This window comes from Nannospalax galili, unplaced genomic scaffold (assembly GCF_000622305.1).
Source record: "Nannospalax galili isolate Female #2095 unplaced genomic scaffold, S.galili_v1.0 scaffold280, whole genome shotgun sequence".
Lineage (NCBI taxonomy): Eukaryota > Metazoa > Chordata > Mammalia > Rodentia > Spalacidae > Nannospalax > Nannospalax galili.
The window spans coordinates 6,001,313-6,057,185 of NW_008347808.1; the positions used below are offsets into that span (position 1 = coordinate 6,001,313).

At 41.6% G+C, this 55,873-nt stretch overlaps 2 protein-coding genes across 2 annotated transcripts in view; both read left to right on the forward strand.

Annotated features, from left to right (window-relative positions):
- Igbp1 (immunoglobulin binding protein 1) overlaps nucleotides 1–14,040 on the forward strand; it is a 32,384-nt gene extending 18,344 nt beyond the window's left edge. The window contains exon 6 of the mRNA XM_008844384.3: nucleotides 13,574–14,040. Within this exon, the coding sequence (XP_008842606.1) occupies nucleotides 13,574–13,722 (149 nt within the window). The 3' untranslated portion in view covers nucleotides 13,723–14,040. The remainder of the gene's footprint in view (nucleotides 1–13,573) is intronic.
- Nucleotides 14,041–24,155: 10,115 nt separating this feature from the next.
- Dgat2l6 (diacylglycerol O-acyltransferase 2 like 6) lies at nucleotides 24,156–54,933 on the forward strand. The gene is given in 8 exon segments (XM_008844403.3): nucleotides 24,156–24,237; nucleotides 48,718–48,828; nucleotides 49,194–49,264; nucleotides 49,651–49,852; nucleotides 51,172–51,346; nucleotides 53,561–53,651; nucleotides 53,653–53,773; nucleotides 54,186–54,933. Coding segments are annotated over 8 exon segments (1,008 nt in total). The 3' UTR covers nucleotides 54,341–54,933.
- Nucleotides 54,934–55,873: the final 940 nt, after the last annotated feature.

Consider the following 55,873-nt stretch of genomic DNA (forward strand, 5'->3'; position numbering starts at 1 on the left):
TACCTATTGACAAGCTTCAAATTGTATGAAGACAAAGCTACAGTCACAATTTTGAATCCTGTGTGTTAAAGGTATGATCACCAATGTAACAGTGTCTAGAGGTGGGGTTTTTGGAAAGTAAATGAATCCTCTGGTCTTTGACTTCATCAGTGGAACCCATGTATTGGTGGTTCATAATTTAATGAGCTAGTTGATAGAAACTTAAAGGGAATAGATCCTTAGAGGCTCCCTCCTCTTGTGTTTCCTCTCTGATCCCTGGCTGCCATGAAGTGAAGAACTTTGCTCCAACACATTTTCCTCACCATGATGTTCAGCCTCACCTAGAACCCAAAATTATGGGAACAAGTTACCGAGGATTGGAACCATGAGCCAAAAGATCTTTCCTTTATTTGTTTCTCTCAGGTATATCGTCAGCGGTGGGAAGGTGACTAACACAATTGGAAGTGTTAATATTTGTTTCAGTCAGTTATAAAATTACATTTACCAGTAAGGATACAGACATTTCTAGAACTATTTCCAACAACAGCAAAATAAACCTTTTATATTCTTGGTTTGGTTTGGTTTGGTTTGGTTTGGTTGAGATAGGGTCCCCCTGTAGCCCCAGTTGGCCTGGAACTGGCTACATCAAACAAGCTGGCCTTGATCTCACAGAGATCCACTTGCCTCTACTTCTCAAGTGCTGGGATTAAAGGCATGTGCCACCACCCCCAGCCCAAAATAAACCTTTTCAAATGAGTGTTGTCACATTCATCATATAATAGGCCATCATAAGTTTCAGTTAACTTTCAGAAATTAAAATCACAGTAATAGTGTATCTCAAAACTTTCCCTAAATACTTAGGAATTAACAATTTTTAAGTAATCCACAAGTCAAAGGAAAATTAGAAAGTGCTTTGAACTGAGTGGCAATGAAAGAGCATCAAAATCTACGGGACAGAATGAAAGCAGTACATTATGTTTAAAACATCATTTTAGGGGGGAAAGGACAATAAAAACAACCACTTAATAGCTTACTTCAATAAATTGGGAGAAGAGATAGCAAAAAATAAGTCCAAATGAAGGAAATAAGAAAAATGGGGGATCTAGGAGGGTGGTGGCGGCAATAATCCACAGAGGTTGAATACAGGTGTGCCTCTTATGACCTGATGGTTTCACTCCTCAGCACAGCTCCAAGAGGAAGAGACTGTGTGCCCACAAAAATAATTGTAAAGCACAGAGCATCATTGTTTAACATCCCACTGTGGATATTACTCAGATGTAATATCCATATGTACCAGAATGGATTTTTTTAAATATTTTATTTATTACTTTTATTTTACATGTACGAGTGTATTGTCTCCATGTATGTGAGTGCACCCGTGTCATGCAATGCTGCGGAGGTCCACAGAGGGCTTCGGATTCCCCTGGAACTGGAGTTAAGGACGGTTCGTAGCCACCATGTGGGTGCTGGGAATCAAACCCGGGTCCTCTGCAAGAGAAGTGGGTGTTCTTAACCACTGAGCCATCTCTCCAGCCCCCAGAATGGATAAGTTTTAGTATATTCATATATTGAGCTGCTGTATAGCTATAAGGTTAAATTAACTATAGTTCTTTAGCTGTAAGTAACAAATCTAGCTGAATCATACCCAACTATGTGTGGAAAAGGCAGACACAGAGGACTGTACACTTAAAGTCTTAAGATTTTATTCATAGAAATATCAAAAACAGGTGAAACTTGTATGGACTGATTAAAAGTCAGTATATCCTTTGACCTTAGTAGGGGATCAGAAATGCAGTCAGACCTAAGGGGGCTTCTGAGAAGTTAGAAAAGCTTGTATCTTTTTCTGGATAGCAGTTACATGGACTTGTTCTGTATGTGAGAATTCACTAAGCTGTACTCAAATGTTTTTGTTGTATTTTACTTTTCTACATGTATTTATACTTCAATAAAAATACAAAACAAACAAAAAAACAGACACCTGAGATGGTGGCACAGTCAAAGGCAGGCAAATCTCTGCGAGATCAAGGACAGCTTGGTCCACATCATGACTTCCAGGCAGGCTGGGACTAGAGAGACTCTGTAGGAAAAAAAAAAAACACATGGAGAATATTTACAAGGAAAATATATGACAAGGAATCCTTGGGAGCCACAACAAAGATGAGAGACAAATCACCTGTAGGTACAATGTCAGCAGGTAATTGACATCTATGCAGGACAAAGCAGGAGCTATCTGGAAAACCTGACAATAAAGAGTTTCAAAACACTGTATTCACCCCAAACTAGCGAGTCCAATTTAAGAAGAGCACTTGAAACCAGGAGAGGTTCTGCTATCCAATAAAAAACATGTCAGGCTTGTGCATAAAACCCAAATATGTGAAAGAGACATGTGATTAGAAAATCTAAAAGGAACAGAGCAGTCCAGTCCTTAATGAACTCTTGAAATAAATTCACGTTGACTCCCAGGACAGGGCCCATACTGCAGAGAAATTGCTATGAGTAGAATAAAAATTAAATAGGACAGGAGCAATAGAGAAGAAAGAAAAGGGCCTTGTGAGAGAGGCTAGGTGTGCTAATCATGCCTGGAACTCTTCAGTGAGTGTGAAAACAGCAGTAATGGAGTCTGTGAAATGAGAAAATCTACCTTGGACCACAAGCATTTCTAAAAGTCCAGGAAAACTCAGTTCATACAAAAATTAGCAACAGATTGTGGTTATTGTTGTAAAACTCTGAGTATACTAAAACCACTGTGCTGTATACTTTTAAGTAGATGAATTTTATATGTGAAATATATTTCAACATTGTAAAGAAAATGAACAGAAAATTGCCATGGTCAAATCTCACACAAAATGAAGGGGATAAAAGAGGAAGTTGGAAGCATTCCAGAAAGATACATTCAGAAACCAAAAATAAAAGACAGGCATGGTGGTGCATGCCTGTGATCCTAGCATTTGGGAGTGCAAAGTCATCCTCAGGTACATACCAAGTTCAAGGCCAGCCTAGGCTATAATGAGACCTTATCTCAACAAACCTAAAGGAAAAAATCTGAAACATAATGTTTTCAAATAATTTGTGAGACATTTGAAAAATAACATGACTGTGGAAGGACCATGAGAAACAAGTGAGGGAAACTCAGAAAGATTAAAGTTGAAGGAAGCAAAAATGATTAAGCACAGAAAATGCTTTATTAGGTAAAACAAAAAAATTTAGAAAAAGGGACACATATTACCGTGCAAAGAACAGCTAGCATGTGGATAATGTGATTATTGGAATGAGCAGCCAAGGGAAGAAGCTCAAGCAAGGCTGAGCATGGTGGTACACACTTCTAAACCCAGCACGCAGGCTCAGGCAGGAGGAACCTGAGTATCCTGAGTTGGAGGCCAGCCTGTGTTACATAGGGAGTTCAAGACCAGCCTGCACGAGCAATATAGACCCTATCTCAAAAGCTAGAATCCAGCCAAATAAAAATAATATAGAAAAACTTTCCAGAAATTAAAGAAAACGATTTGATATAAACAGCATATTAGAGTCCTGAGAATTTTCACCCAGAATGACTAAGACAAATTCTAATAAAATTACTAGATTTTAAATTGTTTTAAATGACATAGATAACATTTTGCTGTTCATTTACTTATGAAACAAAAAATCTGAGCTTCCCCGTAAACTATGACACACTTTATGCTATAAGAAAATAAAGTACCAAATATTTAAGATTCTCAAAGGAGGAAACTGTGAACCAAGGACATTGTATCTGATAAAAACTGTCTCTCTGCTGTAAAAGGTACAGGTACTTGCCAGAATACAGGAATTTAGGCTCAGTGAAGTCATGTATGCCTTTAATTCCAGCACTCTAGAAGCAGAGGCTGGGAGATCTCTGTGAGTTCCAGGCCAGCCTGATCTCCCTAGCAAGACCCAGGTCAGCCCAGGTAATGTACCAATACTCTATACCCTCCCAACCCCCTCCCAAAAATTTACCTAGGGTTACAGGGAGACCCTGTCCCAAAAAAGACTAATAATAATAATAATAATAATAATAATAATAATAAAATAAATTGTTAAGAGTTAAAAAAAAATCCAGGAATTTAGGAAATATTCCCATGATCCTTTCATGAGGAATTTGCTAGAGAATGAGATTCAGACAACCACAGTGGTGGGAGACATTGACAAATACTGGTAATGCCTAGTAAGCAGTTATTCATAGAACTAAGACTAAATGAAAGTTAAAAGGGAGAGAGTATGTAATGCTTGTAGACTCAGATAATGTAGATATATAATACAACTGTTTCTTAAAATGAGAAAATAAGGAAAACATGCAAAATATTTTAACCTTTCTCAGTGATTATGTAAGTGGCAATGTTAGTGTGATTGTTCCAAGACTATTAGAGAATGTAAACGAGCAATTGTCTGGTATTCTTATTCTGCCCTGTCTTTGAGAGCTAGGACTTCTGTTGTGGAGTGACACAAATGTAAATGCTCCAATGAAAAATGAATCCTGGGAGTGGTCATGCAAGCCTTTGATGCCAGTGCTTAGGAGCAGAGGCTGGTGGATTTCTGTTAGTTTTAGGCCAGCCTGATCTATGTAGCAAGTTCCAGGCCAGCTGGGGCTGCAAGGAAACCCTGCTCAAAAAAGGGGGGGAGAGGGGTCCAGAAAGATGGCTCAGTGGTTAAGAGCACTTCTAGTGAACCCGGGTTTGGTTCCCAGCACCCACATACCAACTGACAGCTGTCTGAAACTCCAGTTCCAGGGGATCCAATGCCCTCTTCTGGACTCTGTGGGTATTGCATGACATGGGTGAACTTATAAACATGTAAGCAAAACATTCATACACATTAAATAAATAGAAATACATTTTTAGCTGTGTGTGGTGGCACACACCTTTAATCCCAGCAGTCAGGAGGCAGGCAGATCTCTGTGAGATTGAGGCCAGCCTGGTCTACATAGTGAGTTCCAGACCGGCTGGGGTTATAGGGAGATCTTGTCTCAAAAGACAAAAAATAAAATAAAATAAAGAAGTAGCAAAGGCTGAAAAGATGGCTCAGCAGTTAAGAGCACTTGACAGCTACTTTTGCACAGGACCTGGGTTCAGTTCCCAACACCCACATGATGGCTAAGAACCATTCATAACTCTAGTTCCAGGGGATCCAAGGCCCACTTCTGTCTTCCATAGGCATTGCACACAGGTGGTAGATACACTGACATACATGCAGGCAAAAACTCGTACACATAAAATTATAAATAAATACATTTTAAACTAAAATGCGTATTTTAAAATGAAGCAAAAACAACACTATAGTCCAGAATATGAACACATGAAAATTTTATTTAAAAGTAAATGCACAGGAGGCTGGAGAGCTGGCTCAGTGGTTAAGAGCAATGGCTGGCTGCTCTTCCACAGGACCCAGGTAGGGTTCCTAGCTCCCACATGGTGGCTAACAATCATCTGTAAGTATAGTTCCAGAGGATTTGATGCCCCCTTCTGACCTCCACAGGCATCACACTTAAAGGTACACTTACATGCATACAGGCAACACACATGCACATGAAATAAAAATAATGTTTTAAAGTAAATTCACCTAGCCACTGAAAGCACTAGAAACAAGGAGTAGCCCAGTAGTACTGAATATACCTCTATACTGTGCAATGAAATACCATTCCCAGCCTAGTATGGTGGACACAGGCCTGTAAGAGAGATAGAGACAGGAGGATCAGTGCAAGGTCAAGGTCAGCCTGGTCTACATAGCAGGACCCTTTTAAAAGAAAAGAGAAAACAAATAAAGAAAAAATGTTGCCATTAAAATAAAGAAATGGATAATTACAACTCTGGGGCAGGAAATATATAAGATAAACTTATGACCTGTAATGATTAAAGACAGAGAAGAAGCTGTCATTTCCACTGGCCAATTTGTCTTCAAAAAGGATAATTGGAGACTTAGGGATATAGCTCAGTATTAGAGCCCCTGTTTAATATATGCAGTGCCCTTGGTTTGACCCCTAGAACCACGAAAAGAAAATGGGGTTGTAGGATAGCTCAGTGGTAGAGCACTTGCTTAGCATGTATGGAGCTCTGGGTTAATTCCCGTACCACACACACACAAAGCAGTAGTCAATAGCATATATTGTATAGTATAGTGTATAAATATAGCATATTTAATAACCAAATTTTTCTTTATTAAAATTGATACTTAATTTTTTGACATGCAAAATTGAACATACCTATGGAGTATCATCAGTGTTTTAGCACATGTATGTATTGTGTAATGTTTCAAATCAGGAAAACGTAACTGTCTCCTCAAACATACCTCTGTGATGAAAGCATTCAAAACCCTTCGAGCGGGGCTGGAGAGATGGCTTGGTGATTAAGAACACTACCTGTTCTTGCAGAAGACCTGTGTTTGAATCCCAGGACCCACATGGCAGCTAACAACTGTCCATAACTCCAGTCCCAGGGGATCCGACAGCCTCTTCTGTCCTCCGCAGGCATTGCACGACATTGGTGCACTTACCTACATGCTGCAGGCAATACACACATACACATAAAATAATAATAATAAATATTTAAAAAAAATAAATGAAGCCCTTCAAGCTTTTTCCATTTTCTTTTTTTGTGATGGTAAGGATAGAAACTGGGGTTTCACACATGCTAGGCAAGCTAAATCCTCAACCCTCCTCTAGTTTTTCTTTCTTTTTTATTGAATGTTTTGTGAAGTTCATACAATGTATATAGATCCCCTTCTGTCTGTACCCCCCTTTTTAACCTCTCACCAAATTTCCTGTACTACAATAGATAAATATATCAGGTTTGTGTCCCCAAATGCCCTTTGGTGTGGGCTCATCCACTGGAGCCTGGTCAACCTACTAACAGTTTCACCCTTAAACCAGACTAAGTCTCCCTTTACCAGCCATCAGTTTCCAATAGTTCCTCAGGTGGGGTTGGGATTTCTTACCCACCTCCCCATGTCTGTGCTGGGATTTTGTTGGGCTTGAGTTAACATGGGATTTGTGCATGCTATCACCATTGCTATGAGTTCATATGAGTAACTGTCCAGCTGTCTAGAAAACTGTTTCCTTAGGTTTTTATCTTTTTAATATATAGTGTGCTATCATGATCTGTGGTCACCGTACTGTACAATAAGATGCCAAAACTGGCTCCCGCTATATAACTGTAGCTTAGTAACTGAGCAGCCTTTTCTCCATTACGCATTCTCCCCTACTCCTTCCAGCCTCTGGGAGTCACCATTCTGTTTCTCGACTTCCCTGGTATCATGTGAACCTCTTTAGATTCCACATGAGATCATGCAGTACTTTTCTTTCTATGCCTGGCTTGTTTTACATAGTACTCTCCAGTTCCATCCATGTTGCCACAAATGACAACCTCTCATCTTTTAAATCTCTGAATCGTATTCCTTTGTGTATTTGTACCACATTTTCTTTATCCATCCCTCAGTTGATGGAGGCTTAGGTTGACTGCATTTCTTTGATGTTGTGAGTGGACATGAGTGTGCAGATGTCTATTTGACAGACTGATTTCATTTCTTTTGGATATTTGCCTAATAGTGGGATTGCTAGATCATGTGACAGTTCTACTTAAAGGCTTTTCAGCACCCTCCCTAGTGGTTTCTACCATGGCTATATAAGTTTATATTCCTCCCAGCAGTGTTCAGGAGTTCCTTTTCTCCACATCCTTGCCAGAGCTTATTTTTTTCTCTTTCGATAATAGGCATACTAATTGAAATGAGGTAGTACTTCTTGTGATTTTACTTTACATTTCCCTAATAACTAATAATGTTGAGCATTCCTTTACATACTTATTGGTCATTTTTCTGTCTGCTTTTAAGAAATGTCTACCTAGGTCTAATGCCTATTTTTAATTAGATTATTAGATGTAGAGTTTACACATGTTTTCTCCCAATTTGTATGTTGTCTTTCCATTATGGATCATTTCCTTTGCTATGCGGAAGCTTTATATTGTTGTTTGAGGTTAATCCCATCTGTCTGGTTTTTGTTTTGTTTTCAATGCTGTGGGGGCCTCATCTAAAAAGACCTTGTGGGTCAATGAGATGGCTCCCTGAGGGTCAGGCACTTGCCTGATGATCTCAGTTCAATACCTGGAAACCTACATGGTAGAAGGAAAGAACCCTACCACCACCACCACCACCAAGTTGTCCTTTTGTGGCACACCTTCCCCCAACACAAAGTAAATAAGTAAAATGTAAAAAAAACAGTAAAAAATTCCTTGCCTGTTCTAATGTCTGAAATAGTTTCTCCTTTGTAAGTCTAGTAGATCCTTGTAACTGAAAGATAGGGGTCTTGGGGTTGGAGAGATGGCTCAGCAGTTAAGAGCACTGGCTGTTCTTACAGAAGACCCAGATTCGAATACCAGCACCCACATGACAGCTAACAACCATCCGCAACTCCAGTTCCAGGGGAATCCGACGACCTCTTTTGTCCTCTGAGGGCACTGCATGACACAAATGCATTTATACACATGCAGGCATAACACTCATACACATAAAATAAAGATAAATAAATTTTTAAACATACGATTTATTGAAAGGACTATTCCCCAGGTGTGTTCTTAGCACTTTTGTTGAAGATCACTTGTCCATAGATTCATGAATCTACTTCTATTCCATTCCTTTGGTCTAACTGCTTTTTAAGCCATTACCATGCTGTTTTATTTTGCTTTGTAGTATGTTTTACTACTCGGGTAGTATGCATCCTGATGATTTTTTTCTTAAGACTGCTTTGGCTCTGTGTGTGTGTGTGTGTGTGTGTCCTTACAAATTTTAGGATTTTTTTTTAAATATTTTATTTACTATTTTTACGTGTATTTTATTTTATTGCATGTATGTAAGTACATCTGTATCATGCAGTGCCCTCAGAGATCCTAAGAGGGAGTCAGCTCTTCTGGAACTGGAGATAAGGATGGTTGTTAGCTGCTATGTGGGTGCTGAGAATTGAACCCAGGTACTCTGTAAGAGCAGCTGTGCTCTTAACAACTGAGCCTTCTCTCCAGCCCCAGGATTACTTTTTCTAGTTTTGTAAAGGATATTATTGGGCTTTGGGTAGGGATTCTAAATGTTTCCTGATACTATTCTCTGAGAAGCCTGGGCTCCCTTGGAGAAGTAGCTGATTCTAGTGCTGGAGGCAAAAATACACAGTTTGAGCTTGGAGCATCTTATAGTACTAAAAACTAAAGAAGTAAAAAAAGTGGAACTATTAAAGGGATATCAAAGCCAGCCGAAAGCACTCTCACTGGGCAATCTGCAAAGACATTGAGCAGGAAAATAAATAATCATATTGGTTTATAACACAGGAAATAAAATAAATATGCTTGAGTCCATAGTGATAGTCACACATGATTGAATACATAATAAATGAGGGAGAAAAGGCAGGTGTCTCCTACAGAAATTCCACATAATTTATGTAGATACTCCTGCTCCAAGCAGCTCAAACATAAATCCTCACTGCTAGGTATGGGCTAGATTTAGTGACTCCTTCCAGAGACAACCATGTGGAAAGATGAGACGTCATTCCTTTACAGTGGAGACCTCCACAGTGCCTCGGTTGGGTGATCAGGTCTTACCAGTGTTGTCTGGTTGACAGCACACCCTTGATATGATGTGATGATAAGAGCACTTTATTGCTGTGTTATCCAATACCCAAATTTCTAGTTTAATTTTAAGACAAACAGGCAACCCCCAATTCAGGGATAGCCTACACAATACCTGATAAGTACTTTTCAAAACCACCCAGGTTGTCAGAATTTAGCACAGTCTGAGAAATAGGCATAGTCTAGAGACTAAGGAGACAGATGACTCAATATACTTTGATAGCCTACATAGAATCCTGAAACTAAAAAGGGATATTAGGTAAAGCCTGAAGAAATGTGAATAATGGATGGCTTTTAATTAGTTGTTGAATTAGTTATTTTTTAAAATAGTATTTATTTTCGGGGCTAGAGAGATGGCTCAGTGGTTAAGAGCACTGACTGCTCTTGCAGAGGACCCGGGTTCGATTCCCAGCACCCACATGGCAGCTATGAACCGTCCTTAACTCCAGTTCCAGGGGAATCCAAAGACCTCTTCTGACCTCCACGGCATTGCACGACACGGGTGCACTCACATACTTGCAGGCAATACACTCGTACACATAAAATTTTAAAAAGTAATAAATAAAATATTTTTTAAATTATTTTCAAAAAAATATTTTCTTTTTAATCATGTGTATGTATGTGTGTTTCTCTGTATGTGCACATTAGTACTGGAGTCCTTGGAGGCCAAAGGTGTCAGATCCCCTGAATCTGGAATTATAGGTGGTTGTTGGCTACCTGATGTGGGTTCTGGGAATCAAACTCAGGTCCTCCAGAAGAGCAATACATGCTCTTAACCACTGAGCCATCTCTTCTGCCTACTTTTAAACGTATTTATTTATTTTTATATCACATGTGTGTTTTGCCTGCATGTATAAAGTGCACCGTGTGCATTCAATGCCCATGGAGGCCAGAAGAGGGCATAAGATCCCCTGGAACTGGAGTTACAGATGCTTGTTGGCTAATGCTCTTAACCTCTGAGCCGTCTCTCCAGCCTCAGGAGTATTAGTTACTTTTCTGTTGCTGTGATAAAAACACCATGACCGCTGCGACTTATAGAAGGAAGAGTTTATTTGGCTTATGGTTCCAGAGGGATAAGAATCTATCATGGCAGAGGAGGCATGGTGCAGGGAGTGGCTGCAACAGAAAGCTGAGCACTCATATATTCAAGCAGGCAAAGGAAACAGAGAACAAAACTGGAAATCCAGCAAGGCTTAAGAACTCTCAAAGTCCACCCCTAGTGATGTGCTTCCTTCAGCATGGTCACACCTCTTAAAGGTTTCATGACTCTCTCCAAACAGCAACAGGAACTGGGATCAAAGTATTCAAATACCTGGAGCCTATGGGGGACATGAATTCAAATCACCACAGTTGTTAATGATGTAGTAGCATTGGTTTACTAGTTGTGACACATAAACCATAGTAATATAACAATAGAGGCATGTGAGAACTCTGCACTATCTTAATTTTTCTGAAAAATATAAAAATTCTAACATTAAAAAAGTTTAAAGCTATTTTTGTAAATCATTCCAGTTGACTGAAACCTATCAAATATATTTAAACCCCTGAATACATTGTTCTATATTTTTTGGAAATACTATCTTGTTGTGTAGGCCACAAACTCAGGGTCCTCCTGCCTCCACTTCCCAAGTGTCAGGATTACAAGCAAGTGCCACCACACCTGCCTCGTCGTACTATTTTAAAACAAAAGCAAATTGTACAAGATTGAGACTTGAGAGGATGATAAAGAACCCATTTGTTTTCTTGAAAAGTGGTAAATAAAAGTCAAGTATTTGCTTTTCTTGCTGGAAAACAAAATACTACTAAATGCTAAGCCTCACCTTGTAAGGGTATTCCAGTTAGTAAAACAGAAGTGTTGAGGACAGCAGTATAAGCCTTTTTTAAGATTTATTTTTATTTTTGATTATGTGTATATGTATGCATCTGTGTGTGTGTGTGTGTGTGTGTGTGTGTGTGTGTGTGTGTGTGTGTATACATGAGTGCAGGCTCGAGCTCTCAGAAGACAGAGGTATAAGATCCCCAAGGAGCTGGATTTACAGGCGGTTGAAAGCCGCCTGAGTGGAGTCCTCTGGAAGATCAGTATGTGCTCTTAACCACTGTGCCAACTCTCCAGTTAGTTAATTAATGCATCTAGGCACTGGACATCGACAGCTACTTTTCCATTGCTGTTTCAAAATATCTAAAATACTAAACCCAAAAGAGAACAAGATTCGGTTTCAACCCATGGTCACTCTGCCCCATTGTTTTGGGCCTGAGATGAGGCAGAACATCATGGCAGGGAGCCTGTGGCAGAGCAGAGCTACATGTCTCATTGTGACTGGAAAACAGGGAGGGGGGAGACAGAGATTTCACTTTTCCTTCAAGGGTATACCCCCAGTGACCTGATGCCTGCCACTAGTCTCTGTATCCTAAATAGCACCAGAAAGTAACCACCAAGCCTTTAGCACATGAACCTTTTGAAGGATATTTAGCACCCAAACTATAGCAGTCACAACAGATGAGACAGCAGTTCTATTAGTCCTGATGAGGGAACACAGTACCACCTAGAGTCATGTCCAGGGTGTCAAACTGGAGATAACATTAAGAAGAAGGGGATATAGGCGGTAAGAGAGAGGGGAGGCCAGGAAGGGTAGTTAAGAGGGTGTAACTAGTTAAAGCATAATATATGCATGTATAGGAATGTCACAGTGTAAGCCATTAATTTATAAAAATGAGTTAAATTTCATCATTAAAAGCCTCAGTAGCCTGAGGCAGCAACAGAGGCTACATAGGAAGATACTGTCACAAAGACAAAGAACTCCACTAAATCAAGCCTCTGCATCCAGTGCCACTCTGCAGGAAATACAGAACATGCTAGAAACCAGTGGAGTTGGCCCAGCTTTTTCAACAGGCAACTTGTAAGGAATAAAGAGATGGAGAGGGAACCTGCAGATTCAAAACAGATACTAAAATATTTTTAAATAGGCAAGACTAACTTCAAAAACATTGTGCTAAACAAAAGAAGTCAGATACAAATGATCACATTAAGTTTATATGAAATGTCAAAAAATAGCTTAAGTGATATGGACTAGGAGGAGGGAAGGAATGGGAATGGACTACAAATGGGCACCATGGAGTTTGGGGGGATGATAGTATTTTTAAAATTAGATCGTGGGGCTGTAGAAATCACTCAGCAATTAAGAGCACTGGCTGCTCTTCCAGAGGACCTGAGTTCAGTTCCCAGCATGCACATGGCATTTCACAACTACCTGCACACACATGGTGTTCATACTTACACCTAGGCACACACTCATACATATAAACTAAGTAAATCTTTTAAAAAATAAATAAGGGCTGGGTGTGGTGGTGCACACTTTTAATCCCAGCACTCAGGAAGGTGGAGGTTGGTGGATCTCTGTGAGATCAAGGCCAGCCTGGTCTGCATAGTGAGTTCTAGGCCAGGTGGGGCTACAGGGAGACTTTGTCTCAAAAAAAAACCCCAAATTAGTTAATTAATTGATTAGTTAAAAATAAAAATTAGATTGTAGTGATGGTTATACAGCTCTGTACTAAAAATTGCTCAATAAAAATGAATATATCACACATAGACATCTATGGTATCTAGAGATGCACATTTAGGTAATAAAGTCACAATAAAGAAATGTGGAAGTGTTATAGTGGTTACTTTTGCAGAGGGGGATATCCTGAGAGCTTTTCAAAGAAGCCCAAATCATAGAGGTGCCCCCCCATAGATGAATTCTATTTTGACTACTTTAGCAAGAATTCTTTCCCCAAACAGAATTCATTTTGGGGGGACACTTAGTAACATTTCATAGCATGTAATATATTCAGCAATAGAAGTATTCTCACCGTTTCTGCTAGGCCAAGGCAGCTAGCTATGTTCCATCCTCATTGTGTACCATACGTTCCTAGGAGCACTGAGCCCTCACAGCGTACTCACGTTCCCGCCTTTCTCACCCCTCTGCCTCATTTTCCTACGTTAGCTGATTTCAGAAAAGTAGCTCAGCAACAGGAAGATCAAGAACAAAAGGAGGAAGAGAATGATGAGAAAACACTCCACAGAGTACGTGAGTGGGATGACTGGAAGGACACCCATCCTAGAGGCTATGGCAACCGGCAGAATATGGGCTAACCTCCCCTCAACACAGAAGGACAACGGGATGCACACCTTTGCTGCCAGGGACAACCATACTGCCTTCTCCTCCTGCTTCAGCTGGATGCAGTGAAGGCAAAGTTGCAGAATCTGCTTTGCATTCAGTAGTGTCAAATAATTGTTTCCTTGTACACTTAGATAATGACTGGTGATCTTATCTTGGCTTTATTAATTCTTATCATGGTGTATTCTGATTTAAGTGGACAGAAAAGAACACTTAAGAAATGGCTCTATATAATCAATGACAGTATGACTTCTCTTTAAAAAAAATAAAATCCCTTCTATTAAGTGAACTTATGCACAAATGTGGGTCTCACACTTTTTGTTGGGGGGGGGGAGCAAGGGCATTCAGCTGTAGATCTCCAAGCATGTGGCGATCCCTGTCCATCTGCCTTCATTCAAGAATTGCCCAGCATCATGGGAATAAGACTTCACACTGTGAAGTTACACTACACTAGAGGTGACAAAAGCGGGCCTTAGCCACACAGCACTAGTTTCAGAAATTAGTCTATGATAGGTATGATGGATGGTGCCTGTAATCCCAACCCTTGGGAAGTGGAGCCTGGAAGATTAGAAGTTCATTCTTGGCTACACAATGAGTTTGATGCCAGCCTCAGCTACATGAGACTCTGTCTTTAGAAAAGAAAATGTAGAAAATGTATTTCCCAATCCTACCTACCTAGTCCTTGCATTGGCCCGGAGAAATAAGAGAGAAGATGCTCTGAGAGTCATCCTTTACTCTCACAGGCACATTGGCTTAGGCCTCACAGTGAAGGGCAGTGCCAGGTTGTAATCTAATTTTTAAATTGGCCCCCTCAGACCACATTGGACCTCCTTGCCTCTTTGGTGCCATGCCAGGCACAGTGGGAACTCGTAGCCCAGGGAATGTATGCCACTGTTATTTGGCTGCTTGGCAAGGGGCCTACACTCCTGCTGATAAGTAGATGTGGAGAAAAGGGATGGCACTGATGACACCCAAAATATCAACTTTCTAGAGTAGAGAGGACATGTCCTCAGCTCTTGGGTTGATAGCCTACAAAAGCAGCATATAATCTGCATAGAAAACATCCTTTTGTTCTGTGGCTCTGGTCCACTTCAGTATCCTTTGAAGAGGAAGATGACTCAGCCCTCCTAGCTCCTGCAGTCTAGCTGAGGAGAGGGCTTTTGCAGAGAGACTCAATTCCCTGTTTCTAGGGTGGGAAGTAGAGGGCTGTCAGGTGCTGAGGAGGAGGTTGCTTCGTGGGTGGTGACAGCAAGAAGACTACCAATAATATATTTGTATACTGCCTAATAAAGGACTCATCTCTCCCTCACACAGAAGCTTCTCAAACTGGTGAAACATGCTTGAATTTCCCTGAAGAGCTGGAAGCAATATTTTCAGCCCTCCAATTGTTGCCAGGCTACCTCTAGCCACAGCTTTGTCTCCTGTCCTTCGAACTTCAGCCTGAAGTTTATTTCCAAACTGATCACCTGGAGTTACCCCTTTGAGTTCCTTTTAAGGTTGTATTTTGCAGAACATCCAACTTCAATAAGCCCCTGCACACATGGAGAGCCAAGATGTATACCACATGAGGTGCATTTTACTCCCGGCTTTAATAAGTGAGCTTAAAGCGTCCTGTCTTCATTAGATGTAGAGAGGCCATCTTTTAGGTTTGGGATGAATAATGACCTCCACTATAATAAACTCAGGCAACTGGAGAATAAGTTTTCCATGTTGTCAGCTCTGTCTAGGAAGGGAAAGAAAACGGACAGGTAACCGGCCATTACGATGAGGCGCTTTCCACACTGTTGGCACAGTGACCTCAACACGGCAGGACTTCTATCCCCATGCTACAGAGGGGAAAATGGGCCGAAAGGAGCAGAGTGATTTCCTTAAGCCCACACTAGAAAGGTGCTATGCTTACGTCAGGGCCCATGCACTTCCCAGTTATTTGTGCTTTTAGTCATGTATCAAGGCTGCTTTCAAGTGGGAGCATCTTTAAAACCCCAAACTATAACCACCACTTAAACACCACTGGGACTTTGCAGTACAGAGTCCTTCTTAGTTGACTCACCAAAGAAAATATTCCGCCAATCCCCCCACCCCTACCCCCTCAGCTAACGCCAGAGGGAGGTGGTGAGCAAGCCTGTCTTCCTCCATTCTCCCGAGCTCTGTGTGCCTGATGCCTCACTGCTCAGAAACCAAAAAAAGCACCACCTTCTCTACACCCACTAGAGCCAGGCCTTCCAGGGTCCTACAACCAGCTGCTTTGGGTGGATTCCAGGAGCCAGAACTTTTCAAAGCTTTTGATAGATAACAATACTTCATAGTTTGGAAAATGCTTTCAGTCCTGCTTATTATGCATATGTATATGCATGCATGCATTTCTGAGCTTCTACATATGCTATTTGTTTCATTCTCATAACCTGTCAGGCAAGATATATCTTCATTTTCCAATGGAGGAAACTGGCTCAGACAGATGAAGTCAGTGGCTTAGAGCTTGTAAATGCATCAGTGTAGTCTAAGTGTTCTAGCTTGTTTCTCCATTGCTGTGACAAACCACTCTGACCACTACCAACTTGGGGAAGAAAGAGTTTATTTGTCTTACATGTCCCAGGTCACAGTTCATCAGAGAGCCCAAGGTAGGAATTCGGGGCAGGAACCTGGAGGCAGGAGCTGAAGCACAGGCCATGGAGAAATGCTGCTTACTGGCTTGCTCCTCTGGCCCCTGCTCAGCCTGCTTTCTTATGCAACATAGGCCCACCTGCCCAGGGATGACACCACCCACAGTGGGGTGGGCCCTCCCACATCACTCAACAATCAAGAAGATGCCCCACAGACATGGCCACAGGTCAATCCAATGGAGGCAATTCCCCAACTGAGGCTCCCTCAACCCAGGTGTGTCAAATTGACACTAAAGCTATCCAGCACACTAAGCATTTGTCCTTCTCTCATGTGGAGGTCAATTAGATCTGCAGGTAGTGGCCCAGCATGTTGTGTGTGCCTATAATAGCAGCACTGAGGAGGCCTAAGTAGAAAAGATTGCAAGTTCAAAGTCAGCTTGAACTACATAATGAGATCCTGACTTGAAAAAAAAAAAGGAGCACATGTGTAATCCCAACCCTTGGAAGGCAGAGGCAGGAGGATCAGGAATTCAAGTCTAGCCTTAGCTACATAGCCAGTTGAAGCCAGCCTGGGCTACATGAGACTGTCAAAAAGAAAGCAGGAGGGAAGAAGAGAGGAAGGGAAAAAAAGGAAGAGGGGAAGAAAGAGAGAACAGATTCACATTCATCTTTTCTAAATCTTTTCTTTTTTCTTGACAGACATCTCACTACATAGCCCAGGGTGGCCTTAAATTCCTGATCCTCCTGCCTCACCTCCTGAATGCTGGTATTGCAGGTGTGTGCTATATTGCCTGGTATGAGGCAATTCAATTTTCTTTTTATATCATAACACACTGAAATGCTCTTTCCACTTTTGCACCTGTCAGTAGCCTCTGGAGAAAGATAGAGCAGGGTACTAACAGAATTATTTCAAACCTAAGAAATTAGAACTCTGAGTTAGTTTCAATTCTCGGAAATCTATCCCTCCCACACTGAACGACCCTGGACCAGAGTATTCACTTTTGTCATTTAAAGCAACTTGAAAAGGGGGAACTTATAAAACTAAAATCAGTTCTTGGGCATTTGAACTCCAAAAGATCCTCTTCCACTTCCTATTGGCCTCAGGTCAGCTCATGACACAACAGGCACATTGCCACCCATCCCAGTGGGTCATTGACAGCAATAACTTATTGTTACCATGTTTCCTTGCAAGACAGCACTCTCCAACACCTGTACACCATTTCCCCAGATTCCTTTCAACCCACTGAGCCAACTCAAGAAGAGGAGTTACTCTTGTTCTGTACCAGGGTTACATGATCTCTCATCCAAGCTTGTCACTTGTGCCCCTCAGTGACACAGCCAGTATTTGCCCTATTTACCCCACAGGCCAGAGTGAGGAGCAACAGAAAATAAATATATGAAAGCACTTTGGATACTTAAAAAGCACCATAGGAGAGTTGAAAGGAAGACTGCTACATCTGGTGATGACTAGGGGGACAGAGAAAGGGGTTCTTTATGTTTAATCTAGTGCTTGACGACATAATTTGCTTAAAAGAAACTCTCTGAAAGAATTTAAGTACACACAAAATAGTGTATGTGAGAGTACGTTGAGGCTCCGTTTGCCTATCAGATAGCTTCAAGAATCCCCCAACTTATTTCCTTCTGAACCCATGGATTAAGAAGTGGGGGAAAGTTGAGCACTAGTTTGAGGTTTTATGATATCAAGGAATTAATTTTGTATACTATGATATGATTTTGTTGTTGTTGTTTTGAGACAAGGATGCAATGTGTAGCCCTGGCTGGCCTGGAACTCGCTATGTAGACCAGTCTGGCCTCGAACTCACAGAGATCCACATACCTCTGCCTTCTGAGTGCTCGGACTATAGGCATGTACCACCAGGCTGAGCTTGTGATTATATCTTTAAAGGACAGTCTGGGTCTTTTATAGATACCTTCTGAAATATGTAGGAATGAAATGAGATGATGTCCAGGATCACAACTTTATTACTTCAATGCTTTCTCAATCTGTCTTCTACGGATCAGCAGTAGACAAAAGGTTTGTGGTAGGATTTTCTTTATATGACAAAACAACCAACGAAGGAGAAAATTCTGTGTTGTAGAATCTGAAAACTGAGTTTCACATATCTATCTCTGCACTGCCTTTGACAAACACATGGGAAAGGATATTGAACAAAGTCTTAGCTTTCAGAGTCTTCACCCAACTGATTACAAATCCCTCAATGACAGCAAAACTGAGCAGTGCCTTGGGCCAACCTACTTGCGTGTGGTAACAGCAATAATACTAATAGCTACTGTGTACTAAGCACCTACTATATACTAGGAGATTTACATGCAGCAGTTCTAATCCGCACAACTGCCCGAGGTACATATTACCATAGCCTGTGTAGGTAGGTAAGAAAATTGAGGCTCAGAGAAGTGAAAGCCCAAAGATCACTCAGCTCCCAGGGGCCTGGATTCCAGATCAGCCTGACTCCAAAGGGCCTTCCAGTGGGCTACACTGTATCTTTAGAAAGCACCCAGCACACGGGACATAAAAAGGTAAAGAATATAGCATGGTGGCACACTGCTATCATGACAGATAACATGTCCCTTTTCTCTGTTCATGTCCCCCAGCCCTTAGCTAATTTATTTTTATTTTATGTGTGTGAGTGTATTGCCTGTGTGTATGTAAGTGCACCCCTATCATGCAATGCCCATGGAAGCCAGAAGAGGGTTCATATCCCCTGGAAGTGGAGTTTCCAATGTTTGTGAGCCATTTTGTGGGTGCTAGAAACCAAGCCTGAGTCCTCTGCAAGAGCAGTCATTGCTCCATCCCTTCTGTTCATGTTTTCAGCAAGAATTCCTGGAGTTTTGTTTGTTAAGCCCTTCTGGGACATATCTGAGATCTACTTACTAGGGACTGCACTATCCCACCCTTTCTACCACCTCCCCCACTCCTCAACCTACAGGGAAACATTTCTACCCCTTCTGCCAAACCCACCTTCTCTCTATCTCCAGCCCTAGCTGATCATTGCTCAAGGGAAACCTTGGAAGCTCTCTAGGCAAGCTTTTCTCTCTTTTATTTTTTTTGTCTTTTTGAGACAGGGTTTTCCTGTAGCCCTAGCTGGCCTAGAATTCCTATGCAGAGCAGGCTGTCCTCAATTTCACAGAGATCCTCCTATCTCTGCCTCTCCAGGGCTAGGATTAAAGATATGCACCCCATGGCCAGCAGGGCTCATATATTTCTTAAATAGCCTAAACTCCCTTCATCCACCAGGCCTTCCAGACCAACAAGGAACAGAGCCTGACCCTTAGTGCATGAGGCTTGTAGCACAGGAGCCGGGATGTGTAGCGTCTGCTGCCCTGGGCCCTGGCTCCAGGCCCTGGCTCCAACGCATTGAGAAATAAAGCTTTATTTTATCTCACTTCCCATTTCAGTGTATCTGTTGCCCTTTGGGAAACTTTCATCCTACCTTTTGCTTCCCTGTTTGTCCCTACCCCACCTTCCCCTGCCCTGACTTTTCCAGGCTTGTATCTTATCATCTGCTGATGAAGAAACAGAACTAGAACAGCCCCGAAATGAAGTCGCTCATTCCCCAGCCGTCTTTACGTGATGGCTTCTTGTGTCCCCATCAACTTCTTGTGCTCAATCTGAGAAGCTGGCCATTGTTTCTGGTCTCTTCCTTCTGATAAAGCAAATATTCAAGCATTTGCTGAATGGATTAGGGAATGAATGGGTCCCATCATGAATCACACTTCTTCATCAGGCAGATTCACAATAATCCAGCCTCTTGCTCTTCATATTCAGACAGCTTTACATAAAAGAACTCTCAGAGTCACTTCACCTTAAAGCAGCAGTCATCTCCGTAGCTGCCAGAGTCCTGGACCATTTCAGCCTACCACCAGAAGACTACTTTTTCAACAAGTGGAGCTCAGCTTTATCTTCTTCCTTCAAAGCTTAGTAAATAATACAACAGTCTGCCTTGAAGTAGTTTTACTATCTTAATTCCTGCAGGTTAGTCTCTGATGTTGGTATATCATGGCTTACTTAGCCATCCCCAGGTTTTGAACTTTTGGATTACAACCAGGTTTTTCCTGCTTGTCCTTTTATTGGGATAAGAAAGCAAGTGGCCTGATTTGCTTACACATGGTTAAAACAGCCATGAAGGAAGAAAGATGATAGGGCAGGAGTGAGAAGGAAAAATTCCGCTGGACACAGTCTTGACTTCAGACTCATCTGAGTGTATTGACTATACAAAATACAGGCTGAAAGCTTATGACCCACCAAGTGCTGCACTAAAAGCCGACTGCTGAGTAGTATCTTCACATGCAGCCTAACTTTTTCTTATGTGCTCTCCCCAAACTACTGTACTGTACTGTACCCTGGTGACACGGAAGAGAGCTCCATGTCTCAGGGAATAACATTTTCACAGAACCTTGAAAGATGAGTGTCAGGCTGATAAGAGACAATCACAGGCAAAGAAGGCCCAGAAGATCGGGCCAAATTGTGCAATAAGGTCATGGAGTTTTTAAAATTGAAGAAAAATGAAGCTTTGTTTTTCAGACAGGGTCTTCCTATGTAGCCGGGGATGGTTTTAACCTTGCAGTGATCCTCCTGCCTCAGCCTCCTGAATGCTGAGATTACAGGCATGTAACCACCAAACCTGACTGGAAATGAGACTTATAAGAACAGAAATCAGTGTAAAAAGGTGTCCAGCCAGGTGTGGTGGCACACGCCTTTAATCGTAGCACTCAGGGGGCAGAGGGAGGTGGATCTCTATTAAATAGAGGCCAGCCTGGTCAATATAGCGAGGCCAGCTGGGGCCAGAGGGAGACCCTGTCTCAAAAAAACAAACAAAACAACAAAAGCGGGGGGGGGGGGCTTTAGGGCTTTGGGGCTCTGGGGCTCCAGAGCCTCATTGCCTCCCCAAGGCAATGTTTTGAGAGTTTGAAATGGGCCAAAAATGAGTGCTTTTTCAGTTCGACATTCTTAATTTCTTTTGCGACATGATCTCAGTATTTAGCCCAGGCTAGCCTGGACCTTACAGTTCTCCTGCCTCAGCTTCCTAGGTGCTGGAATTACAGGCATGTCCCACCGCACCTGACTATAAGAGCAATTGCTGCTGTGTGTACTTGCTTCGATTTTGATTTTGTAAGAGCCATCTTTGACAGCAGTCCCTCTAAAAGTAGTATAGAGAGCTGGAGAGATGGTTCAGTGGTTAAGAGCACTGGCTGCTCTTGCAGAGGACACAGGTTCAGTTTCTAGCACCCACATGCTGGCTAACAACCTTCCGTAACTCCAGTTCCAGTAGATCCAATGCCCTCTACTGGTCTTCACAGGCATTGCACACATGAGTAGACTTACATGAATGAAGGCAAATCGCCCATACATATAACATAAAAATAAATAAATCAAAAGAAAATTTTAAGTAGTATGGAGACCAAAGGTGGACCGACCAGTGAGCAGCAAGCTACAGAAGTCTAAGAGACAATGATGAGGAAGTGAGCTGGGATAACCCACTGTTATCTTTTGCCCCAGACCATCTCAGTTTAGTCCCCAAAGCTCTTTATCCTAAGCAAGTCCTTGGTCACAGGAACAGTAGTATTTGGTCACTCTCTTCTGAACCTGGTATCAAATGCCACTGTGCTTCCTGCTCTAAGAAGTGGTCAGTGAACCATACCTCCAGGGATCCTGAGAGCCCCATCTGTGCTGCCATGTATGCTCTCACATGCCCTTTGTCTAACCACCATTCCTGGGCCTAATTTCACTAGATTGTAGACCCAGTGTCCTCCAGACACAAAGATACTTGTGAGGAACACCTCCACTTAACTGCTTTCCAGGTTTCTCTTCTCTCTCACTCTATAAGCCAGAGGCTCCTCTCAAAGTCAGCTGGTTCAAGTGCAGCAGCAAAACTCTGCACTTTTGTGTATGCTAACCCCACATTCCGAAAGATCGTGTTGTCCACATCACAGCCTATTGGATCCCATTGCAAATGCCTCATCTCTGAATTCCAGGGCCATGGAACAGCTTTGGGTGGTAGACACCATGTGAAGGGTTTCCAAGCTTCATTGCTGAACCTCACAGCAAATAAATATGAATAATCTTTTGCTATTGGCAGGTTTTCTTTGTTCTGTTTTGAGACAGGGTCTCATGTAGCCCAAACTCAGTATGTAGCCAAGGATGACCTGGAACTTCTGCTCCTCCTGCCTTTTCTTCTCAAGTTCTGGGATTACAGACATGAGCCACCACACCCAGGTGAAGAAACTAAGACCCAAGGAGTACACACACAACACTTCATCCAGCACATTTTAACTGAGGCCACATGATGTTATACTCGGTTTCAATGGGGTGTATGCTGTACTCTGGGTCAAGAGTTACACAGTGAGCTTTTTATTTGATAGCCTGTGGTGTCTGGGAGAGGAACAGGGAAATCAAACCAGAGTGGCAGATAGAGCTCTGTTTAGTCCCCCTCAGCAGTGCCAAGGAATCAGTGTTCCCTCACACTTAGAGGACACCTGATACCATTTTGTATTTGATTTTGGTAGCCATCCTTTTAGTTACAGGCAACAGAATTTTTTGAGTGCCTTCTATATTTAAGACCTTATGTGAAGAATATTGCCCTTTTCCATATGCAAATGTATAGACTTTTTTTTATTTTTTTTTTGGCTTACTATCCATCTCTTCCATTAGAACCTAAGCTTATTGAAGTCAGGAATTCTTCTCCTCTGTTGAATCTTCAACATCAGATAACAGCAGTGACTCCCCAGCAATATTGTTCAGTGGAGAGTGACAGAAAAAAATAAATATGGAGATATGGGACCTGGGGATGGTCTTTAATTTTGCAAAAGCTGGTGGACACAATCAAGACTTTTCACCTGAAACATAATAGATGTCCAATAGTCATAAATTGAATGAAAGTAACAATATAGCAGGAAACACTTATATAGTGCCGACCAAGTCCTGTGCTAAATATTTCACACTCATTCATTCATTTAGCCCTCAGGATAACCCTATGCAGCAGGCATTTTCATTATCCCCATTTTACAGATAGGAAAATCAAAGCATCATGGTTCACCAGCTTGCTAGTGTCAGGGCTCAGATGTGAACTCCAGTTGTTTGGCTCTGAAGTCTATGACCCTAACCAATATGCTGCCTTCCCATGGTAAATGTTCAACTTGAGTATCAGAAAAATAGAGCAAATTCAAAAGGTAATGGTCATGGGAGGAGTGTGGTGGGGCTGAGACTGGAAGGCTCTCCATGCTGTGTTTCTCTTGCTTTGCCCTATGGTGTCTGGCTGCTGATCCAGAACTCCTGGGAACAGAGGCACAAAGAGGAATCAGAGAAGTCCAGATATGCACACTGAAAACCTCTCAGCAGAAAGAGCCAGAGTAACCACTGGGGCAGAAGCAAGTGTAGCCCCAGATCCCCTTTTGAAAGCAGAGACAAGCAGCAGGCTGCTTTGCAGAGCTCGTAGCTAAGGAGGACTAAGCTATTCTTTTCTCCTCCACTAATTCATCAGAGACCACCCGACAGCTAATGCCAGCCGGGGCCACTGCTGCCTCACTGAAATTAGCAGTGCATGTGCAGAAAGAATACACATTAGGGAGATGAAATGATCTTATATGCCACCTGATGTGTGTGTAGGAAGTTGGGGCGGAGCAGGGAGTAGGGAAAACTGGAGGAAAGGTTTGGTCAAACCTGACAAAACTTCAGCAACTAACCAACCCGGATGATAAGAGATTAGAGCAAAGCATCTGAAATCAACTCTGTTTCAGTGACTTGGAGCTTCTGGTTGTTCTTCTTGCCACAGCATAGCACCACTGTGACCATGTCCTTCTCGCAACTAGATCTACATGAAGGCCTCCGAACCCTCTCGGTTTTACAGTGGATTCCAGTCTATATATTTTTAGGTGAGTAAATCCCAAGGGCTGGAGAGTACATAGGTACAGATCCAGGAAAGGGCCAGGTATCTTCACATGAGGGCTCCATTGTTATCATCTGCTTGGGTCCCTCTATCCCTCCTTGGGAAGGACTTTGTCGGTAGCAGGCGTGACAGAGATTTGCATCTCAAAATATCGTTTATGGCAATGACTACTTCCCAGTAGTTATTGGAACTGCTGTTCAGTCTGGTTTCTTGATGCATAGATCAAGAAACGCATATGCTACTATCTCATATGGTGAGTGATATTGTGGTAGCTGTGTTTTAATATAATGCCTTTCTTTTGTATATCTGTATATTTCACTGATGCACTTAAGGGGCTCATACACTTCATCAGACCCTCAGAAGATGCAGACATTTAAACTTTATTAAAATCAAATCATGCTGAGCCCATCATCTGATAACTTTGGCTGTATCAAGAAAAGGTAGTTAAAGCTGGTGAGGTTTACTCAGCAAGTAAAAGTGCTGGCTAAGGAAGCCTGACAACCTGAGTTCTAATCCCCAGAACCCAAGGTGGAAGGCAAGAAGTGATTCCTGCATGTTATCCTCTGATCTCTGCACACCAGTGGAATGTACATCCCATTCCCATACACACAATAATAATAGATACATTTTTAAAAATTAAAAAGAAAGGGTAGCTAAAACCAAGCTTGGTGTTTCACACCTATAATTCCATCTCTCAGGAGGCCTAAGTAGGAGAATTGCTATGAGTTTGAGCCCAGCCTGGGCGACACAGTGACTAGTGAGTTCCAGGCCAGTCTAAGCCATAGAGTGAGACCCTATTTCACAAAGAAAGAAAGAAAGAAAGAAAGAAAGAAAGAAAGAAAGAAAGAAAGAAAGAAAGAAAGAAAGAAAGAAAGAAAGAAAGAAAGAAAGAAAGAAAGAAAGAAAGAAAGAAAGAAAGAAAGAAAGAAAGAAAGAAAGAAAGAAAGAAAGAAAGAAAGAAAGAAAGAAAGAAAGAAAGAAAGAAAGAAAGAAAGAAAGAAAGAAAGAAAGAAAGAAAGAAAGAAAGAAAGAAAGAAAGAAAGAAAGAAAGAAAGAAAGAAAGAAAGAAAGAAAGAAAGAAAGAAAGAAAAAGGGAGGGAGAAGAAGAAAGTTATTTTTGATAGAATTTTTATTTCTATTTCTGTTTTCCTTTGCATTTTTCTCAAAAGAAGATTGCCTTGGATAAATTTCTCCCCTCCATAGAAGAGAGAGAGAGAGAGAGAGAGAGAGAGAGAGAGAGAGAGAGAAATGTCAGAGGAGATATTGTGTTGGCAGCCATCAATTCAAGTCTGGATCCCAGAAAGAGTGAGCAAAGAGGAGGCTAAAAGAGCAGGGGAAAGAGGAAAAGAGAGGAAGCGCTGTGGGTACCAGCTTTGTCTCAGTGGTAAGACACAAAGCCCTGGGTTCTACTGCAGCACTGCCAAAAAACAGGAGTGGAGAGATGCATGAGTGATCCTTTCAGGCGCGAGGTCTCCTTGATGACACTTGAACACATGCTCATATCATTCTGGCTACTCTGGGCAGGCAACTTTTCCAGTAAAATGCTTCTATTTTTCTCCTTGAAAACAATTCTTTCTCATGTTTTCTTTTTCTTTATTTGTTTTTCTCTTTCAAAATGCACCGTCTTCCACCAGAGATAGGGCAGAGGGTGTATCAGGTACCACCACATGTCCTAAGGGACCAAAAAGATAAGGAACAGTTGCCACCTCCTCCCCACTCAAGCCTTGCTGACTTCCAGTCATCCCGGAAGAGCTGGAAGACTGGAGTGGGAGGGAGTATTAGAGACACATGATGGCACCATTGTGTCACCAATGAAAACGCATAATAAATGTGAATGTTTTCTTTTGCTATGTTTTTAACATTTTTTTATTGTGATGAATATAGAGAGCATACAATTTCTTGGGTATTTTTTTTCCTTTTCTTTTTGGCCTTTTTGAGACAGGGTCTCCCTGTAGCACCAGCTGGCCTGAACTCCTTATGTAGACCAGACTGGCCTTGAACTCACAGAGATTCTCTTGCCTCTGCCTCCCAAGTGCTGGGATTAAAGTCAAACGCCACCACACCTGGCCCCAATTTCTTGTTTTAAGCGTACATTTCAGTGGCATTAAGTAACTTACAGTGCTATGCAATCTTGCCCAGAAATTTTTATCTTCCCAAAGTGAAACTCTTTACATATCAAACAGTAACTTCCTAAGTCCCTCTCCATCAAGCTCTGGCATCCACCATTCTAGTTTCTGTCTGTATGAACTTTCCTATTCTAGGCAATCATATGATATTCATTTTTGTCACTGGCCTATTTCACATAACATAATGTCATCAAATTTCATCCATGTGGTAGTATGTGTCAGAATATCCTTCCTTTTAAAGCAAAATAGTATAGCTTTTATGGATACACAAAATGTTGTATATCCATTTGTTCATTAATGAGCATTTACACCCTCTTGATTGTCAAGAATAAAGCTGCTTAAAACGTGAGTGTATAAAGACCTCTTTGCCACCTTGATTTCTATTTTTTGGAATATATACTAAGAAGAAGAATTAGCCAGGTGTGGTGGCACACTCCTTTAATCCCAGTAGAGGCAGGCAGATCTGTGTGAGTTTAAAGCCAGCCTGGTCTACATAATGAGTTCCAGGCCAGCTGGGGCTACAGGGAGACCCTGTCTCAAAAAGACCAAAAGAAGAATTATTATTGATGGATTGTTTATTAATTCTATTTTGTAATGTTTTGAAGAACTGCCAACCTGTTTTCCACAGTGACTGCCCCATTTTACATTCCCTACAACAGTCCAGATCGCTCTTGTTGGGCGGGGGGGTTGATAGCCATCTTAATGGGTATGAAATGAAACATCACTGTAGTTTTAATTTGCATTTTCCTAATGATTAATGATGTTGAACATATCCCCATGTACTTCTTGGCCATTTGTCTTGACTTGTTTTAGACTGATTATGATTCTGCTTGTATAACATTCTGTTTCTGTTCCTTTAGTAATTATGCTAGGAATTACAAGAATCTTAAGTCTTAGAATTATCAAAGCAAATACACAGCAGGGTATGATATCTCCAGAGGGGCCAAATACCTTAAAATCTGTTCACTAAAGTTATGGATCAAACTCATATTTTAAGACCTTGAGCTACCTTTGCTGAGACTATAAAAATGAGTTAAGTACAGGCTCTTCACTACCAACGAACAACAAAAAAAAACATTGTTCCATTCATGTGCGAGTGCTGGACACACACACAAATCACTATAAGGTAACATAGACTGCAGTAAGTGCAAGAACCCCTAAAAAGGAATGTGAGGGTGTCTGATAAAGAAAATATTACAAGGCAGGGCATGGTGATGTGTGCTTTTAATCCCAGCACTCGGAAGGCAGAGGCAGGAGGGTCTCTGAATTCAAGGCCAGCCTGGTCTATATAGCAAGTTCCAGGCCAGCTGAGGCTACAAAGGAGACCTGTCTCAAAAAGACCAAAAAAGAAAGAAAGAGAGAGAGAGAGAAGGAAGGAAGGAAGGAAGGAAGGACCCCTTCTTCACTCTTGGCTTTCTGTCCAGCTTGAGGCAGGCAGTCTCTTCCTCCACACACTCCTGCTGCTGTGACATCCTGCCTCACATCAGGCCCATCATCAATGGAGCCAAGAACTATAACCTGAAATCTCTAAAAATGTGAGATAAAATAATCCCTCCTCCTTTAACATGTTATTGGCAAATATTGAGGCATAATAATGCTAAAACTGGCTATCACAGGGTCCAAGACACCATGTAAAAACTTGGCCTTAGCTAAGGTTTCTCATTCTTAGCACTGTTGGAATTGGGGATTAGATAAGTCTTTGTGGTAGAGGCTGTTATGTCATTGTAGGATATTTAGTAGAACCTTGACCTCTCTCTACTAGATATTCTAGTGTAAGACAATCAAAATGTCTAGGTATGGTGGTGCATGCCTTTAATCCTAGTACTCGGGAGGCTGAGACTAGCAAATCTCTGGGAGTTTGAGACCAGTCTAGTCTACATAGTGAGTTTCAGAGCTAAACAGTGAAAATCTGTCTCAAAAAAGAAAGAAGGAAGAAAGGAAGGAAAATGAAGGAAGGAAGGAAGGAAAAAAGAAAGAAAGAAAGAAAGAAAGAAAGGAAGGAAGGAAGGAAGGAAGGAAGGAAGGAAGGAAGGAAGGAAGGAAAATAATACAGTAGGTTGAGCAACTGGAGGAGACCAGAAAGGGAAGGAGACTGGCACAGTCAACAGGCTGTAAGCTCTGGAGAATATCAGACAAGGATTATAATTCACTGTGTAGTTGACTTTGGGCAAGTTCTGGAATCTTTCTAAGGACATCCTCCCAGTGGGGTCCACAGGAAATTCTCTGCATGGAAAAGCCTCCCTCCCTCTCCTCTTTATCACTTTCATTCCTTTATTCCTTCTGTCATCTTCCGAGCCTCCTCATTGCTTCTCTCTGAACGATTCTCAGAATCATGGTCAATATTGACTGTTACTGGACAAGACAAGGAGGAAAGAGGGAAAAGTGGGAGCAAAATGGCAAAGGAACAAGTAGGATAGAAGAAGTGAGAAGAAAGGATGAGAAGATGAGTTAGGGAAGATAGGGGGAAATATTCATGGTCTCCAGAGCTAGGCAGTAGCTCTGACAGCCCCTCTGAGGGCCAGCTTTCCTGCAGAGATTGCTCTCCACATGTCTCCTCGGGGAGACTCCCTGAAGTATGTCAAATAGTCCTGGTCATCTAGTTTGCAGTTTCCACCCTCTCCAATCTATTCTGCCTGCTCCCACAAGTCTTTCTTCTGTGGTTTTTTTTTCAGTACTGGGGATTAAAACCAAGTCCTCATACACGTGTTGAACTACATCCCAGTCTTAAGAGTGTTTTAGAAACTTTGATTACATCACTTTCTTGCTCAAAAAAGTGATTTTCCATGGCTTGCTTGATGATGCACAAATATATTAACCTGGGTATTCTAAGTCGTCTCCACTCTCTGACTCTGATCCCTTATCAGTTCTTCCCCCTGTATGAAGCTTGTGTTCTAAGCAGTCTGCTCATGGGGGGTGGGAGGTTAGTAAACAATCTTTTGCCCCTGCTCTGACTACTTCCTCCACTGGGTGATGAGAGCTCTTCCTAGAGTATCCATGGAGAGCCTCTCTTCAGAGAAATTACTCAAGCCATATCTTCTGTGCAATGTTTTCTAAACTATGCCATATCTGAAAGCTTAGAGCACTTTTTAAAGAATAAGCTGGAGCCAGGTGTGGTGGCTCATGCCTTTAGTCCCAGCACTCTGGAGGTAGAGGCAGGCAGATCTCCATGAGTTCGAAGCCAAGCCTGGTCTACATAGTGAGTTCCAGGACATCTTGTGCTACAAGAGACCCTGTCTCAAGAAAGACCAAAATAAATAAATAAATAAATAATAAAAAATAAATAATAAACTGGATAGTATCTCTTACATCTTTTAGAAATGCTTTGTCCATTTTTAGTTATAGGATATTGAATGATAGCAGATATTAAGTTGAATTAACTTTCAAATAAGGAGTAGGGAAATCCCCTTTTCCACTATAATATTCTGGATATCATTTAGGTTGAAAAGCATGACATCCAAATCAATACCTTTCAAAGGTTTATTTATGACCCATCTAGGAATGATGGCTCAAACCTGTGATCCCTAGCACTTGAAAGGCTAAGCCATGAGTTTGAGTCTCAGCCTGTATCATGAGTTCCAGGCCAGCCAGGACTACATAGTGAAAAAACCCTGTCTCCAAACAGATTGTTATTCACAAAATAAGTTTTTAATGTGCATAGTGTTTAACCAGAACCTACTCCCGTTTAGCTACTATCCAATAAGCTCCATGAAGACAGGAACTGTTTCTTATAGTTGACAAAGCTTGACGTTAACTTTATCATCCTGCTAGATTTCTTCTTCTTCAATACAAAACACTAAGTTCATCTTTTTCCCCCTCTCCTTTAGACATCATTTCTGTGTGGGGGGGCTTGCCTTTTTCCTGTTTTTTGACAATACAAAAAATAGAATATATTCTTAGGTATCAAACAGATCAGTTCTACCACTTTGCTACAAGGTCTTGGGCATGTAAGTCTATTGTTTTGTATGTGACTTTGAGCAAGGAAATCAGTCACCCTCCATCATAGTAGAAAGAGTGTACTACTTGCCTCTTAAGTCTGTTCTGAAGACCAATGAAGTGAGAAAATTATCAGTCAGTGTTAATTTTCTTCCTTTTTATTTATTATAGAAATTGACATTACTTGGAGCTCAACCATTCCATCTGTCTTTATTTTCTGTTGCTATAGCAGAATACCACAGCCTGAGCAACTCAAAGCGAACAGTATTTTGCCTAGGGTTCTGGAGGCTGAGACTCATTATCCAGATGCCAGCATCTGGAAAGAGTCTTCTTATGTCATCCCATGGCAGAAACTGAAATAGAGTGTATGCAAGAGAGGGACAATAGGAAGCTAAGCACATCTTTATCAGGCGTTCACTTCAGTGACATCATTAATCTGTCTTAAAGGTCCCATCTCTTAAAACTTTTGCCTTGGTCTAGTTTCCAACAATAAATTTTCAGGCACATGTTCAGATCATAGTACCACCTCTTAAGACTCTGTTAGTCTTTCTGTTTGAGCCACAGAGGCATGGCAAGCACATCCAATGCAGGCAACCAAGATTCTGATTTCATCGTACCATCAAGAAGAATGATAAGTCCTAGAACATTCAGCGGATTTGATACATTTCTGCAGGCCCGCCAATACATCCTTAACTATGTCCTATCATTCCTACATCCAATTAACTGCATTGGGATGAAATTCTTGATTTCTGTGGCCTCTTTTTTCTTTTTCTTTTATTTTTTGCTTTGTTTTGAGGCAACCCAAGTAGGCCTCGATGCACTGTCCTTCTATCTCGGCCTCTCAAGTACTGGGATGACAACTGTGCATCATGCTTGACTTTCATGGCAAGAAGCAATAACCTAGCTCATTCAGGTTTCCATCCCCAGTCATCTTAATCACTGAATCTCTTTGCCCATTTTCCTGCCTACAGACTCTCTTCCTTCCACAGCTATACCAAGCTGTCTTCCTGAAATGGGATCACTACCATTCTTTCCTCTGCTTAATCCCTTTTACTGACTTCAGTTCTTTATCATTAGTGCTCATCTCTGCAGCTTTCTTCCGAGATCGATCTCATTCTATGGCTTCCTCATGTACCTAAGATGCTACGCAAATGCTGCTTAATTGGTACTTTGGATGCTGCAATTTCCAGGACTTTGTTTAAGCTCTTCCTTGTTCAGAGGGCATTCCTCTACCAACTGAAGTTCGTCTTGGGATATTGTCTTCAACTCAAAGCCTAGAGTTTCCAGAAGGCAGGAACTTTGTTTTCTATGTGTATTTATATGAGTTAATATATAAAACTTCAGTAGCTCTTGTCACATAATAGAGACGCAACAAATATCTCCTTTTTCTTGTCTTGGTGTGAAGATATGTCACCTCTCTGAACCTTAATTCCTTCATCTGCAAAGTGAGGATAATAAATAAATCTACAAAGGCTATGAGAGTATTAGATTAGATAATGCACACTACGGGCCAAACAGAGTGCTGTTTCATATTAGCTATCCAGTGCTCACCATCACAAACCAGGATTATTTTCACTCCCATATTTAGTGTCTTCACCTTCCTCTTCCTGTCCTCTTCCTGCACAGATATTTCATAAGAGGCAGGCTCAGTCAGTTTGTTGAATTATTTTGTTAAATTTTACTCTGACAAGTTATTTATTACATTTATCATTAATTCAATTCCAATAAATAATCTCAAAATCACAGAATTTCCTCTTGGATAAACCAGCCATGTTCTTAGATTCCTGAAAACATAGAGCCAACAGGCTAGATTTGACAGGCATTGCCAACACTCAGACTTTGGTCACTGCCCTGAAGCACAATGTTTCCATCCTAAGAATGAAACACTTTCAGCTTATATTGCAAATAGCTTGACATACGTAAGACCCCAGTAACCATAGAAGGCCTTTCTTTCACTGTTTAGAATAAGGACACTGTTTTCTCATCCTGTTAACTTTCACCTCCTCTTTGGAGAATTCTGAAATCCAGCGCTTCCTGTACTATACAACTCTATATAGCAACTATTTACCACGACCCAGCTCTCCATGTTTGGGTGCTGTGCTAATCTCCGGTTTTAAGTACACTATCTAATGGAGAGAGGGTCAGACAAATGTGGTACGAATTCCACAAGCAAACAAAGTACAATAGGAACGAATTGGAGCATAAGAATTGTGTTGCAAGTGTGCAGAGAAGGAAATCCTTTATTCTGCCCACAGAGTTATCAAAGATATCATCAAGGAAGAATCATTTGAAGTAAGCTTTGAAGGCTGGGAGAATTTTGATAGGCAGAAAGTTGGGCAGAGGGCAATCAAAAGAAGAGAACAACATGCCTGAATGTATATAGATGTGGGTTTGTGTGGTAAATTGAGCATTAACTGAGAAATATATTAAGAGGTTGAATCCCTGTTTCCCCTACTTCTGCCGTTTATATCCTGCCTTCGGTTCTTCCACACCCATGTGTACCATCTATGCTATTATTACTTAGCATAGTGTTTTTGATACATGAAAACTTCTGTAGTCTAAATAATGTATTTTAACAGAAATCTTTATAACACTACCATGAATTCACTTTTATTCACTGTATGTCCAAATAACTTTCCATCCATAAACCACCTCAGATCACCCAGTGTCCCTGCAGCGGTGAGGGGACCACACTGAGAAATACTGGGAAACAATGTGAGGAGCACAGGGGAAGACACTGAGAGACAAGACTAAGAAAATGCCTGGATTAGGAAGATGGCAAGGGTGCCTACTCTCATCATCTATTCAATAGAGTGCTGGAATTCTTAGCTAGAGCAGTTTGAAAAGAAGAAGAAATAAAAGACCTCTAAATTGGAAAAGAAGTAAATAGATGACATGTTTTTATATATAGAAAACAATAAAGTTTCCACCAAAGTACTGTTAGAAATAGCAGATAAGGTGAGGCCTTCCCAGAGGAGGACCTGCTCTTGCAGTTGCCCAAGGCTCCTGCCACCCTCAAACCAGAAAGGTCAGCTCAAGAGCCCAGCTCTGCCTTCACATCACTAACTGGCTTGGCCACCTGGCACTCCCATATCCACAGTGACTGTCACTTCCTGTACCTGGACTCCATACGGGACTTCTGGGTGCTACAGACTGCAACTGCTGACCCACACCATTCTTATGTGCTAGCATGCACTGCTTGCACATGACTTTCTTCCTGTGAGGCTGAAGAAAGTCACTTGATTTGGCGAAGGCAGTTCCAGAACTACCAGTGACCGTGTCCATCAGAGACACCCAAAAGTCTCATGTCAAAACAAATTTGGTTGGCACCACCACAGGTCTTCAGAGTAAGACTTGAAAATTTCACCTCTCTCTACCTTGCACAAATTTCATTTGGCTCACGCTTTGGAAGGGGCCAAAAGATAGCTATCAATCACATTTTTACTGCGGATGTAGTGCTCCTGCTCTTACCAAGAGATAAGCTGTGCTTAGAAGATCCAAACTTTAAGACTGGGATTGTAGCTCAGTGGGAAAGTGCTTGCATAGCAGGTGTGAGGCCCTAGATTCAATCCCCAGTAGGAGCAAGGGGAGCAAAATTCAGAGATTTTAGAAAAACTTTTCTCTACTTAAAAAAAAAAAGACCGAAGAAATCATGAATGGAAGCAAGAAATTCACAGAATAGTGATGTAAAATCACCATCCTTTTATTATTATTTTATTATATCTTTACTTATTTATTTATTTGTGTGTGTGTGTGTGTGTGTGTGTGTGTGTGTGTGTGTGTGTGTAAGACACATGCATGCCATAGTGCATGTGTCTTCGGGGAGTCAGTTCTCTCCTCCTACCATGTGGGTCCTGGGGATCAAACAAAGGTGTCAGGCTTGCCTGCAGGCACCTTTACCCACTGTGCCATTTCATCACCCTACAATCATCCTCTTTATAATATCAACAAAACTGCTCAGGGTAAGGTATAAACACATCTGTCCTATGAACAATACAGTAAATAAAAGCCATTTTTAGGATGCTGCTTGCTTGGAAATGGCCTACTTGAGATAGATAATGCAGGTCAATTAAACTTTATTTGAAATCGAAGGAAGTTTGTGCCTGTAACAGTTATAATGCACTGTTTCCTCTGCCAAGTATATTGTGGCATTCTCTTCTTTATTTTATTCTTTAAGCTGCACAATGTGGCTCAAGTATAAAATTTAGAAAGTTTTATAACCAAGGTAAGAGAACAATTTTACAATGGTTCCTATTTCTGTATTTTAGTAACTTGAAAGTTTGTTTCTGCCATTTTTCTAACTGTCCTCTGTATCAGCACTTTTCCTGGTGTTCTTTGGAGGTTAATTCATGAACCTCTTTTCCTTTCTGCTGGAATGAATGGTGCCTGATGAGATGGTAAACTGACTGAGACAACTTGCAAGTAGTCGTCACTTGCTTTCTTGATATGTCTTTAGTCTATGATTAAGGGGAAAAAAATTTGAGCCCAGGGATATAGCTCACCGGTAGAATGCTCATGAGTACCTGAGTTCAGTCCTTAGGACACTAGTCTACTCATCTAGGCGTTGTGATCAGCATCTGTAGTTCCAGCTACTCAAACAGCTGAGACAGGATGACCAATTGAGCCCGGAATTCCAGGTCAGCCTGGGCACCATAGCAAGACTCTTCCTCCTAACAAAAAAGTTGAACTCGTAGAAACTTAGTAGAATGATGGTTGACAGGGGCTGGAACAGAAAGAAAATGTGGGAATGTTGATCAAACAGTTCAAAGTTTCAGTTATAAGATGAATGATTCTAGGAATCCAATGTTCAGCATGGAGACAGCAGTAAATAATACTGCACTGTTTACTTGAAATTTCCTCAAAGAGTAGAACTTAAGTATCGTCACTCACCCTCTCCCCATGCACAAAGAGTATCTATGATACTGATGTTAATTAATTTGACTCGGTGATCATTGCACAACATACACCATTTTATTTGTTAATTATACTTTCATAAATCTGGGAAAGACAACTTGAAATAGATCATAGACCTAAATGTAAAACTTAAAGTTTTGGTAGAAAACATAGGAGAGCTGCGCCTGATGGCACAGTTCTGTAATCGTACCTACTCTGGAGGCTGAGGCAGGAGGATTACAAGTTCAAGGACTGCCTGGGCTGCAGAATGAGTTCTAGGCCAGCCTAGGCAACTTAAGAAGTCCTGTCTTAAAACAAAAAATCAAAAAGGATTGGGGGTATACCTGAGTGGTAGAGCACTCACTTAGCATAAGGCTGATGACCTGAGTTTGATCCCAGAACCCACACAGTGGAAAAAGAGAAATGATATTCAAAAATTGTCCTCTAACCTCCAAATGTACACCCCAGCACACACTTGCACACACAAACAGAAAATAAATAAATGTAATATTTCAGAGGTACAATCTATAAAGGGGAAAAAACCTGATAAATTTTATTTCACTGAAACCAAAGGCTTTTTTGCACTATGAAATACTTTGTTAATAGAAGGAAAAGATGGGTACTGACTGGAAGAAAATATTTCAAAAGTCATATGTAGACAAAGTATCTGTATCCAAAATGTTAAAGGACTCACCGAAGTCAATAGTAAGAAAACATGCAAACCAAATGAAAATGAGCAAGTTCTGGGCAAGGTGGTACATACTTGTAATCCCAGGACTTAGAGATGGAGAGAAGATCAAAAGTTCAGGTTCATCCTTGGTTACATAGCCAGTTTGAGACTAGTTTGGCTTCACAAGACCCTATTTCAACAATAAAAAGAAAAGAAAAACGAATAAAATATTTGAAGAGACATTTCATTAAAGAGGACACACAGAATTAAGGTATGATGGTGCATGCCTGCAATCCTAGCTACTCAAGAGGCTGAGGTAGGAGAATCCCCGATTCAAGGCTGGCCTAGGCTACAGAGCAAGTTCTAGGCCAGCCTGAGTAACTTAGCAGGAAACTGTCTCAAAAGAAAAATAAATAACAAGGGGCTGGGATATATCTCAGTGGTGGAATATTTGCCTAGCACTCGCAAGACCCTAGATTTAATCCCACTAGCACAAAAAAGAGATAATACACAGAAGGCAACTAAGCACAAGAAAAGCTGGTAAACACCATCATCTACTAGGAAAATGCAAAATAGGGTATTGATGAGGTACCACATATCCTAGTTTGCTTCTCTGTTGTGTGATAAAACACCGACCAATACCAACTTCGGGGAGAAAAAGGGTTTATTTGGCTTACAGGTTGCAGTCCATCATTGAGGGAAGCCAAGACAGGAACTGAAGCAGAGACAATGAAGGAATGTTCCTGGATCGTTTCCCCTGGCTTGCTCAGCTACCTTTTCTATGCAGCCCAGGCCCACCTGCCTAAGCATGTACTGCCCACAGTAGGCTGGCCCCTCCCACATCAATTAGCAAACAAGAAAATGCCCCCCCATGCTCACTGGCCAGTCTGATGAAGAAAATGTCTCAGTTGAGTTCCCAGGTGACTCTAGTTTGTGTCAAGTTTCCAAAAATCTAAACAGCACACTTGACCCCTTGCCAATATGACACACAAACACACCACTATTAAATTACAAACTCCTTTCTTGTTTATTCTCAAGATCTCATGTTAATATCACAATATAAAATCTAAAACAACTTTAAGAGCCCTACAGTCTTTAAATATTCAAACACTTAGCCGGGTGTGGTGGCACATGCCTTTAATCCCAGCACTTGGGAGGCAGAGGCACACAGATCTCTGTGAGTTCAAAGCCAGTCTGGTCCACTGGCTTTGAGTTCCAGGCCAGCTGGGGCTACAGAGAGACCCTGTTTCAAAAGACCCCCAAAAATTCAAACATTTTAAAAGTTTAAAGTCTCTATACCATATCCAAAGTCTCTTAACTGTGGCCTCCAGTAAAATAAAAAATGTTAAATACTTTCTTATTTCAAAAGGGAAGAATCAGGTACACTTAAGCAAAACCAAAGTTCAGAAGTGTAGCTCCAAATCTTCCAGCTCAATGTCTGACATCTGGGATGCATTCATGATCTTGGGTTCCAAAGGGCTTGGGTATTCCCACTTCTCTGGCTCTGCTGTCCACAGCACAAACAGCTTGTCTAGTAGGCTCAGGTCAGCTATATGCCATACCTGCCACTGTGTTTGGTGGTCTTCCCAAGGTCCTGGCATCTCCATTATGCTGGGGTCTTCATTACAACTGAGGCTGCAGTTTCACCATTGGCTTCCTGGCTTCTCTTCAGGGACTCCAACTCTACCACATACTGCTAAGCCTCACCTTCTCTCCATGACCCTTTCAATCCTAGGGCCTCCACTACAACTGAAGTTGCACCTTCACCAATGGCCTCCTGGCCTCTCTGCAGGCACTCCAACCCTGCCACATGGTGCCATGCTCTCCGTGACACCTTCATGCCTTTAAAACCAGTACCATGTAGGAGACACACACTACCAAGTTCGGCTGCCAACTTGACATGTAGCCTTGGGCCACTGTGGACCACAGCTTCTATGTGCTAACCTGGAGGAAATACTTCCCAGAAGATTTCACCCCAATAACACTGGTCTCTTCTTAATCAGAGCTGAGTTTTCAGCCCCAGCTAACCAACATCCATTGTCCCGGCAAAGCAAAGGCTTCATTTCCACTGATTCTTAATTTAAATACACCACATAAACTGCCCTGAGTTTTTGAAGGACTCTCAAATGTCCTTCTGAAACTTTACAAGTCAGTCCTTCATCATCTACATTTTCCTCAGCATTCTCTTCTAAGATCCCACAGAAAATCCCATTAAATGCTGAGCACTCAATTGCTTTTCCAGTTCAAACTTCCAAATACTTTCACTCCCTCAAAATAACATGGTCAGGTCCAGCATAACAACACTTCTACTCTTCTAGTGACAATTTCTATTCTACTTTGCTTTCCTGTCGCTCTGATAAACACTTACCAAAAACAACTTGGGGAGGAAACGGTTTATTTCATCTTAAACTTTCAGGTAACAATTCATCACTAAGAGAAATCAGGGCAGGAACTCAAGGCAGGTAACTGGAGAAAGGAAACTGGAGGCAAGAACCGAAGCAGAGAACCTGGAGGAACACTGCTTACTGGCTTGCTCCCCTTGGATTGCTCAGCTACTTTTCTTGTACAGCCCAGGCCCACCTACACAGGAATGGCACTGTCTACAGTGGTCTGGGCCCTCCTATATCAATTAGCAATCAAGAAAATGCCCCACAGACATGGCTACAGGCCGATATGATGGAGCAAATTCCTCAATTGAGGTTGCTTTTTTTCAGGTGAGTCCAGTTTTGTCAGGTGACAAAGAACTAACCAGCGCAGCACAGCACATCTAGTTTAGTTGCTTGACCATCCTCAATGCAGACTAAAATTGAACTTGATAATTTCATCCATCCAAATTGCATGAAACTCCATGCTTCTTCACATTTTCAGATTCTCTCTCTCTCCCCCCCCCAAATTTCACTCTGTATTCAAGATGACCTTGAACTCCTGATCCTCCTGCCTCCACCTCTGAGTTATAGGTAGGCACTACCAAACTCAGCTCTTTTGCCTCTTTAAATCCCACTTTTGTGATAAGAAGATGGTGGGTAACATGTAACTATGGTCTGCTAGAGTCTCCAGGAAGTAAACTGGAGAAAGCTAAAGAATAACAGTCAGAAGAGGTGGATGTTGCCCTAATATTTTTAGCTTAAATGGCAGGGTAAAATAGGCAGCAAAGTAAAATAGGAAAATTTACAAAGCAGTAGAGGAGATCTAGAGTCTGTATTAGAGGGATTTGGGGTTTGCATGACCTTAGGAGTTCCCCATTTCCGGTGGGAAGGAACACTGACAGCAGACTGCTACAAGAGTCAGAGTCTTAGAAAATCTGCACTGTATGGACAATTCAAAGATCTGACAAAAGGTTATACCTGGGGCAGCAGCAGAACTGGCAGAAGGAGACACCAGGAAAACCTTCTTCTCCTCTCCATGCTGGTGTTCAGCACTGGACCGTGTAGTCCTAAGACTGACACCATGTCAAAAGACCCTGCTGTGTCAGTGGATCAGCAACTTAAGTCCCTTTGTGAGCTGTGCTCTCGAGATAATTAAGCAAGTACCACGGGACCGTAAAGCTGAAACTTGGCTAGCAGAATGCAATTAGACATTGGAAAAATAAATTGAGTCAGAACCACACAGTGCTCAGTGAGCTAAAAACCAGGTGGGAGCCAGAATCTGTTGGAAAACTTCCACACCAGTTCTAAGAAGCACACCAGTGAATGGAAAGTACTGCACAGGGGCAGGGCCAGCATTCACTACTGAAAACATAGAGAACATAGATTGATTGACCTGATTGGCATGGTCTCTGTCTCTCAGCTGCCTGAGACCTGGGACAGTCCTATGCTATCTGATCACATTTCTTTATCTGTCCTTTTTAAGTCTACCTTCAGTCCAAACTGCTTCATATCCTGCTTTTGTCCTTACTATTTATTTCCCCTTCTATTTTGGTTCCCCTCCTCTTTTCTCTGTCAATCCACTACTGATCACTCTGCTTTTTTTTCTTTTCCACTCACATCCAAAGTAACTAATATATTAGTGGGCACAGACCCACCAGTGCCCCTGTACTTCTTAAGATTATTGATGCTTAAAGGATGATTTTTATTTAAAGTTTTGTAATGCGTGTGTGTATATGATTTGTGTGTGATTGCAGGTCCATGTTTACCAGGGAGCACATGTGAAAGTCAGAGGACAACTTTGAAGTAGTTGGTTCTCACCTTGCAGTTTGTTGAGCCAGGGTCTCTCTTGTTTCTGTTGCTGCCCTGCCTACTCAGGGTTGGCTGCCCCACAAACGTCTAGGCAATTCTCCCATCTCCACCTCCCAACTTGATATAGGAGTACTGGAATTATAGATGTATGCACTGCATCTGCCTTTATACATGGATTCCAGGGAATGAACTCAGGTAATCTTAGGCTTGCACTGCTAGTGTTTTCATTGGCAACTCTCATCTGCCCAAGGGGTGATTTTTTTTAAATTTTACATTTACTGTATTTTCATACTGGGCTTACCTATGATAATAACTGTTGTTGAGACAGTGTTCTACTCTTCAGAGAGTACTGGGGAGTGAACCTGGTGCCCCAAACACCAGTCTAACAAAATAAAATGACACTTCAACTCGAATACAGCCTAGTCACTCTGAACATTGCGAACACTTCCATTGCAAGAGTAAAGGCAAATTAAAATTTTAAAAAGGCAACCAGTGCCCCAACCACAGATGTGCAAGTCCCAATACAAAAGCATAAGAAACATGAGGAGCCAAGGCCACTTGTTTCCTCCCCAAATTACCAAATCCCACAGAAATGGTTAGTCCCCAACAGGAATAAAGTAGATGAAATTCCAGACAAGACAAAAAAAATCAAAAAAAAGAGATTATAAATCTGCTCAAAGAATTCAAAGAGGCTACAAATAAACACCTGGGTCAGTTCCAAGAGAAGCCAAACAGCTGAACAGAATAAAGAAGTCAGTGCAGAAGAGAGTAAAGCGGAATCCAATAAAAAGTAGAAAAACTAAAGAAAAAAGCACACTGAAATGATTGGGGAATACAAAATCTATAATGCAAATAAAAAATCAGTGTAAAACCTCACCAAGAGAATGAGCCATGGGGAGGACAAAACATGAGGGTTTGAAGACAAGAGGAATTGGAGCATTCAACCAGTTGCAAAGATGAATTAATTAAAATGAATAAATGGGACATGCTAGATCTATGAAAAAAACAAATAAATGAATCATGGGCATAGAAGAAGATTTTCATGCCAAAGCATAGGACGATTTTTCAATAAAATAAGAGAAACTTCCCCAGATCTAGAGAAAGAGATGCTCATGCAAGTACAAGAGGCCTTAGAACAGCAAATAGAGAAAATCAGACAATAAATGCTGTTTCATACTGTTTTAGCTATCATAGCATAGCTAAAACAGTATATAAACAGAACCAAGAAACTATTGAAAATTGCAAGAGAAAAAAATCAATTTGCATATAAAGGCAGACCCATTAGAATCACAGCTAATTTCTCAGCAGAAACTTTAAAAGCCAGAATGTTTTGGAATGATGTATTTCAAGTTCTAAAATAACACCGCTACCCACTGAAACTATCTGCCATAACTGAAGGAGAAGTAAAAACTTTCCATGATAAAAATAGGTTACAGGAGTTCATGATTACTAAACCACCTGTACAGAAGATCCTGGAAAGAATGCTTCAGGCTGAAGAGAAAGATAATTACATCTATGAGGCTGCAGGAAATAATAAATCATGCTAGAATAGTAGTTAAGCAAAAAAGGAATAAGAAAACACTACAATTTTTTTCAAAAGAGGAATTAATACATTCCTTTCAATAACTCTGAGTAAATTAGCAGATTGGATTTAAAAACAGGATCCATTTGTTGTCTCCAAGAAATGCACCTCAACATCAAAGACAGATGCTACCTTGGGTAGAAACGATGGGAAAAGGTATTCCAAGTACATGGCACTTGAAAACAAGCAGATGTCACTATGCTAATATCTGACAAAATAGACTTCAAACAAAAAGATTAAAGAAGGTCACTTAATCCTAATTTAAAGAAACAATACATCAAGAGGACATTATGGAGATGGGAACATGGCTCAGTGGGTAAAGCACTTGCCATACAAGTGTAAGGACCTGCATTTGAATCCCCCAAATCTGCATAAAAGCTGGACACAGTAGCAAATGTCTGTCATCTGAGAACTCCTATTATAAAATTGAAGCCAGAAACAGGAGTCCATGGACCAGCTAGTCTGATGTACACAACAGTGAACAAGAAACCCCATTTCAAGCAAGGTTGAAGGTGAGACGACTGGTAGCCAAGATTTTCCTCTCAAGTTCACTTTCATGCTGTGTAATACACAAACCCACACTCACATGCATGAACACATACATACACACTAAACACACACACACACACACACACAAAGAGGACATTACAATTATAAGCATGTATACACTAAATGCAGGGGCACCCAATTTCATTAAAAATACTTGATATAAAGTCACAGATTAACTGAAAGCAAACAACAGTGGATATGATGATTACTGTTGATTGTCAACTTGACAAAATCTAGAATCACCTGGGAGATGGACCTCTGCGCATACCTGAGGGAGATCATCTTGATTATGTTGGGTAGATTATGGGAAGATCTACACACTGTGAGTGGCACCATTCCCTGATTGTGATTCTGGACTGTGTGAGTGGAGAAAAGGAGCTAAACAGCATGCATACATTGATGCACTGCTCTCCTGACTGCAGATGTAATGTGACCAGTGGATTCAGGCTCCTACAGCCTTGACGTCATGATGTAGGTACTTAGGCTATACACATGATGAATGTGAGCTAAAATGAAACCTTTTGGCCTTAAGTCGCTTTTGTCAGAGAATTTTTTTGGTCTTTTTGAGACAGGGTCTCCCAGTAGCCCCAGGTGTCCCGGAACTCACTACATAGACCAGGCTGGCCATGAACTCACAGAGATCCGCCTGTCTCTGCCTCCCGAGTGCTGGGATTAAAGGCGTGTGCCACTTTTACCACAGCAATGGGAAAAGAAACTAAGACATTGGTGACTTCAATATCACACTCTCCCCAATAGACAGGTTATCTTTTTTAATTTTAATTTTTTTTATTTTGGAGAATTTTATACATTATTGTTGTCCTTGTATTATTTCCAGTCCCCCACTGACTCCCCTCATATCTCCCCACTCCCCCTCAATTTCTTGTCCCTTTCATTGATTATTATTGTTATATATACATACATTTATAAATATACATATATATACATATATAATACACTGAGTTCATTTAGTGGTGCTTGTGTACACCTGTGTTTACGGCTGCCCATTTGGGATTAGATGACCTCTTAGGGAGCCAGTCCCTTGATAAAATGATTCTCCCTCCCTCAGCATCTGTTGATTGCCTGTAGCTCTTCATCTTGGGGTGGGACCCTGAGGCATTCCCCCCATCCACCTTGGCATGTCAACTGGTTTTTTCATTATGCAGATCTCCTTAGACTACCACACTGTGGAGATTTCAATGATACAGCTTCCTTATCATGTCTAGAATTCAGTAACTAGTAGCAGGCATCTTGTCCCTCTAGTTCTTACATTCTTTTTCCCTCTCTTTCACAATGTTTCCTGAGCCTTGGGTGTAGAGGTTGCAATGTAGATGTGTCACATAGGGCTGCACACCTCACAGTCACTTATTCTCTGCATTTGACCAGTTGTAGAGCTTTGTAATGGACTCCATCTATTGCAAAGAGAAGCTTCTTTGATGAGGGTGAGAAGAACAGAGAAGCATCTGAGTTAAATGATATCATCTAACAGACATCTACAGAACATTCCACCTAAACACTGCAGAATATACATTCTTCTAGAAACTCATGGAATTTCTCTAAAAGAGATCATATAATAATTCACAACTGTCAACAAATACAGCAAAATTGAAATGACTCCTTGTATTCTATATAACCACAAAAAGCTATGAATAAACAACAAAAGAAACTACAGAAGACACACAAACTCATGGAAATTAAACAATATATTATTGAACAATGAAAGGGTCATAAATAAGAAGGAAACCAAATAATTCTTAGAATTAAATGAAAATGAAAACACAGCATGTCAAAACCTATGGGATATAATGAGAGCAGTCCTAAGAGAGACATGTATAGGTATAAGTACCTACATTAAGAAATTATAGGGCCTGGAGAGATGGCTCAGTGGTTAAAAGCACTGACTACTCCTGCAAAGGACCCAGGTTCGATTCCCAGCACCCACATGGTGGCTAATAACCATCTGTAACTCCAGTTCCAGGGGATCTGATGCCCTCTTTGGCCTCCTCAGGCATTGCACGACATGGGTGCACCTACCTACATGCAGGTAATACACTCATACACATAAAATTTAAAAAAATAAAATAAAACACACACACACACAAAGAAATCATAGATATCGCAAATAAATAACAATGTTGAGCCTTATGGCCTTGAAAGACAAGAACAAATCAAGCACAAGAGCAGTAAAAATAAAGAAATCATTAAGGTCAGATAGAAATTTTAAAAATATAAGTATTAATGAAATATAGAGTTGGCTCTTTGAATTGATTTTTTAAAACAAGATTGACAAACTCCTGACCAACCTAACCTAAAAGGAGAGGAGACCCAAATTAATAACATTGGAGATAAGAAGGGAGCCATTACAACAGATATCAATGAAATTCAGAAAAATTGTAAGAACATACCTTAAATTCTGCTAAATTGAGAAATCTAAAAGAAATGAATGAACGTAAACACACATATGACCCACCGATGTTAAACCAAGATGAAATAAGAAATTTAAATTGATCTGCAGCAATACGATTGAAACACTAACAAAGAAAAAACTCCCAGCTTAAAGAAGTCCAGACACACATGATCCACGGGTGAATTCTGCTTGATATTTTTTGGTCTTTTTGAGACAGGGTCTCCCTGTAGCCCCAGCTGTCCTGGAACTCACTATGTAGACCAGGCTGGCCTTGAACTCACAGAGATCCGCCTGCCTCTGCCTCCCGAGTGCTGGGATTAAAGGCATGCACCACCACGCCCGGCTTCTACTTGGTATTTTTAAAAGAATGAACACTGATCTTTCTCAAACTATACCATGAAATACCTAAGGAGAGAATTATACCAAATGTTTTATGGAGCCAGGAACTACCCTCATACCAAAACCAGATGAAGATACAACAAAAGAGAATTTCACAGCAATCTCTCTGATAAACCTAGACACAAATATTTCCAATAAAATACTTAAGAACCAAATTCTAGAACACATCAAAAAGATCATTCACTGTCATCAAGTAAGATTGATTCCAGATATGCAAGAATTGTTCAACACGTGTAAATCAGTAAGTATCATACATCATATACATAGACTCAAAGACAGACCTCATATGATCACCTCAATGGATAACAGAAAGTGCCTTTGACAAAATTCAATATCCTTTCATGATCAAAGTTCTGAAGAGACCAGGAATTGAGGAAAGATATCTCCACACAATAAAAAATATATATGGCAAACCTATAGCCAACACTATGCTAAATATAGAAAAACTCAAAAGTAATTCAACCAAGATTAGTAATAAGACAAAGGTGTGCACTTCCTCTTATTCAATATAGTACTTTAAGTCTTAGATACAGCAGTAAGACAAGAGAAAGAAAAAAGGGATACAAATAGGTAAGGAAAAAGTCAAAGTATCCTTATTTGTATCGAATATGATTCTATAAATAAGAGACATTAAAAGTTCCATCAGAAAACTCTTAGAGCTGATAAACACTTTCAGCAAAGTGGTACTATACAAAATTCGCATACAAAAATCAATAGTCTTCCTACATACCAATTACAAACATTCTGAGAAAGAAGAAATTAAAACATTCTCATTCACAATTGCCTAAATAAAATCTTGGAACAAACTTAACCAAGGAAGTGAAAGACCTCTAAAATGAAAACTTCAAAACAGCCCAAAGAGTAATTGAAGAAAACACTATAAGATCAAAAGAATTAATGTTGTAAATTAATATTGCTATTTTACCAACAGCAATCTACAGATTCCATGCAATTCACAATCAAAATTTCAATGCTATTTTTTCACAGAAACAGGATAAATGTCTTAAAATTCATATGGAAGCACAAAAGACCCTGAACAGTCAAAGCAATCCTGAGCAAAATGAATAATGCTGGAGGTATCACGATACTTAATTTCAAGTTATACTCCAAAACCATAGTAACAAAACCAGCATAGTACTCAAATGAAATCAAACACAGTTCAATGGAATAGTATAGAAGACCCAGATACAAACCTACACGCCTGCTACCACATGTTGACAAAGATGTACAATAACGCACATTGGTGAAAAGACAGCCCTTTCAACAAATGGTGCTGGAAAAAACTGAATTATCTACATGCAGAAGAATGTAACTAGATCCCTATTTCTCTACGCAAAAATCAGCTCCCAATGGATCAAAGACCTTAAGGTAAAACATGAAACTCTGAAAGTGTTAAAAGAAAAAGTAGGGAAAATGCTCCAAGATATTGCAATAGGCAAAGGGTTTCTCAACAGGACTCCAGTTGCTTGGGAAATAATGCCAATAGTTGACGAATGGGAGACCCCATAAAATTAAAACAGTTTTGTTCGGTAACAGGGGCTTTTAACTGAGTTAAGAGATAGCCTATAGAATGAGAGAAAATCTTTGGTAGCTATACACTTGTGAAATCGACAGACAGTTCTCAAAAGGTGAAATCCAAATGGCCTATAAACATGAAGAAATGTTCAATATCCTTAGCTATCAGAGAAATGAAGGCCAAACATATTTTGAGATTTCATTTCATCCCAGTCAGAATGGCAGTCATCAACAAAGCCAATAACAGATGCTGGTGAGGATGTAGACAAAAGGGAACCATTATACACTGGTGGTGGGAATGTAAATTAATGCAGCCATTGTGGAAGTCAGAATGGAGGTTTCTCAAAAAGCTAATAATAGATCTTCCATATGACCCAACTATACTACTTCTAGGCTTTTACCCAAAGGACTCTAAGTTGACATGTCACAGAGATACTTGCACATCAATATTTATTGCATGACTATTCACAGTAGCTAAATTATGAGAGCAACCTAGGTGTCCAACAATTGAATAATTGATAAAGAAAATATGGCATGTAAACACAATGGAATTTTTCAGTCATAAAGAAGTACAAAGTTATGCCATTTGCAGAAAAATAGATGCAATTGGCAATAATAATAAATATTAAGTGAACTAAGCCTATTTCAGAAAGACAAATATATGCTTTCTCTCATTTGTGGTTGCTGTATTTTATATAGATACATAATATTATTCATATATATATGACAAGAAATTAGAAGTAAGGCACCAGAGAGATGGCTTAGCAGTTAAGAATGCTTACTGCTCTTGCATGACATGATCTTTTTTTCAGTACTGGGGATTGAACTCAGGGCCTTGTGCATGGCAAATGCTCTACCACCGAGGTACACACCTGATTGCCTTTATTTTTACTTTTAGTTTTATTTGGGGGACAGGGTCTCATTAAGTTGCCCAGGCTGCCTGAATTCACTGTGAGTAGCCCAGGCTGGCCTCCAACTTGCTATCCTTCTTCCATAACCTCCATGATGCTAGGATTATGAGTATGGTTGTTGGGCAATGGCATGAGTTTTCAAAACAATGTCCATTGAATCTTCTTCCTAGTATTTCATCTATATCTCAAACACAAGAGACAAGCCTGTCAGGTAGATACATCTTGAGCTTCTTACTCATCTCTGAAACTGTTATATATTATTAAAGAAGTCATTCCCTTGACTAGGTTTTTTTTAGTTCATAATATATGTACTTAGCCCTTTTATCTCATGAATGCTGGTTTAAAATGGAATTCAGGGGGCTGGAGAGATCACTCAGCAGTTAAGAACACTGGTTGTTCTTGCAGAAGCCAGGTTTGAATCCCAGCACCCACATAGCAGCTAACAACTGTCTGTAACTCCAGTCCCATGGAATCTGACAGCCTCTTCTGACCTCCTCAGGCATTGCACAACAGGGGTGCATTTACCTACATGCAGGCAATACATGCATACTCATAAAATAAAAATAATAAAATTTAAAAAAATAAAATAAAATAAAATGTAATTCAGTGCTGAAAATATACTTCAATGGTAGAGCCCTTCTGTAGTATCGACAAGGCCATGGATTCCATTCAAGCATGGAAAAATTAATCATTAATTCATTAATTCCTTCCCACTGCTATAAGACATATCATGTTTGCAGTCTTGTAGCCTGACATGTGGTGTTGCTAACAGACTCATGTTTTCCCTTTCTGAATGTTCACAACATTTCAAAGGGGGTAAAATAAAATGCAATAAAGCAATGTCTAATCTGCTTTTCTTCCCAACACCAATCAGCCTAAATACTGCAGGTAGGCCTCATTCCCTGGAACATGTGGGTTTATCAGTTCAACAAAGGAAGCAAAACCAACCTTTTATGAAAAAATTTCTGAAGACCAGAATGAAGATAATCAGCCACCAGTGCAATGTGCTGCTCTTTCCTTTTGCCAAGTAGTGCTGCCCTTTGACCCCAGCTGAAGACCTACTCTGAGAACTTCATGGTACTGTTGCTTCGTCAGTCGAAATCTCATACCTCAAGAGGACCCAGATCCAAGAACCCAGACAGCAGCATATTCCAGAGCAAAGCTAGGCAAGGGCTGAGGGAAGGAGAGAAGGACTCTAGATCAGCCTTGCCTGTTTCTTTAGTATAGAAGCAGAGGTGAGATGAGGTTGTGAGAGGGATATCAAGCCTTGAAAGTAACTAAAAGGCATGTACCTGTTGTGTCTCCTCAGGAGCTATTCCCATCTTCCTTGGACCCTACTTGCTGGTGTTCAGTAATTTATGGCCCTTAACTGTGCTCACCTTAGCCTGGCTTGCCTATGACTGGAACACCCACAGTCAAGGTAAGAGATGTAAAGAGAATGGTGGTCCTGTCTGTGCTAAGGGTAGAGCCATGGAGAAAGGGAAGTGGCTGAAGACATGAGTAGAATCAAAGGGGGAACCAAAGTCTCTGAGTGACTGCCCATAAAAAAATTAAGAAAATGAGATCTCTGAGCAGGTACCTCCAGCCTCAGGATGTCTCTCAATCACCTTTCTATTTCTATGAAGAAACAAGAGCTCCCTCTGTCTTGGGAGTTGAACTCAGGACATCTGAGATGTGAGAAAGAGGCTGATTCTGTGGCATGAAGAACACAGGCCAAACTCCTCACCCCTGAGAGAGGGACTGGCAGTGGCCCACTTGCCCTTCTGTTTGTCTCTCTGTCCACAGATGGTAGGCGTTCAGCTTGGGTACGAAACTGGACCCTCTGGAAGTATTTCCAAAATTACTTCCCTATAAAGGTAACTTCCTTTCCTCTGGGTGCCCATCTTTCCTCTCGGTGCCCATCTTTCCTCCGAGTACCCTTGCTCCTTATTGCCTGAACTCCCACTCCATACTGAGCTCCATGCTTTCAAAGGCTTTGATGGATAACAGTGAAGGTGAAGACTCAGAGGTATAAGGAAGAGCAGAAACCCAGAATGCATGGGCAGGTGGGAAGACAGATGGGCAGCATCTTTCCCACAGTGGCAAACTCAGGCCAGCATCTCTTAACAGCATGATTCTTGGAAATCTCTATGACAATGATAACATCCAGTGAGCAAGGATATAGGGCTACCTGCTGGATTCTGAGTTTATACAACCTGTCTTCCTTCTGCCTGATCAATTTCCCTCAATCTCCCTCTAACAGCTGGTGACCCATGACCTTTCTCCCAAACACAACTACATCATTATCAACCATCCCCATGGCATTTTCTCTCTTGGTACCTTCATCAACTTTGCTACTGAGGCCACTGGCTTTTCTAGGATTTTCCCATCCATCACTCCCTTTTTAGCGACCTTGGAACACGTCTTCTGGATCCCAATTGTGCAAGAATATGTGATGTCAATGGGTGAGTAAAATAAATTATCCCAAACTGTAATCCAACTCAAGGCTTCCACTCCAATAAACCTTGACAGTCATTCTGTGCTAGAAGACTCGATTAAACATGAGAAAGAACCCAGCCAGTATCAGGAGTATGTACCCACACATCAAATTTTGTCCAAGATGTGAGAGGAGATTTGGTAGGGCAGCAGGAGAAGTTATAGGCATTCATAAAACACCAGGAATCCTTTCATGGGGGAATCAGAAGGCCGAGCTCTCAGGATCAAAGCCCAAATAGAAAGCAGAGAGTGAAAGCCAAATATTAAATATTAATGCAGGGGAAATCATATCAGACTCCTTTTTTCTGGGATGCCAATTGGCTTCTTTCAGCTGGACATTTATGTAGCAGCTCTCATCTCAGGGCAATTTAAAGACATTTTAAAGTCTTTCATACCACTTAGTACATACAACTTGGTCCATGACCTGTATCACCTGGGAACCCCTTCATCCTTGCTTAAGATGCCAAAGGATAAAGGAGAAGCACCCATCAGAATCCAGGACAACATTCCTATGCCAGGCTTCAAGCCAGGGTACTGTGACAAATTTCCTTCTCTCTGGATAAATGTACATCTTTTTGGACACCAGAACACAACAGAAGTCAAACCAAAAGGTGAGATACATTTATGTTGAGGGACATTCCAGAGGACATTTCTGGCTCCCCTCTTAGGTTGGTGTGGCCATGTAGCCATGTAGCAGGATCTTGCATACAATTTCAACCATCCCAGTAGAAAACAGAAGATAAAGGGAAAATGGATTCAGAAATGGTGACAGTCAGTAGTTATTGTTGAACAACAGTGTGTCATCTACATTCTGTTGTTCATCTACATTTCAATTTGGCTTGGATAGGCTCCCAGGTCTGCCTGTTCTCCAAAACTTCTAGGAAATGGCTTCATTTTGGCAGATTTCTCTTAGAGAGGAAGCACATTGGTGGTGGCTATTCTGATCACCTCCAGAGGAGATACCTCTGGAGGGTTTCCAGTATAGTCAGCCTGGATAGAGAGAAGGATAGCTGTAGTTCATGGGTAGAGAGGGAAAGACTGCTCATCAGGAAGAGAGGATGCTATGAATCAAAATAGGCAGAGGAAATCAGTATAGCCCCATCTGTATTAGCACAGAGCCCTCCCAAGTCAAGCAGCTGACCCTAAAGAGACTCTCAGGCTAGGGCTAACCCAGAACACTGAGGACAAAAACAGAAAGGTGGAAACTACCTCTAGGAGGAAGAGCCTGGAGGAAGCCCTCCCTATCCTCTGACACTAAGTTCTACCACTTGACGCTTTGGTTTCACAGGTGTATGTCCAGTGAGTGAATTGGCTCTGAAGCACAAGCTGACTCAGAGAGGCTCAGGCAATGCTGTGATCATTGTGGTGGGTGGAGCTTCTGAAGCCCTCTTGTGTCACCCAGGAGCCTCCACACTCTGCCTCAAAAGTAGTAAAGGTTTTGTGAAGCTAGCACTGAAGACAGGGTGGGTCACTAGGTTCTGGGGCTCCCTCGTCATGGTGCCACAGACCCTCTGTAGCTCTATCCACCATGGCACTCTCTCTGTGAAACCTACTAGAAGGCCCATCTTTGTTCTGATTGTTTCCTTCTCTGCTCTTCACGGTACCTTAGGGCTGTTTGGTCTTCCAGACATTTTGGTGGACACTTTTCTATCCTGAAGCTATCTTGAAAGAAGAGCAGAAGATGACCTGCAAGTCTGGGGGCTTGGGGGGAGAGGGCTTTGCTCTATATTTACTTGTTTACTTAAAAGCTGTGAGAACTACCCAAGGGCAAGGAAGGCACTGACTGGGTACTCAGAGGATGGATGCTTGGAAGCTGTTCCCCGGTGGTGTAAATCTGATTGAAAAATAGAACACATTGATTCAGCAGTTATCAAATGCCCACTCTGTGTCAGGTTTAGCACAGGACATTGAAATACAGAAATAAATACTATCTGGTCCTTGTGAACTCACAGCCTAGTGTGAAAAGCCAAATCCAGCTATTTACCACCTTAACTACCATCCCCTGGGTTTAAATGCCCATTATCTCTCTACTGGATTATTGCAACACTTGAACTGCTCTCTTTGCTTCTTTCACTGTTTCCCTCCCCTCCAAGATTCTATTCCAAGTTGTAGCTACAAAAATCCTGGTAACCATGAGTTAAATCATGTCATTCCTCAGAATGCTCCAATGCTTCTCATGCCACACAAAGCAAAAGCCAGCACCCTTACCAGGACCTGAAAGACCTTGAATAATCTGTTCCTCGGCTGCCTCTCTGACTTCATCACTCCCTACTCGTCCCATTGCTTACTCCTTCACTACTGTTCCTCCAAGTAACTGCTTGTCTCCTTGATCTCCATCAAATCTTGGCTCAAACATCTCTTTTCATTAAGCTTTCTCTTAACTGTCTTGCTGTATAGTTTCTGCACTGCACCTGTCATCTTCTTAAACCTCATTTATTTATTTTCTTCTATTTTATTGTTTATTATCTGTCTATACCCCTCAAAAAAAGTACGCAGTGTGAAGATGGAGAATTTTTAATCTATTGTGTTGATTGATGCATCCATATGGCCTAAAACAATGCTGGCACATAAAAAACTCAGTAGATATTTGTTGGATGAATGAAATATTATAGGGAGCACCAATTGTGGAAAGCCTTTGACCCAGAGTAGAGGTTTCACAGGAGAGTGACACCTGAACTCTGCTGGAATCAAAATAATAGTAGGAGTTGCCAGTCAGACCAAAATGGCAGGGTGGTGCATCGCTATAGTCCCAGCTACTTGGAATCTGAGGAAGACTGCCAGTTTAAAACCAGCCTGGAACTTGGCAAGATTCTGTGTCCAAATAAAATTTTAGAAGGACTGTGGATGTAACTCAGTGGTAGAGCTCTGCATGTGCAAAAGGCCCTGGGTTGAATCCCTAGTACCACAAAAATAACACAACAAACAAACAAAAGAGAAAACCTGGGCATTCAATGAGGGCCTATAACATATGCAGCACTACACCGGACCAGACCCCAGAGACTCAAAGAGAATCATGTCACAGTTCTCACTTGTGAATTGACAGACAGGTTAAGGAGATGACTAGAAGGCAGGTTGGGATGGGAAGGTAGGACAGAGGAAAGCACTAAGCTGAGCAAATAATCCACAGTGGGAAATTGAAGGTAGTCAAAGACTTCTTTAAGGGGATGCAGTCAGAACGGAGTATTGAAAGGCAAAATGGAATTCGCCACATGAAGAGGGGGAAGGAATTCTGGAAGAGAGAACAGAACATACAGATAGAGCACTTGGCATACTTTGTATTTATAAGCAATGGAGAAGCTGGCTAGATAGGAAGGGCGAGAGCATCAAGACCAGGCTAAGCAGTGAGGGACTCAGGGAGGAGCTCTGGGAGAACTGGGAAGACAGGAGTGATGTGTCCATATGTGCGGTTAGGGAGACCGCTCAGTATGCTAGATACAATGAAGGTGATAAGTCTCCTAGGATTACTTCTTCCCATCACAAGCTAAGGTGCAGCAGCTGCAATGAAAGAGGTTGGGGGAGGTGGTGTGGCAAGAATGAGACATGAGGCTGGAGGTGTTTGGGTGCTTGAAGTCTTCTTGTATCATGGTGAGGTTGGAGAAATTGCCCACCTTGGAGAGGGTTTCGCTGAGGGAGGTTTCACTTCCATGAAGAACTCACTGGTGCCCCTCTCTTCGCAGGGCATACCTTGTTCCATCCTACTCCTTTGGTGAAAATGAGGTGTACAATCAAGAGACCTTCCCTGAGGGCACGTGGCTAAGATTCTTCCAAAAAAAATGGCCAGAAAATTGGCAAAAAACTCCTAGGCCTAAATTTCTGTACCTTTCATGGCCGGGGCCTCACTCGGGGATCCTGGGGCTTTTTACCTTTCAATCAGCCCATTACCACCATTGGTAAGGTTTTCACTTTTGCTAGGTCATTCAGGTTCTTAGTCTCCCACCCCAAGTCACCCATCAACCAGGATGAATGAAGGCAAATTCCAGCAGGTGGGGCTGGAAACAGTGGTAGGATGACTAAGCAGATAACATTTGTGGCCATTTATGGGTGGGACAGTGTTCACCATCTGTCACAGGAGCATCATTGTTCACACACATTCCTTCATTTCTTTCCTGCACTTGCTTTCACTATCTGGAGCATGGGTGAGAGTAAGTGACCAGAGAATTAGGGCCAGGATAGAATCAGGGGGGAAAGGATGAAAGAAGAGGAAGGCCCAGATACTGTTGGAATATGTCCCCCACTGACATATGGCTAGTGTATCAACATTAGGTGGGGACTCTAATGCTTATCTCTTCTCCTTTTCCACAGTTGGAGAACCCCTGCCAGTCCCCAAGATCAATAATCCTAGCAAGGAAACGGTGGGAAAGTACCTTGCACTCTACATCAATGCTCTGTGCAAGCTGTTTGACCAACACAAAGCTAAATATGGCCTCTCAGAGACCCAGGAGCTAACAATTGTATAATATGAGCAAAATTCTCTGTAACCAAACCCCAAATCCATAAGGAATCCAAGTGAAGCAATAGGGAAGGAAGAATGTGGGGAAAGGGGTAGATTTCAAAGATGTAAGCGGATGCCAACTAAGCCAGAAGTACTTCATGAACTGGAATTCCAGTAGCTGCAGTCCTACCCAGGTAGCCAAAGCAAGTTTGGGAACTGGAGGCACAGGAGAGAACTGGTGAAGCCTGACTAACAGAGGAGATAACTCTGTCACACCTTGCTATTTTAGGACAATAATCCAGGGTTATTGTCCCTGGATTAGGAAGAGTCTTGTCAGTCTCATCAACTCTCTGATCAAAGTATAAGAAGCCAACAAACTCTGCCCCTTCCTCACAAGCCTCAGTGGCATTATTACTATTTAGGTTCAGGCTTAGAAGCTTTACTTAGAATAGGACTGCTTTGTTTCCTCCAAGGTAAGGCCCTTTCCTTACAATTTGAGGACTGCCAGAAGGTAAACTGGGGGCCTGAACTGTGGCTTCCTAAGCCAAACTGCCCAAATTCCTTCACTTATGACAGAGTTCAGACTGGCAATGCATTAACATTGTTTTATCTACAAAAATAAAGCTCTAGAAATTAACAATGTACGACTATTTCCTAATTACTGTGGTTCCACTAGCTTGTGGACAGCCATTTTGTTTTCTTCAGCCCCATCCTTTATGATTTCTGATAGAAAGGGTGAGGGGATGGAAGGTGTATTAGTCACTTTTCTGTTGCTGTGATAGAAACACTGACCAAAACAACTTATAAAAGGAAGAGTTTATTTGAGCTTACGGTTCCAGGAGAATTACAGTCTATCTTGGCAGGGAGACATTATGGTGCGCGCGCGCTCTCTGGGCGCACACCCGGAATGGCACGGCGGGGCCGCAGGGTCCCCCCCCCCCCCCCCCCCCGCCGTGCGTCTGGAGGAAGGCAGGTCTGGCCCCGCGGGCTTCTCCGTGTCTCTATGGGCCTCAGGCGTGGGGTGCGCGGGTATCTCGGGGCCGATCTGGGCCCCGGATCTCGGGGTCCACACCACACCTGGCGAGTCGCGCCCGGCTCTGGCCACAGGCGTCTCTGGGAGCGGCAGCAGATAGGTTGCTGTCCGCCGCTCCGGTGCTGACAGCTTCTCTGCTACTGGAGCATTGTCCAGCTGAATCCTGTCCCTATTTCACCCGTGTACTTTTCCTCAGGATGCGAGGTCCACTGGCCACTGAACCCCATGGGAGGAGTACGAGGACAGCGAAAGCTAGGATGTCCGCAAGTCGGTCACAAGGGAGTGCGCCCCCCGGAGAGGCTAGGTCGCCGGTAGTAAGGCACAGGACTCAAGACTCGGCTTAGTCTGTGTTACAGCTTTATTAAGTGTCTCTGCTCTCAGTAGTTCAGCAGCTCTGCGACCCAGCTCTCTGTCTATTAAGAGAAGACTAGGATACTTATACCATGGGGGTAGTGGTAAAAGCTTTGGCTGTTAGATGCTTTGTGAGGCATTCTATTTACATATGGAAGTGGATTTCTGCCAGAC